This window comes from Mytilus edulis, chromosome 11 (assembly GCF_963676685.1).
Source record: "Mytilus edulis chromosome 11, xbMytEdul2.2, whole genome shotgun sequence".
NCBI classification, from domain to species: Eukaryota; Metazoa; Mollusca; class Bivalvia; order Mytilida; family Mytilidae; genus Mytilus; species Mytilus edulis.
Window position 1 is genome coordinate 36,130,541 of NC_092354.1, and position 72,089 is coordinate 36,202,629.

The window sequence follows — 72,089 nt, forward strand, 5'->3', positions numbered from 1 at the left end:
CAGTTATCCAAAATATAAATAGCTTAATTTAAAATACATGTGTATATTATGAAAACTGTTACAAGAAAGCTTATTGTTGAGGATTAACTGAAGGGCTCGACATGACCAGCCGATTGATCGAACCGGGTCCATCCGACCTCCCGTTTAGATGATTTCGAAGCCAAAGCAGGTTATTGAACTATAGTCTCGTCCGTCCGGGTATTTTCTGACCGTAAGGAGTCTGGCTATAGCCCTCATCCACAAGGATCTCGTCAACCACCGACACGGGTAGCAACCCACGGCAAACGGGTTGGAAAGCCTATTTTATTTAAAACATCGGGCATCTCACGATGTTCGGATCACTTTAGTCTGGTCTCTACCCTTCGACCTGTCCAGCATGGGTAACCCTACCAGGAGACGAAGCTCCAGCTGGCATAGCTCTTGGGGTCACTGAGACACGCAAGCCCTCCGACCACGGCAAGGATAGCGATCCACCGGAGGGAAATTCAAATATAACATTTCCCGTAACCATGTTAAGTAGAAAATCATAGTATGCAGTATACTATAAGTTATAACTAGTCTTATCTTAATAACGTTAAGAGACTGCACATCTTTTTTTGAAAAGCTGATACTTATTTTGCTTATTTATTAACATAGATATAATAGCTATAGATAAAGTACCCGGAATATGTCACACTGAGCCCAATATATTTTCCTTTGAAATATCAAAATGCACAGCAAGGCATGTAGTGGCATGTAATGCAAATGATATGTGCCGACATCCTACCAATAGACTAATTACTTATCATAAATATTTTTTTAAATTATCGTGCACTCATCTTATGAGCCTATAATTAATATGCGTTACATGTGTCAAGTAAAAAATATGAATGATCGCTGTATGGCATTCGTTTCTGATGTAGAATTGTCGATGAATTATTATTGTAGATTAATGTGATAATTAGACTTGCAACACATATAAAACTTATTCGATTGCTTTAATATTTAGTTTGTGACTTGTATATGTTTATAAAAACTGATTGGTCATTTTATCGTTTACCAACAGGATTGACATGTATGAACTGTATTGCCATGTTTTCCTGCTTTGTGATTCGCTAGGCCTTTTGAAGTTTCAAATTCCTGATTACACAAATGACACTGTTGTTTTTTATTGTTTTCTTGTGCATGTTGTTTAAAAGTATATTTGTCAAAAAAAATTACTTCTCGCATTTCTCAAATTTGTAAGGCTTGTAGTTCAGGTGCTTGTTGACATGGCCATTAAAGTGCTGTTTTTCGAAGAGCGCAACTTTTTTGGTTCGAATATTGCTATGATGTCGTCATCGTCAAAGACACATTTGGTGTCCTGACAATACCTTCAATTTAAGTGAATGAATCTATATACATTTTTAAGAAGGTTCAATACCACTAAAAAGCCCTGACAAAATTGTAAAGGTAAAATAAACTTTAAAAAACTTGTTTTTCAGTTATCAGGGAAGAGAATAAAAAGAAAGCCGAACTACGAGGAAAAGTAAGAAGCATGTTCTCAGAGATCAGGAATGTGCATGATCAGCCTCAGGTAGATAATACAAACCCTTCTCATTCTGATAACCTGTCTGAAGAACATGCACCTAGTGAAATTAATAATCCATTAGTTGTTCTCTGAACTCTTTCCTTCATTTGTTTTGATTTTTGATTTTGATTAATCGAAGGCAATAAAAAATTTACAAGTGAGTGATACTATTTTTGAAAAAGAAATCTATAAAAATTATGCTAGTAATGAGATATGTCATAGATTTTGGTGATTGCTGTTTATTTATGTTTCCTATCATAGTTTGTATAAGACCCTTCTTTGCTTATTTATGTGTTCTCCAAAACACTGTTTAATCTTTTCACAACATCTCCAATACAAAAACAGTAACACATATGAAATTGTTAAACATGTAGCAAAACACACAACAATGAGTAGTTTGATGAAAAATATGATTCTGCTGAACATGATAAGTGTAACTGCTTTAAACAGGCAGACATTCATAGTTGAAGTAAATTATAATTGGTCCATTGTATATGCTGTTTTGTATAAACATTTGCGAAGTTAAGTATATATTCATGTATACAAGATATTTATGTACAAACTTTAAATTGATAAATAAATTAATGTTCTCAAAGAATCATACTTTAAAATTTATAATATTTAAATTCTTTGCCACATGCTTTAAATTAACTTAACAAAATTTACCTAAAAATACTATAAATGTTTAAATCTTTCCTTTCTTCAAAATGTCCTTTAAGTTAGTTTATGATGCTGGCTTGATCTCCTCCAGTCGTTTCCCTTCATCAACTCTTCCTAACAGAAAACCAATCTGCCCCAAGGGAAAATCTGAAAAAATATGGAAGAATGTGTCCATGCAACAGAGATGTTCCCACTTGTAAATAATGTTATAATAAAGGGCATAACTCATGAAAGGTAAGAAAGGTTGCAATGCATCTCCACAATATTCCTGTCAATTGAACGAATTGACTTCTCTGCTTTACACATTTTATATTTCTAGGTATTGACTGTAAGGAAAGGTACAAGTAATAGGATCCACAGTTCAGTGTTAAGTCAAACATTTTTCATAAATCTTCACATTATCATTTATTCTCAAAATGCCGGGAACAGAATCATTTCCTACAATTCTTCATTCTGTCTCGAATATAAATTTAATGGTTAAATGAAACATCGTAATCATCTAAGCTATTTTAAAAAGAAAGAAAATGTGGATTCAAAAAGTTTAACCGACATATAATCATTTTCTGTCTACACTATGCGATCACGTTCAAATTATGATGAAACTATTAAAATGATGAAGAATCTTTACTTCAGTAATGGAAGAAACTTTATGGGAAGATGTTATCAATGGTTACAAATCTCGGTAATAGCCATGGGGAAGAAATACCAAACTGTGTTTGTTTCTTTTAGTACGGAGTATTATGTTCTACACAGAAGTCCATGATCTATCTATTGACCAGGTAGAAGGCAGGTCTGTAAGGCACAAGAACGATTTGTTGTCTGGACCTGCATCACCTTCACATGTTTTTCAGTGAAAAGTTAATCTATCAATTAATCAATAGATATCCACTTAATTGAAGAGCGAGTTTGGAAGAAGGAACTTGACAATTTTTGGAATGGTATTATCTCTTTTCTTAAGCAGCTTTTTCCATCACTTTGCGTCCGTCGTCGTTAACTTTTACAACAATCATCTCCTCTGAAACAACTGGGCCAAATTTAACCAAACTTAGCCACAATCATCATTGGGGTATTTAGTTTAAAAATGCGTCCGATGACCTGGTCAACCTACCAAGATAGCCGCCATGACTTAACATAGAACATAGGGGTAAAATGCAGTTTTTAGCTTATAACTCAAAAACCAAATCATTTAGAGCAAATCTGACATGGGGTAAAATTGTTCATCGGGTAAACATCTATCTGTCCTGAAATTTTCAGATGAATCGGACAACCCGTTGTTGGGTCGCTCCTGTTCTGTCGCAGGGTCCGTTGCCATTCTGCGACTCACAGAAATCATACAAAGCAATACTTCCATTTGCGAAAGGAGGGCCATCATCTCGGAAGATTTGTAGCATCCTGCATTATCTGACCATAAATGAAATGATAAGTCAGAACCTTTCCTGGTCGTTTGCTAAATCCAAAATACTTATAGGTGACTTTACTGCCTTTTGATAAAACTAAAGACGACATACATCAAATATATTAAGAGGCTGCATCTTCACTTAACTACAGGACAATAAGTTTATCTGAGTTTAAGAAGTTGTGGTTAGAGCAGTGTCCACAAATAGTTCTCGTGAAGCCAGCAACAGATTTATGTTCAGCTTATGTCAGAAGAAGAGGAAAGCAAGTGGATAGTAATGTTAACAATGGAATGCTAACAAGTGTCAATGGTGTGAACTCTAAATTTAAGTTGTCCAATTAAAGGCTGCAATAATAGCAAACTGATAACTGTCTTGGAGAATACGATGTATCTATTGCAGTGTAAAAACTGCAAAGTCCAAACATCAGCATCATGTGCAAGTAATAACATGCGTGCCATAATCTTCTTGGAAAGCAGTGCTCTTCAGAAAAAAAAATTGCAATATTCCTGCCACAAATTCAAGATCTGTTCAAAAGTAGGGGTATTCAACTGAGTGTTTCGTATGACTGCCAAGAAATCTTGTCACAGTTTTTTGAATTTCTACCTGTTTCTGCTAAATGCAAGATTATTAACAATATAGTCTGTTCAATAGTGTCAATAGGGAAGCATTAGACTGAATTATCTTTCCGCAGTTCCAAAATTTAATGACCGTTTTTTACTATGCACAATACAATTTTTGACCTTTGTAGGATTTAGAATTTTTCTGTAATATCCATATTTTGGTTTTGAAATTGTTATAATATATGTATACTTAAAATATTAGGCTGATTGTGGAGTATTTTTTTTATCACCTTCAAGTTTTTACCTCTTTTTTACATTGTAGTTCACTGGTTAATTTTAAACAAACTTTTACAGAATTAATCTTTATATGTTTCCATTGTTTAATATGCACATAGACCAAGGCTCTTGAAAGCCTCTAGTTAATCTACACTATTATACTCAAGCAAGTAAACATATTATATATCGCGACCACTGTGGTAGGTAACGGTCTAGGCAGTGGTTTTCGTCACTTTGAGGTTACAGTTCATTTGATTACAATTCGATTAGATATAACATTCCCTCCCTTCTAATTATCGAAGTCCATAGTAAAGTTATAGTATGCAGATGATAAGGTCATTGATTAAAATCAGTTGTATAAAGCACGTTTGGTTAGAAAAAATGAAAGAAAATAATTACTGTCTATTTGTAAATAAAAACGTTAACTACAATAAACACTAATATCATGCATTCAAAATATTTATCCCTTCAGTGATTGCAATAGAAAAACTTTCGTTTTCTCGCGCGCACACAATCACGCCTGACATAGGTTGCAAAGGGAATTATTATTACCCTTACGGTACTACAATCAGTTTTACAAATTTAACTTGGTAACCGGCTTTCTGGTTCTCTATGAATATCATCTCTGAATTGGTTCTGGCAAAGGGAGTTCACTGTCTTGTTATTTCTGTTGTAGATCTTGTGCCGGTTGCTCAGATGGTAATCGGGAATTATCTCTAGGTCAACAGTTTTGTCATTTTTAGTGGAAGAAGACGTCAAGTCTTCTGAAGACTTAAGGGGCTGACCATTGGCATTGAGTCTCCGTATGCCGCATTCATTTCAGTAATTTTCACTACTCCTTGGATATTCATTCATTTTTACCAATATTGAGATATTTTTCAACATTTTAATGTAAATAAAACAAAGTTACCATTAAACATGTTGAAATAGTTATAATGTTTGTGTACAATTCAGGACACACAACAACAATGATAAATGATAGAAGAAGACGGAGACTGTAGAAGTAGCCGTAGCTCTGGGAACAAGGAAGACATGTTTGAAGCTTATGAAGGACAAAGTAGAGGCTATGGCCTATAAAAAACATGGACTTTCAGCAAATACCAAACTGAGGACAGGTTAATAAAAACACAGAGAATGAAGAAGACTAGACTGATCAAAGAGCCCATCAGCATTAATGGAAAGTAACAAACACATGATAAACAACTTGTTGAGTGTATTTTTATTTTAAGAACAAAGCAACAAAGAGGTTTAAATATGTGGGTTTTGGAGATGTGTGTGACAATTTTGAGAATGGCACCGGTCTCGCATGCTTTAACACTATTGCAGTCGAATAGTCTTTTAGAAATAATACTCTCTTTGAAATATATTTACAAATATACGTCCTATAAACAGCTGCAACCGTTGTGGTATCATACAGGACTGCACAAAATTTGTATGAGTAAGACACCCCTGATACACGGCATGTGTCTGAGAATATATGTAGGCGTACGAAGAATGGGAGGAACCTATTAAGATTAAGCCAGCAAGAACACAAGTGAAAAGACAAAGAGTAATATAGTATTACGAAAGATGTATACAAATATTATTAATGATAAATGACATCAATGACCATTCAGTGCAAAATGAACAGAAACAAAAATATACATCATCTAAGTTAGCGAATGTCCATTTGAGGAGATTCGACGTCGATCATCAATGATTTCTGTCATATCTACCGTGTATGCTTATTTCTTATTCTAAATTCGAACAATTCAGAGGCGGATTTAGGGGGCCCCCGTCTTTTTGGAAATAATTTGGTTGCTTATATAAGCAATCATTGAAGCGTGACCGGAGCGGGCTGTCTGGATCCGCCACTGCAATTGACGTTTTCCTATATAACTCAATGATTTAAGTTTGTTGCGTCCATTACAGCCAGCTAACAAAGAGCTCATTATCATAAAAAAAAAATATTGATGTGATCTCTACAAAAGCAATTCCTTTACTCTGCATTATTTTTTATAATTTATGTATATCGTAAACATTCCTGAAACAAAAGATTTCTTTATTAACTTAATAAAACTGTTCTCAAAAGATATATTTATACATCTTATAGCATTATTTTCACATTTAAATCAAACAGGAACTTCACTTAAGTGCTTTTTGTCAAAATTTAAAGACTCGTATAACCTTTAAGAAGAAAGAATTGTAGATATTCTACTCTGAATAGTCCATTTATACGGCTTCTATAGGTTCCACCAATTGACATAGAGGTGAAGAATTATAATAACCAATTCGCCGTCACAAATATGGAACAGCCATGCACTCGGTTGAAGAAGCATTCATACTTGATGATAAATATATTGAGCCATATCAATCAAATTTGAGAGTGTTTTAAATGCCGGCGAAAATAACGAATCATAAAATTGATTTAGAAATTATCAAATTGGAGAATGATGTCATATTGCATGGACACTTAACTATCGGCAATTTGTACAGTATCAGATATATTTGGTAATTTAGGTTATCTATTGCGATCTTATTGAAAAAAGATTTATACTAAAGATAACAGATGTTATCGGAAAAAGGGGGGGGGGGTCCTGATGTTGTTAACATTCAATCTTACTGTGTATACAATAATGCTATTTATTCTGGAAAGACCTGTTTTCAACCAGCAACCCAGTGCGCGTATACAGTTGATGAAAATGAAACTTGTAAACATAGCATTATAAATACATTACCAAAGTCTAAACTTTGTTCCAAGAGAAAGCATACAGTTAGTACAAATGTAGGCAAACATGCTGGTCCGTGCACAGCAAATATCAACATGCAAGACAGTATAGGAAATAAATAGCGGTGGGCTAGAAAATGTTTTGAGGTGCTAAAAGAGGATGGATAAGAGATAAATCAAGTTAAAACTGACCCAGACACTAGTGCGTACAGGACGGCAGAGTGTTTTATAAGGAGGGACAAACATCAACAACCCCCATCCATTTTCTTGACACTAGACATGTAGCATCTAACCATAGAAAATTTGTAAATAATTTATCCACAGTTTGTGACAATATGCCAGCTCGGTTAAGAATCCGACTACAAAGTGTGTTTGCTTCTGACATGGCAGCCCGCTGTTAGGCAGAATTCGTACTGGCCAATATTAGATATCATAAATCCCATGATGTAATGAAATCCAAATTTTCATATGGTTCAGATGCCATAGTGAGCTGTTACTGTGGAGATCACACAGATTGTTCCCTATATTCATTTGTTTGTTCTATTTCTAGAAAATCTCAATCATAGATTGACAAAAGTGCATATTTAAAGAGGCATAATTTTGAAATTGAGCGACTTCAATGCTCACAATCCATTATGGGGTAGCAAGACTCATAATGCCAAAGGTAAGATCATGCATTTTTAATGATGGATCTAATACGTATCTTCATCCTGGAAACGGGTCTTATTCTTCTATCGATATCACTATTTGCGATCCCTCTCTGCTTCTGGATTATTCATGGCGTGTTCATGATGATCTATGTGGAAGTGATCACTTTCCAATAATACTTGAACATCTTTTTACTTCTGCCCAACAGAGAGTACCACGTTGGAAACTTGACAAGGCGGACTGGTCCTTGTTTGAGAATCTCTGTCAAGCGGAACTTCAGTCAAAGATGTTTGAGACTGTACAAGATCCAATTTTAACTTTTAATACAGTTTTAACGTCAATTGCTGACAGAACTATTCCTAAGACCTCGGCAAATCCGAAACATCCCAGCAAACCATGGTTTGATGACGCTTGTGATCAAGCCATAGGTGACCGTAAAAAATCTGAAAGACGGTTCAATCAACAACCAACGACGGAAAACTTGAGTAATTTCCGTATTTTTCGCGCTAAGGCACGGCGGACTTGTAGGCAAGCCCGACGAACATCCTGGAAAAAATTTGTCTCGGGGATTACATCTCGCACTCCGATGACAAAAGTTTGGAATATGGTAAACAAAATAAAAGGTAAAAATTCTAAAGCCACTGTAAAACATTTGAAAGACGGCAATGATTTATTAACATCTGAAAAGGATATTGCCAACAAGCTTGGTGAAACTTTTGCGAAATCTTCTTCTTGTAACAACTACAGGGAAGACTTTAAAAAAGTTAAAAAACAAAAAGAAAAAATTAAATTAAACTTTAAATCAAAAAATGGTGAAAATTATAATAAACTGTTTTCTCTTGAAGAACTTAAAACATCTCTGTCAAAAGCCCATGATACAGCTTGTGGGCCTGATAATATTCACTACCAACTCTTAAAACACTTGCCAGATTCCTCGCTAGAAGCTCTCTTGCAGCTCATGAATAACATCTGGGAATCTGGTGATTTACCATCAATCTGGAAGCTTGCAACCGTCGTGCCTATTCCAAAACCAAGTAAAGATCATACGGATCCTATTAATTATCGACCAATTGCTCTTACCAGTTGTGTCTGTAAAACACTCGAACGGATGGTCAATGATCGCCTTGTTTGGTTCTTGAAATCCAATGGGCTATTAGCCAATATCCAGTGTGGATTCCGACAGGGTCGCAGTACTCTTGATCATCTTGTTCGATTCGAATCATTTGTCCGTAATGGTTTTGCGAAAAATGAACATGTGGTGTCGGTCTTTTTCGACCTTGAGAAGGCCTATGATACTGCATGGAAATATGGTATTTTAAAAGATCTATTTGATATGGGGTTGAAAGGCAATATGCCTAATTTTATTTCTAATTTTCTCTCTAACAGACAATTTAATGTTAGAGTTAATTCGACCATGTCTGATCTGTATGATCAAGAGATGGGTGTCCCTCAGGGCAGTATTTTATCTGTTACATTATTTAGTCTTAAAATCAACAGCCTTGTTGAAGTTTTAAAAAGTAATATTGAAGGTTCATTGTACGTTGATGATTTTTTAATATGTTACAGAGGCAAAAATATGAATAACATAGAAAGACAATTACAATTATGTCTTGGAAGAATTGAAAAATGGGCCTCGGAAAATGGTTTTAAATTTTCCACGTCAAAAACGGTCGGAATGCATTTTTGTAACAAAAGGAAATTGCATCTTGATTCAGAACTCACTTTGTACGGCAACCCAATTAAAATGGTTGATGAAACCAAATTTCTTGGGTTAATTTTCGATAAAAGTTAACCTTTCTACCCCATATCAAAATGGTAAAATCGAGATGTTTAAAAGCTTTAGATATTTTAAAAGTTGTCGGCAGCACTGACTGGGGTGCTGATCGCAACATTTTACTTAATTTATATAGATCTCTAGTTAGATCTAAACTAGATTATGGCTCTATAGTGTATGGCTCTGCAAGGAAGTCCTACATACAGATTCTTGATGCTGTGCATCACCAGGGTTTGCGTCTCTGTCTTGGCGCATTTAAAACCTCACCAGTTGAGAGTCTGTATGTAGAGGCTGATGAGCACTCACTCTCTAACAGACGTTTGAAGCTTGGACTTCAATATGCTGTCAAACTAAAAGCCTATTCAAATAATCCTGCCTACAGCTGTGTTTTTAATCCGATTTATGAAGATATTTTTGCAAAACATGAAAATAAAATTCCTCCGTTAGGTATACGTTTAAAACCACATTTAGCTTCTTTTGATTTAAAATCTGTTGCTCAAGTTAAAATTTGCAAATGTCCTCCATGGGAACTTCCCAAACCAAAAATGATATTTGATCTCCGTGAACACAATAAAAATAAAACAAATCCTCTTCTAATTCAGCAACACTATGCTGAAATTAAAGCCAATTATCCAGATTTTTCAACTGTCTATACTGATGGATCAAAAGATGGCGACAGAGTTGCATCTGCTGCTGTCTTCAGGGACAGAGCTGCAACTCTCCGTTTGCCATCTGATGCATCCATCTTTACTGCTGAAGCAGAAGCAATAATTTTGGCTTTGAAATTTATTGCTTCTTCAGATAAATCCAAATTTATTATATGTTCTGATTCACTTTCATGCTTACAAGCTATACAAAATACTAAAATTAAAAACCCAACAATTCTCCAAATTTTATATGTAATGAGGAATTTGAAAATTCTTCTGAAAGAAATAATATTTCTATGGGTTCCGAGTCATGTTGGAATCCTTGGAAACACAGCTGTAGACCTTGAGGCAAAGCGTGCCCTGGGTGACCCTTTATCTAACTGTGATATACCATATACTGATTTTAAATCTAATATTAGAGAATATGTGTTTAATATTTTAAAAAATGAATGGAGTAAAAAAGATGATAATAAATTACATGAAATTAAACCAAATATAGGTAAACCTTTTAATAATTTTATGTGCAGAAAAGATCAGTGTATTATTACTAGATGTCGTATTGGTCATACTAGAATAACACACGAGTATCTTTTAAAAAATGAAGATGAACCACAATGTGTACCTTGCAACTGCAAGTATACTATTAAACATGTTTTAATAAATTGTATTGATTTTGCTGATATTCGTAAGAAGCATTTCAATGTCAATAATATGTATGATTTATTTAATAATGTTCCATTTACAAATATTGTTGCATTTTTAAAAGAAATTGGAATTTATTATAGAATATAAAAATGTTATTATATTTAAGTCGTTTTTAATTTTTATCACGTTATTTTACTCATATTGATTTTTATTTGTAAATAATCAATTTGCTTTAGTCTAGAATTTTAGTATATTGAAGGACTTTTTGTCTTATTTTAAAAATATACTTTAAATTGTAAAAATATTCGAATTAGCTCTCGCCGCGATATAGCCTTTTTGTGCTAATGCGGCGTAAAGCAATCAACAATCAATCAATCAATCAAATGAAAACAGTGAAAATATTCTGCGCCAATGTGTCAATTACCGTCTGGGTCAAGGCATGCTTGCTAAAACAGCTAAAAGTGCAAATACAAAAAAGTTGAAGCCCTAAATCGATCCATACGTAGCACTGTACGAGTTTATGTTACCTATGCTAATAACTTAACCGGCCGGGTACATACGGCATGTCACAAAGTCAATCATGGTACAAGCAATTATATCGTCATCTTGTGCGAGGCTGCTGGTAGTCCAATACAACCAGGTACAAAAGTGGCAAAATCTCTTAAAAAAAAATAGAGGACCATAGTGATCAAATGAGAAATTGTAAATACTCAGAAAACAGTATCAATCACAGAAATGCAAGAAAGCATGCTCTGTATGATATACATGCACGGCATCAGGAGGATAAAAAATTAACGTTTACCGGTCACTAAGAACAGTACCCAAAAGACCACTCATATGGCAGACTCCGCAAGTCTACCAGGCTTTCAAATAAATAATATTCAGCTTAATCTATAATAAACAATGTGGATAGTGATCCTTTGTACATAAATTTCTCATTCTACACCCCATTCTATCCATATTGAGAGAGTGCGGCTCAAGAATTAAATGTTCCGGCTTAAGACAGATGGGGTTATGGCATATTTTCGAGACATCTAACCGCTCCCCTTGTGAATTTTTATTTGGCATGTCATCCCTCAAAATATGATGTGCATGTGAACCCTTTTGAGATTGGTCGGAAATTGCTTGTTGTTGTACTGGGCTTCTTGTTTGATTCGATACAGGATCCTGCTGCGGAGTTTTGAAATTGTATGACTGAATGGATACACAGCTGCTTGACGGACTGTGTAGGGAAACGCCTGTTTCTTCATGTTTTGAATTTACTGATTGATCCTTTTTTAGTTTTGTCATCAGATAAAATGTACATTTTGACAACTGCAGTCCATTGAATCTTACTGCCACCATCGGCTTTGAAAACTTGCTTGTATCGTCCGGCCTTGTAGCGTTGCCAATCAATATGTAATTTTGGATTCCTACTTCGAGTATACTGTTCATCATGCTTTCTTTTCAGTGCATTCATATCCTGCAAAAGGTAAAAACAAATATGAGAGAATGGTTCTGGCAAAACAAACACGGTTTTGGCTCAAACAAGTTCTACTTATTTACAGAAATAGTCAAGAAAAGCTGCAAGAGGACTGCCTGATATAACCTTGTAGTGCTTTTATCGCATAAGCAACATTATTTAGGTGACAAAATATTGGATAGATAAACAAAAAGGGGTGAACGGGAGGCTACCGCGAGCCTGAATCGTCAACATTGACATATATAGCCGTTTTGAAAATTAGAACAGACAATTGGTAGAATTGGCTTTGTAGTTTCTAAATATAAATTACTAAATGTGTCAACCAATCAGAGGACATAGTGGCCAAACTGAAAATCAATCGGGTCATTTGATCCAATGTAGACTATCTAAGGAACATGACTACAAACTCTGGTTCAATTAGCCCAGTCATTTCTGATGAGATATCGAAAATTTGTGAACCAATCAGAAGCCAGGCAGCCATATTGAAAATCTGGCAGGGTCATAGGATTCAATTGTTATTGAGGACAGTCCATGGAACATTGCTGCCAATCTTAATTAATCATCGTCAATCTACCTGTGTCACGTGGGCTTATATTCCATTGTTCAATAATAACAACGACAAAGCTATTTTCAATTTACCTGTGTAAAGATGGGCTTTATTTACTTCATTTATTAATAATTTTTAATAACTTACGTTTTTGACCGAGTTGAATCTGTCAATTGATATTTTATCGTGTTTTTTTCTATGTTTTGATGTTATGCTATTGTTTTAGAAAAAGGGAGAAGGTTTGGATCCATTAAAACGTTTAATCCCGCTGTAAATGTTTGCACCTGTTCTAAGCCAGGAATCTGATGTACAGTAGTTGTAGTGTGTTTATGTAATATATACGTGTTTCTCGTTTTTTTAACTGTTGGTTTTCTCGTTTGAATGGTTTTACACTAGTAATTTTGGGGCCCTTTCTAGCTTGTTGTTTGGTGTGAGCCAAGGCTTGGCTCCCTGTTGAAGGCTGTTCATTGACTTATAACGGTTTACTTATTTTAAGATTGTTAGGGACTGTGCAATATTTATCTGAGGGTGGGGCCGGTGCAAACATGGACGGGGCACATACTTTTTTTATGCAAATTATGAGCGGGGCGACAAGTTTTTTTTAAGAAACATTTCGCGGGGCGCACACTTTTAAAACCCCTTTGCGTGTGCATAAAAAATAATTAAATCAGAGTAAAAAAGATTAAAACTATTTATTAAAATCAAATTGAATAACAGCACATTTAACATATCGATGGCTTGAGATAATGTTAGTTCATATACTTATATATTATCTGAATGCAACATGTTTAAAGGTCTAAATGTTCTTTTCAATACATATATTTGTGATTTCTGTGAGAAAAAAAATAACTTAAAAAAAAACCACAATATAATCTAAAACAAATTAGCCTAATACGGTGCTTCAATATATTTTTGTGTGTTTATGCTTTTAATTATCATTTAAAAAAATGAAATACTGACCAACATATAAATGTATAAAATGTTCATGTACAATGTATATACAACCTATTTGTACACATGTACATGTATATTGTACTCACATTTTTGTTTATAAAAGTAAAGGAGAATCTAAACATTAAACTCAAATGTATTAAAATGAAAAAAAAGAATGTTGAAACTTAAACAATGTAAAATAAGAAAAATAAATGTTTGGCACTTTAAAAAAATATCAAATTGCTTTTAATATAGTACATTATTATTATCTGTATAAATAAAATATCTGGAAAACTATTAACAATGGTTTGTAAATTAAACATAACAAAACATATGGAAAATAAATGCTTAAACTTTAATAAAATAACAAAATTAAATTTTTAAACATTAAAAGAATTACAACTTAAATTTGGGTTGTGTAAATACCACTAGAGGATTGAACACATAGCTATTTGACTGATAGTTTGGAATTAGCTTCAGAAAATGTACAGTTGTTCTTTAATAGCAAAGCAAAGCAAGAAAAATTTGAAACTAAAATATGAAAAATAAATGTTTGGCACTTTTAATTTTAAAGAAAATATAAAATTACTTACAAATAAATGTACATAATTATTGAGCATTGTCTGTATAAATAAAATATCTGGAAAACTATAAATTAAACATAACAAAACAAATGGTAAAACATAAAAACAACTTTTATAATTGTATTGTACCGAAACATGATAAATCTTAAACATAACAAATTTACAGTGTGTTTAAAATTAAATTCTTAAACATTATTAAGACTTACAGTATGTTGTATTGTAAATAAATTCTTAAACTATAAAACAAGTTAAATTTGAGTGTGTGGTGTAAATACCACTAGAAGATTAAACACAGCTATTTGACTGATAGTTTGGAATAAGCTTTGAAACATGCAAGTTGTTCTTAGCAAAGCAAAGCAAAAAATGGTTAATTTAAAAAACAATTATGCCATAGTACTGTTAAAATTTTCCCTTTTTTGCTTTGCCAAGAACAACTGTACATCTTCTAAAGCTGATTCGGCAAAGCAACCATCCTTGACCAATAATTCTAAACAATCTGTCAAATATCTATGTGTTAAATCTTCTAGTGGTATTTCCAAGCTGGTAATTTGAGGAATGCCATATGTTGGACTATAATAATCCCCATCTGCATCCCCTCCAAGTGATATGAATACATTTAAAACTTTATTTAGCATATGTTGCTTTCTCCTTTTTTCTGATTTGAATTTGTTATTTGTTTTTCTTTTCGCATCAGAGATCCTTGATGGCTTATTTTTATGCACCCAAATTGCTAGATATTAATTTTCATATTTGTCTAAACTATTGTTTAAATCCATTAATTGTGTCTTTAAGTTGCTAGTTCCTTCTTTATGTAGTTGTTAAAGGTATGGTGGCAATCTCTACCTGATTTCAATTTTCTGCCACTATTTATGAAAAGACTTGAATCATGGTTTGTGACTTCTGATTCAATCATCTCGACAAGCACTTTAAGATTCTCAGTGGTATCCCTGTTGTTTTTAATGATAGATCTATCTCCAGGTTTTGGTGTGTAATGATCACCTGATATCATAAATTTGCCAACACAGGCAGGATTTTCACTAATAATATACTTGATTTTTTTACTGATAGATGCAATTTTGTCATTTATGTTCAACTGACGGCTTCTTTCCATTATAAATGCCTTCTTGAATTGCTTTGGGTCTGGATAAAATGGCCAAAAGCTCTGATAGAATTCAGGAAGAATCGAATTATAATAAATTCCTGATGGCCTTGTTGGGCAATTTATCCAGCCCAAAGCTGTGTTTTCCCAAGGCTTGCATCTGGGTTTTATAGAAGAAGCAGGAACCTCATTTAAATCTTAAAATAGAAAACAAAAACATATAAATAATTTTTACACTGCTTACATGTACATACAAAAATGACACAATGGTATAATACACAAGTAGGAAAAATCAAATGACATTGTTACACTTTGTTAAAATGTTCTTGTTTAAAGGTTCCTAAATCACTCTATTATTCTAATCATCTATGTTGTGCTTTGTAGAATGTATTATAATGTCATTTAATAGATTGTATCCCTCAAATTTTGGGAATTTTCATTGGTTTAATAAAAATATCTTGATCAGTTTAGCATATGCACTACATGTACATGACTGACTATATCAATTACCTCTGGTTTATAAACCTGTCATTCTTCAATACTTGTGCAAATTGAAAATGCCTGTACCTACATGTACATATATGCATTTTAATATCATTATAAATGTAAGTATATGACACTTCATTTCATTTGGATTGCTTGTTTGTTATTTTAGAGTAGATTTTGTCACTTGATATTAAAGTTTGAATCTGATTATATTATATACTATAAAATAGCACAAACAACATTGAACCCATTCTGTAATCACTGGCACTCCATATCCCTATTTCAACTAGTCATTCTGTGGCCATTTTATAGCTTTTATATTTTAATGTGAGAGTCAAAGCTTCACATTGAGGTCTTTTTTCAGTGCCAGTTCAAGAAAGTTTTATAAGGAGTGGAGGTGACCTATTAAAGGCATCTTGCTTCAGTCATTCACTCAAATTAAAATATAAAAGCTATAAAATGGCCACAGAATGACTACTTGAAATAGGGATATGGAGTGCGAAACTTTTCTCTCATCTGCCAAGAAAATTTTATATCTGACAGCATGTACAATTGAATTGCATTGCTATACTTATGAAAACTGGACAGCCTTGGTACCATGTACTGAAAATGCGTGCACCTTTGTAGACAGGATACTATCCCCTATTCATATATTTAGCAAAATATTTAAATGTTCAGTCTGTTTTCCTTTTGATTTTCGTACATACCTGTACATTTCTCTGCATTATTATTTGATTCTGTCTCAATTTCTGGTTCAATAAGTTGATGTCTTGCGGGTGGATCACCGCAATATGAACAATTGTGCCCTTCTACTGGCAGTTCATATTCGACAGTCACAAAGTTGACATGAACCTCGAAGTTGCCCTCTTCTGTCTATTGACATTTTTATTAATAATAAACTGATTCCATTACGAAAATTCGGGTGAAGGAACCCAGTCGTATTCTAAAAATATTGTCGATACCGGTAAAGGTTCTTAAATCCGGTCCATCATATCGGGAATACTTTTTTTTTACAAATGTGCGTGGCTAGATTTTTTATAGTACGTACGTTTTATCAAAGAATTTCATATTAATATTTGATATATCTTTAAATAAAAAAATTCAATTTGCTTTTTGACGTTCTTTCAGTCGTTTCCGGAAAGAAATTTGTCCATTCCAGATTTGCAAATGCAATAGAATCGAAGAGTTCAGCTCATGGTAGACGTCATGATAGTGTATTGTACTTGAATCATAGAGTAAAATCCAGAGATTTGTTATCAATTGCAAACTACAATCTTCACAAGCGAGGAAAACGTCTTATCAAATCTGCTAGAACTGTGTGGCTAAGAGCACGACCAAAAAAGGTAAACACAATTGAAGGACGAAAGCATAAAGGTATATATTTTTCAAAAAAATAGTTTTATTTTAATATTTAATTCAAACACTTATTTGACTATAACACATACAAATGTACATGTATAAGTGGTAAAAATTCAAAGCTGCAGAAAAAAAATTAACAGACATGTCATACATGTATACAGTATGAATGAACATTAGTTAAACTGTTAACTTATAATTATAAACAACAGAAAAACAAATGTAAACTACAGTATCAAGCTACAAACACTACAATATTAAAGGACAAGGTATGATAAGGGCTGTTTCTGGCCCCCCTTTTTTTCAGAAATTTTAAACTTTGAAGTTGAAACCCATCACGCCTGTGTAATGAACTGCAGTATCTGATCGTACATGTAGTACCTTATTTTTAAATGTTATGTACTCAAATATGTTCAAACTGAGACCTTGAAAAGCCCTAAACGACGAAAAGTGTAAAAAATCTACAATTTCGTCATGTTCGGAGACAAATTTGACATCAGCGCCAACGTAGACCATCTTGATATTTTCAACCATCAACTGTACTCTTATGTATCTTTCACCTAATAAAATATCATTGTGGTCTACGTTGGCGATCATGTCTAAAAATTTGAAAAATAATCCGATTGTTTACATATTTTGACAAGTCATTATAATACGTCAAAGTGAACGGCACGGGTAAGAAATTATTCCGGGATCCATAATTGATCAGAATATCACGTACGGATTGTTTTATGTCGTATCCAGTCATCAAGACATGTCACTCTCTTAAAGAAATATGTTGTACGTGAAATTAGACCCATAATGATCAAAATAGTCTAACACTGTGCAGCCAAATACAGAGTTGTGTCCCTTGAAATATGGTGAACTAATTTTTATTCATTATAATTTTCAAATATTCAACGAAATCTTACGAATGAATTTTATAATAAATTCTCAATATATTCAAACTCTTTTTGCAGTTCTGAAGAAAATCATTTCATCAAAACGTATATATTTTGCACTTTGAAGTTTTCTATTTAACCATCTACAGAAAAATAGATGTATGTATCTCCTTCAGTTTTTGACCTATAAAGCTTTTAATTAATAATAGAGGTGTGTATGTCTACAGAGTTTTGGTTTTTTAATAAAATTTTCTTTAATTGTCCGGTATTTTTGGTACAAGCTATATATATAAAGAGTCGGTTATCCTCCTACAGTTTTTGAGATACAGCTTTAATACCTAATAGGTTTATTGTACACATAATTGAAGCATGTATTGCCATCGGATTTGTATTATTATTCAAATATTCTAAAAATGTCAGATTTTTGGACTTAGTCAATATTTCTTACTACTTAAAAAACAATAAGGGTACGGTAGTTGTTGAATATTCACCAAAAACGGTAGTTGAACTTGTTTTCCCTCTCACTTGCTATTGAAGGCACAACGTGCACTACTAGTACTACAGTTTAATGTCCTTAATGCAATAAATAAGATTTTTTTAGTAACTTCAAATATTTATTCAATACCGGAAAGGTTGGACTTGGTGAATACTACAGCCGATTTCATTGAGTGTAAAGTCAAAGGTAATATTTTTAGTTAGCTTGCTTGTTAGATGAACAATAAAGTCATTGTTAGGTCAGGTTAACTACCCTCCTTTATATACTAGTCCAGCAGATTACCAATCTATCTGTCTGATGGACTATGCTACGAAAGGAGGGTAGTAAACCTTGCATAATAATGACTTCACGGTTCAGCTAACAAGCAAGCTTACCAAAGATTTTACCTTTGGCTACACTCTCAATGAAATCGGCTGTAAATCTTGAAAGTTGAAACCTTTTGGCTGGACATTCAGTCCTGCAAGTGAAGACATTAAGAATGAAAATAATAAATAGATCAACATTGAAAGGAGAAATAAAGTTTGAAAACGAGTGCACCCGCACGAGCGGAGATCGAAATCACAACATCAGTGTTGACTGGCTAGTGATTACAGAAGTAACTTCTTAGACCACTCGGCCACCGAGACCCTTTAATGAAGTATATCTACGTTTCTTATCAAATTCGAATGTTTTGGGGTTTCATAAAATACTACTTACCAACAACTGTTTCATTAAAAAAAAGCATAACAGTTTGGATAAGATAAGGAAATATGGTATGATTGCACATGATACTATTAGTCTAGTCAAAATAGCATTTGACCTCAAAAAAATTGCAACAGAATTTGTTTTGGTATTTTTCGATTCAAAATGGCTTTCTTTGTAACATACCAAAAGTCTACCAAGATATCTGAGTGGGAACATGACTTTTTTGGGGTGAAAAATAGCAAAATTTGTCACAAATAGCGAAAAACTGGGAAAAGCTTGTTAAACATTCATTTTTGATGATAATTATTTCAAATCAAAAGTTTTACAACAGTTTATACAGTGTTTATGAAATGAAATAACAAAAAAATAGTTTTTTTTTACAAACATGAAATTTTAGGTGAAAACATCCAATTTTTGTTGGAATTTGAGATTCACATAGTGTGAATTGATTACCAAAACAGACAGGCAAATATAAAAAATGGTAATAAAAGTTCATTTTATTCTTTAAAAAAGACAAAAACCTTTATTTTAATCATTCATACACTTTACAGCAATTCTTTATTGGGTAAATGATGATTTTGGGTAAAATATAGTAAAATCAATCAAAAATCGTTAAAAACTGGAAAAACACCAATTTGGAGTTTTAACTGTTTTTGAATCACTCCAAAATAGAAAAACGGAAATCTTAATATAATTATAATCAGATCAAACAAAATTCATTGTAAAACAATAGTAAAATAACTGATTTTAGGTGAAAAAAGCTAAATTTGTCAAAAAATCGTCAAAAACTGGAAAAAAATACAATTTATATTTTTCAGAAACCATTTTTTCAACAGACACATCATTTGGTGTCACAGTTTGTTTACAGTTGCATCTAATATTTAAATGTTAACAAGCTTATCAGGAGCAGGTGGAAGTTCCATTAAATTTGAAAAAGTTTTCCATGTTTGATTTCCCAACCATAGTCTGCATGGTCTGTAGAATCTATGTCAACTTCTTCTGATAATACACTCGAAGACTATGAAATTGCCCTGAATCTGATGTTGGTGGTAAAATTTTCACCTGAACCAATGTGTTTCCAGTAATTACTATAGATTTGAATTTTCTCCAGAATAGAATGTAAAGTCCTTCTAGAGGAAGTCCTCCATATAAACATGTGAGCACTTCTTCTCCTGCTTTGATGATATCTGCTTTAATGAAGCCGGCTTATTCATGAAAACTTGATCTTAATGGAAGTCCTTTGCTTATTCCAAAAAGCCTAGATGATGAGTCACAACCTGTTATAGAATGCAAAAGGAGCAACATCATCCCCAAGAAATCCTTTAGACTGTTTTATGTTCCATATTTTCATTTTTTTGGTTGATTGTCATTTATTCATATTTAAAAATAACCCGTTTGCACTGCTGATTAACATGATGAATAAGTAATACAAATAGATCCGTACCTTCACCATTTACTATGACTACTAAAGACAAAGCACAATCCAAAGCTGTTTGCACAATCTGCATCACCAGTCACATTCTTACATCTAATGTTATTATCTTTTAGCTTGTCACAAAGCACGTTAATAAGATATAGGAAGATATGGTGTGAGTGCCAATGAGACAACTCTCCATCCAAATAACAATTTATAAAAGTAAACCATTATAGGTTAATGTACGGCCTTCAACACGGAGCCTTGGCTCACACCGAACAACAAGCTATACAGGACCCCAAAATTACTAGTGTAAAACTATTCAAACGGGAAAACCAACGAGCTTGTTTGTTTTGACTATTTGACATGAAAAGTTCCTTTTTAGTAATGGATAATAGATTTTTTTCTTCATCAATACTACATACAACAGACCATTTTTGGAGTGGTCTTTCTACAGATTTGACTATAGAACAAATATTGATGAGAAGTGTCAAATCTTGTGGAGGTCTAACCAGGGGCAGAAGAATGGGTGAATCAGAGAATGGGACAGATTTATCAAGTACTGTGAATTCATTATTATTCGTTGGAAACTAATTTCGTGGGTTTCGTGGGTACATATGCACCACGAATTCAAATATTCAACGAATAGCATAATACCAATGGGCTTTGTATGCAGAGACTGGCAAAACCATGAAACCAAATATCGACGAAATTGCAAGTTTTCAGCAATCCTTGAAAATAAATGAATCCACAGTAACTAAACAACTAAGTGATTTAAAAGCTAAAATTGATATGCCAATTAAAGACAAAAACAACAATATGCAAACAACAGAACGAGATCAATATTTGAGATGGAAGGAACATTTTCAAGAGGATCTTAATAGAAAAGAACCAGATAATCTAGAAAAATTTCCTGAGGCACCCTCAGACCTTGAAATAGACACAGATCCACCTTCAAAACAAGAAATACAGGCAGCCATTAAAAGCTTGAAAAACAAAAAGTCACCTGGCATAGACCAACTAAATGCAGAACTTTTTAAGATAGATACAGTGCTAGCAGCTGATACTGTACACCCAGTATTCCAGAAAATATGAGAGCAAGCTGTTATTCCTAACAGTTGGTCTGAAGGCAACATCATAACAATACCAAAATCAGGAGGCTTAACTTACTGCAATACTTGGAGAGGAATCACCTTACTATCCATTCCAAGTAAGGTCTCCTGCATAATTTTAATATCAAGAATTATAAAGGCTGTTGATAAGAAACTACGACAAGAACAAGCTGGTTTCAGAAAATGTAGATGCTGCATGGACCACATATTGATCCTATGTAACAACTTAGAACAGTGTCATGAGTGGCAGAGAAATCTACTAGTAAATTTTGTGGACTTCGAGAAAGCGTTTGACAGCTTACACCGGGAAAATCTTTAGGGTAGTTCTGAGAAACTATGGAATACCAGGTAAGATAGTGCATCTCATCAAGCAGTTCTATACAAATTTCTCAAGTACCATCAACTCTGAAGCTGACACTAGTTTCCTTGTAAAATTAGGAGTAAGACAAGGATGTGTTATGTCATCTGTGCTGTTCATAATTGCTATTGATTGGGTAATGAGAACAACCCCAGCAGAAAGTATTAAACAATGGACTGAGATGGACACTTTGTAACACAGGACACAGACTATGCTGATGGTTTAGCACTTTTATCCCATACCAAAGACCACATGAAGGAGAAGACCGAAAAGCTAGAAGAAACAGCTAAAATGATTGGACTTAAGATCAATGCCAAAAAGACAAAGCTAATGTACATCAATACAGAAAGACATCCTATCATATTTATAGAAGGAAAACAGCTGGAAACAGTAGATTCATTTAATTATGTAGGCAGTTGTATAACAACAGAAGGTGGTGCAGAAAGAGATATATCCGCATTCATTAGACGAGGCAACATCTGGAAAACAACAGCCTTTTCAAATAAGACCAAGCTCAGGCTCTATAACAGCTGTGTACTTTCTGTACTCCTATATGGCTCAGAGTGCTGGAGAATGACTGAGAAAGATATCAACAGGCTCTCCAGCTACTATAACATATGTCTGAGGAAAATAATGAAAATATTCTGGCCAAACAAAATCTCCAACAAAGACCTACATGAGATGACCAGCACCAAGGACATGGAGACTTTGCTGGAGGTGGCTTGCTCATGTTATACGCAAAACATCTGATGACATGACCATGGTAGCCCTTAGATGGACACCAGAGGAAAAAAGAAAAAGAGGCCGACCTCAAAGAACATAAAGACGCACCATAGAAAATGATCTAAAGGAAAGATAATATACGTGGGGCACAGTGGAAAGAAAAGCAAACAACTGAGAAAAGTGGAGGAAACTTGTCCTTGTCCTATGTGCCGTAAGGCATAGTAAGGACTAAGTAAGTAAGTAAAGACATGTTTTAAAAACACTTAACCAAGGATATCTGAAAACGCATGTCAAGTTTTATGAATAATGCTTTATAAAGCAGATATCATCAAAGCAGGAGAAGAAGCATTTGATTCAGGGCAATTTCATAGTCTGCGAATGTATTATCGGTGCCAAAAATGGATGAAAGAAGAAGTTGACATAGATCCTACAGACCATTCAGACAATGGTTAGTAAATTTCACGTGGAAAACTTCGTCCAATTTTGATTGAACTTCCTCCTGCAACTGATAAAAGTTTTAACATTGTAAGATACAAATGTAAGCAAAACTGCAACACCAAAGGATGTGTCTGTAGACACAATGGTCGGTATGATGCGGTGAATGTTGTGGTTTGAGTTTTTCTAATACTGTTCCATTGCTGAATTTGACTTTACTGATGAAAAGATATTTGTTGTATACAGAAAACTATGGAATAATCTTTAAAAAAAAAATGTGTCCATGTATCTTGTCATTTACTTTTAAATCATTCGTTTTGGTCAATGATACTTTTTACCCCTCATTATGCATGGTCAACAAATCTATGATTTTCGCTTAACATCTCTTGTTGGTTAAAATAGTATGAATCTAAGCATTGCACTTTTTCATATAAAGAATATAAATTAATGTTATCTGAGATCTTTATTGATTTCTGAAAAAAAAAAATATGAATTTTGTCATTTTTTTCTAGTTTTGTCAATTTTGGGCCAATTTTTGCTTCTTTTTTTTTTTTTTACACAAAATCAGTTATTTACAAATTTGTTTTACACTGAATTTTGTTTGATCTGATTATTATTCTATTAAGATTTGCATTTTTTTAATTTTTGGAGTAATTTAAAAACAGTTTAAATTCCAAATTGGTGTTTTTCCAGTTTTTAACGATTTTTTGATGATTTTGCTATATTTTACCCAAAATCACCATTTACCCTATTAAAAATTGCTGTAAAGTTTTGGAATGATTGAATAAAGGTTTTTGTCTTTTTTGAACTATCAAATGAACCTCTATTACATAAAATTTAGTTCGTCGTACGTAAGTAGTTCATGAATATTCATGACATGTGACCATTTGTCCGCACTTAAAACCCGTGCGGTCACTTTTCTGACCATCGACTCTCGCTATAGCCTAAAGTAGACACGTGTATTATGTCCGAAGAAGAAATTTCTGCCGTGGAGCCAATGGACGAAAGTCAACTCTTAAAAGACGACGAAAGTGATCTTACTACAGCTGATGCAGTTTCCTTATTTAACAGTTCTTTAAATAAGGCACTTCAGAGACAGAAAAGTGAGATTTTGTCGGAGTTTAAAAAGAACCAAGTAAGCTCTGTCAATACAAACACACACACGTTAGTCAGTGGTCAACCCTCTACAATTGCTTCCCAGTCTCCGTCATTTGAATTCAGACAGGAAGGGATTAAAATACAGTTTAATTTTAACACCGACCGTATTTCTTCATTAAGAAGAATTGAACATTTGCTAACTTCCGAGTCACTTGACCAAACTCTTGACCTACAGTCTATTGTTAAATCTGAGCTTGACACTTTGAACCAGCGAAACAAAATTCTGAAAATCGCTGATCGCCATGGGTGGGATACCGTCCACGAATATCTGGACGATCCTCTTGCTGACAATGTTGAAGATGCTTCAAAGTTACGCACTGCCGTTTTCAGAGCTAACCGTAAACGTACAGCTAACAAGCCTTATAGCAGAGGTGGTGGCAGAGGAGGTTTCAATGCTAGAGAATTTTTTCGTGGCTTCAGCAAAGAATCTGGACCCAGAAATGACAACTACAGTCAACAAAACAACTCCCAGCAGCAGTACAACGACGGACTGTGCTTTTACTGCAAAAGACCAGGACACACTGCCCGTTTCTGTCCCTTCAAAGCACGTGCCTTCAGTAGTTCCAAGTCAGCACCAGCCACTATTACAAGTGCTCCATCCCTGTCTTAATGAAAAAGTTGAGTATGATATAGAATTTGATAGTTATGAATATACTGATGGAAATAAGACTAAAAAATCGATTAAAAGATCATGTTCAGTTTTGGGAAGATAGTTTAAAACCCTCTGAATTAGTTTTAAGCACTGTAAAATTTGGTTACGTTATTCCTTTTATGCAAGAACCTCCATCAGTTTATTTGAATAATAACAGATCAGCATTTAATAATTCCTCATTTGTTTTGAAAGCTATTACAGAATTAAAACTGAATGGTTGTATTACTGAAGTTTCAAATAAACCTTATGTAATAAATCCTCTAACTGTAGCCATCAGTGATTCGAAGAAAGAGAGATTAGTTTTAGATCTGAGACATGTTAACAAATATGTACAAAAACAGAAAATAAAATTTGAAGGGGTAAAAGAGGCCAAGCAATACGCAAAAAAGGGTTTTTTCATGCTTAAGTTCGATTTACGTCATGGTTATCATCATATTAATATACATCCAGAACATCAGAAATTTCTAGGTTTTTCCTGGGTAATGGATGGACAAGAAAGATATTTTATTTTCTCAGTTTTACCTTTTGGGCTAACTTCAGCTGGACATATTTTTACTAAAGTTGTTCGTACATTAGTTAACTTTTGGAGATCACAAAGTTTCCCGATTATTGTGTATTTGGACGACGGATGGGCTTGTGACAGTAGGGAAAGATGCGTACGCATGTCCAAATCTGTTTTACATACTTTATTGAAATCTGGGTTTTTACCAAATTTTGAGAAATCAATTTTTTCACCAGTGCAAAAATTAGACTGGTTAGGTTTTTCATGGAATCTGGTATCTGGTGTCATTGAAGTTCCCAGAAAGAAAATTGAAAAAATACAGTTAAAAATTGAAAAAATTCTTTCAGATAATCGTTCAACTGCTAGAAACTTGGCATGTGTTCTTGGGAAAATCATATCTTTGATCCCAGCTTTTGGTCAGATTTGTCAATTGATGACACGTAATTTATGCATGTCTGTTTGCCAGAGAAATACTTGGGACTCATATTTTGAAATTTCCACCCAAGTCAAAACCGAACTTGAGTTTTGGAAAAGTAATTGTAAATCTATACCTAATTTATTGGTATGTCCTATACACAAAATTCCAGAACGTATTATTTTTTCCGACGCCAGTATGTATGCTGGAGCAGGTTTTGTCGATGGTAATGTTTTACAAATTGCTCATTATATGTTTAGCGAACAAGAAAGACTTAAGAGCTCCACTTGGAGAGAGTTGAAATCTGTCGAGTTTATATTAGAAAGTATGTTTGCACAGTTAGCAGGAAAACTTGTAAAAATTTATACTGACAATCAAAATGTCGTGCATATTTGTCGAGTTGGCAGCATGAAGCCTGATTTACATGAACTTGCTATGAATATTTATACAACTTGCATAGTTAATAGTATTACGATTGAGGTTGAGTGGATCCCTCGATCCGAAAATGTACAAGCAGATTACTTAAGTAGAATTTTTGATTTTGATGATTGGGCTGTGGACGACAGCGTTTTTCTTATGTTTAATAACAGATGGGGGAAATTTACGTTTGACAGATTCGCAGACGATAAAAATCACAAAATTGCACGGTTTAATTCAAAGTTTTGGGTTCCAGGAACTACAGGAGTCGACGCTTTCGCTTTCGACTGGTCAGGAGAAAACAACTGGATTGTGCCTCCAGTCTGCTTAGTTTGCCGAGTTTTAAATCATATGTTAACTTGTCGTGCAAAAGGTGTATTGGTAGTTCCTAAATGGAAGTCTGCTCTATTTTGGCCTATGGTTTGGAACAACACAGAAAATAAATTTAACGATTTTATCACAGATGTTGTTGAATTTGATCGTCCTAAACATTTCTTTTTATCTGGTTCAGACAGAGACAGTGTTTTTGCTAAATCCCCATTCATCAGTAGCGTCCTTGTTTTTAAACTTGATTGTTCATCGTAGGAGGTCACATTCCTTTGTACGGTTCAATGCACAATTTTACTATCGGGTGTAAATTTTTACTACACAGTAAAATACACGTACACAAAATAGGTAATTACTACGGAATGTACCCACACGCTTACATATGTATACATTATTAGTTCAGAGTATATTAGCTTTAAAGAATTAAGATGCACCTTGTGCGGTTATAATTTGAGAAGCACCTTGTGCAGTATATAATTTAGATGCACCTTGTGCAGTTTATTTTTGAGATGCACCTTGTGCAGTATATCATTGAGAAGCACTTTGTGCAGTTTATAATTGAGATGCACCTTGTGCAATTTATAATTGAGATGCACCTTGTGCAGTTTGTAATTGCAAAGCACCTTGTGCAATATATAATTGCGAAGCACCTTGTGCAGTTTATAATTGAGAGGCACCTTGTGCGGTATAAAATAACAAAGCACCTTGTGCAGTTTAAATGCAAAAATATACCTTGTGCAGACTTTAATTGAGAATTACATTGTGCGGTTACAGTACAAAAAGATTTAAGATAAGAAATGCACTGTATGCACTTTAAAATATGAAATATGCACCTTGTACAGGTGTTTAAGATGCACTTTGCATGATTGTTCTGTTAAAGTGATATATTTATATTTAGCATTAAGCTCAGTTGTACTTAGTTTTATTTATGTTTCATTATTACAGGACAGTGCAACATGGAGGGAAATTTCTCAGTTTGCGAATTCGAATCAACAGTTTACCGGATGTGAAAAAAGCATTTTCAATATTGTGAGAAGCAGTAAAGCAATTTCTACAAATAAAAAGTATGATGTGTATTTCAAAAAATTTAAAGAATGGTGTATGACACATAAAGTTATTCCGTTACCTGCAAGTGTATCATCCGTTGCAGTTTATATTAGTGGCCTTGTGCAGCAATCCGTATCTGAGTCAGTTTTATTAGCTCACTTTTATAGCATAAAGTGGTATCATGATTTCAATTTAGTGTGCAATCCGTGCGAAGACAAGCTTATTCAGATGATGATTGAAGGAGCTAAGAGAATTTTAAGTAAACCAGTATTGAAAAAAGAGCCAATTACAGCAGATCATTTACAGAAGATAGTGGACAAAATTGGTAGTGATCGTGCTCATTTGCCGAATGTTAGAATTTGTGCTATGATGTTAGTTGGTTATGCAGGATTTTTACGCTACAGTGAGATAGCTAATTTAAAAATGTGTAACATAAAATTTTTTGACACTTATGTTTCTTTGAATATTGAAACTGGGAAAACTGATGTATATAGAAGGGGTAATAATGTTATAATTTCTAAAACAAATTTGCCTACTTGTCCAGTAGTTTGGTTATTGACATACATTAATTTAGCTAAATTGGCTTTGGATTCTAATCAATATGTGTTTCGTTCAGTTAGATTTTTTAAGTCAGTAAATTCTTATAAGTTAGCAGAGGTTAATCGTCCTTTATCTTATACTAGAGCTAGGGAATTACTTTTGGGCACATTAACTGCGATCGGTCTTGATTGTAAACTTTTTTGTCTTCATAGTTTGCGCAGTGGTGGTGCAACTGCTGCTGCAAGAAATGACGTTCCTGATCGTTTAATCAAAGAGCATGGAAGGTGGCGTACCGATTTTGCTAAAGATGGTTATATCAAAGATTCTGTTAAAAAGCAACTAACGGTTTCGTCAAATCTTGGTATATAACAGGTTATAGATATTTAACCATTTTGGTGATATTATTCGGCTCAATTATGCTATGAATTTACTATTTTTTCCCTTTGTCTCGAGGTTATAGCGAGTAGCACACCTACTTTATGTCGTTTGTTCTTTGTTAAGGCCATAGAATATTAATTACTTTATATTCGGACGAACGTAGTGAGGGAGAATATAAATAAAATTTAGTTCGTCGTACGTAAGTAGTTCATGAATATTCATGACATGTGACCATTTGTCCGCACTTAAAACCCGTGCGGTCACTTTTCTGACCATCGACTCTCGCTATAGCCTAAAGTAGACACGTGTATTCACGGTTGATTTAATGTGAATTTGTAATTGGAATTATGATATTATTGTTGTTATGTTTGTATGTGGTACATACATTGTTGTATTATATAGAATTAGAGGTTATAGCGAGTAGCAAACCTACTTTATGTCGTTTGTTCTTTGTTAAGGCCATAGAATATTAATTACTTTATATTCGGACGAACGTAGTGAGGGAGAATATAACAATATTTATATTTTCCCAGTCCTGTTGGTAATCAATTCACGCTTTGAAGATCTGAAATTCCAACAAAAATCGGATGTTTTCACCTAAAATTTCATGTTTATAAAACAAAAACTATTTTTTTATTATAAAATTTCATAAACACTGTATAACCTGTTGTAAAACTTTTGATTTGAAATTATTATCATCTAAAATGAATGTTTAACAAGCTTTTCCCAGTTTTTCACTATTTTTGTCAAATTTTGCTATTTTTCACCCAAAAAATCCATTTTCCCACTCAGATATCTTGGTAGACTTTTAGTATGTTACAAAGAAAGCCTTTTAGATTTGAAAAATACAAAAAATAATTCTGTTGCAATTTTTTTGAGGTTGGCCACATTTTTCATCTATTTTGACTAGACTATATACACCGGTGATCAATGTGCTAATTTCAGGATATATATCGTAGAAATAATGAATTTTTAGAGAAGCTTGAAGATGTTCATCCCTCTTTTGTCTACATATCTTAATGAGTTTTTAACGTCTTAAACCCTGACCTCATCGAAAACTTTGAACTTTGTTTTCAGCATTTCAGTCTTTAAGATATTGTGTTAAGTATTAAAAAGTTCACAGTGTACGATTCTTCTAGTGACAAACAATGACATTGTACAGGCTATGCATATTTGCTATACATACTGTATAAATCTGATACTGAATCTTCAATAGTAGTTTTAATCCATTTGCGTTTTTTAATGTACCGGTAATCATCATGTAAATGTGAAATGCTATATTCATAACTTCAACTATTATTTATGGATTATAAGTGTGCCACTTCTTATATAACTTAAAGTTTTTTTATGCCCCAGTTATGGGCATTGTGTTTTCTAGTCTGTGCGTCCGTCTGTTCGTTCGTCCGTTAATCCGTCCACCCGTCTGTCCGTTCGTCCATCTGTCCCGCTTCATGTTAAAGTTTTTGGTCGAGGTAGTTTTTGTTGAAGTTGAAGTCCATCTAACTTGAAATTTAGTACACATGTTCCCTATGATATGATATTTCTAATTTTAATGCTAAATTAAGATGTTGCCCCATTTTCACGGTATACTATACTGGGGACACATTCTTGTTTATTTTACTTATTGGCTTGTTAATGTTTATACTTACTAATTATTATGTGACAATATGATTTGTATTTATCCTTTTTTGTTTGTTAAATCGAACAATCCCTTGATAGCTATCTTTTATTTAATACTAAAATTGAGAATGAAATGGGGAATGTGTCAAAGAGACAACAACCCGACCATAGAGCAGACAACAACCAAAGGCCACCAATGGATCTTCAATGCTGCGAAAAACTTCCGCACCCTGAGGTATCTTTCAGCTGGCCCCCAAACAATATGTATACTAGTTCAGTAATAATTGACGTCATACTAAACTCCGAATTATACACAAGAAACTAAAATTAAAAATCATACAACACTAACAAAGGTCAGGGGCTCCTGACCTGGGACATGCGCAAAAATGCGGCGGGGTTAAACATTTTTTTTTTTAGATCTCAACCCTGTTTTTGGTAACAGCATATGATTTAATATTTACATCATCAAGATATAGTAATAATGCCAAAAACCTACTTCGGTTTACAAAAAAAACAACATTATTTAACCGTTGCTAAGCACTATTTAGGTTGCTATTAATCTTTTTAGCAGCGTGATATACAATTGACTTACTTTCCTTTCTTACTGCTAGTTATTCTTGAATGTATTAACCAATCTAACCTGATTTTACTCTTATTTGTACAATTAAAAATCAAAAGGTTTTTTTTTGTAGTTCAATTTAATTTCTATCTTTTTCGGCTGTTGCTTAGCAACTTGTAGGTTGCTATGGTCAATTTCATTTTCTTGAAAAAAATAATGATGACTCAGACATCATACATATGAAAGAAAAATCATTTACAGTAGCTAAATCTTTAAATATTGCTATATGTATGCCTCATATGGCCGAAATTACAAATTTTTGAACCGTTGCTAGGCAAAATTTGTGTTGCTAGGTTGTTGCTAAGCATTTTTTAAACTGAAATTGAAGTGACTTTTCATTTGCAAACTCAAGTTAGTGTAAAACAAACAATACTATTTTGAATTATGCTAGTGTGTAATGAGAAAGCAATGCATATGTGATAATTTGGCTATTTATCTAAACCGTTGCTAGGCAACCTTCCTTTCACCGGAACATAAAAAAATCAATTTTGAATAGTTTCTATACTAAGGCTATCAATGATGTATATATAAACTTATTTGGGAAGGGGGCAAAAAACGCCTCTTATCATACCTTGTCCTTTCCTCCTTACTTCGGACATGTAAATATATGCATGGTACCTTTGATTATTATTTAGAATGTCTATATTTTTTTAGGCATTAATACAGCTGAGCTACAGTATTTAATATTTGAAAATATGATAATGAAGAAAATTTCTAAATATGTACAAAATGTATCAAAGGTACTACCAGGCTTATACTTTTTGTTTGCAGACATGCATTACATCTTTGACTATCATATAAACCTGCAAGATAGCCAGCTAAAAATGTAAAATCTAACAGTTCTTGCAATTTTTTTTATGATAATGTATCATAAAATGAGTAGGAAAAAAACAAATGATTGTTGATAAGGATGCCTAGCATATTTTAAAATAAAATTTTATATACCATAGTCAATTTTTGTTTACAGGAGATTGGTTATTTTGTGCAAAGAAGCCACCCAAGACAGAAGATCATGAAACAGAACTGACACACCACCAAAGGGCTCATATCAAGTTAAACAGAACAGACATGTTTGGAAGCAGGAGTATATTTTTTCCAGCTGGGATAGAAATATCATTTGACGATAAAGCTTATGTTAGACCAGGAACTGATGGTAATTATATAAAAATGAAAAGAATTTTTTTATAAATATTTAACATGTTTAAAACATTTTTTTCACATAAAAATAAAAACAGTGATCTGGATGGATATGTAATTTAAGATGAATCCACAAAGAGAAAAGCAAATAAATTATTGCCTCATTTCTCCGATTGTAACATATAATAGTTTGTTTGAAAAAAATATAAGCAAGTCTTTGGTTACATTCTTTAATCAGTGATGTGTGAACTGGTTGATTGAGATGAATAATGATTGATTGATTGTTGTTTGTTAAATGTCCATTGGCAAAATTTCATGCAAGTTCAGGACAATATGTTGACATATGACATTGAAAGGATCATGTAATACTATTTAAAGAGGCAGAGGCAAAGAAAATCATATTTTTGGTGAAGGTTTATAAATGAATATTCTAAAAATATGAATGAAAAAATGTGTTTCATGTTAATTTTAGAACTCTTATGAACATAACTAGGCATTAAAACACTAATGTTTGTTTAACCAAGGTTCATTAATTATAAACAGAATGTGCCCTTTGTGGTCATGTCATATAAAAAGTGTAGTAAGAATTAAGTCACAGCCGATACATATTTTAAAAATTTTCTGGTTTTATAAATCCACATGTTAATATATATATATACCTTTTATATGGTTGATCTATTGAAGCACATATATGAGCATGCACAGTCTTAGGTTATCCTTTGATTATGTGCATATGGGTGGGCGTGGATTTTTGGATTATAAAAATGGATTCTGCTTATAAAAAATGATTTTTTTCACAACAATAAAGCTATATATTGCACATAAAAATATCCTTTGCTCGTATTTATATACAAGATACATCATATTCTTGAAAAATAATAGACTATTTTTCTTTGGAAAACCGTTGCTACTGCCTCTTTATTTTTTTATTTGTATTTACATGTGAAATATATATTTGTGTCATAAACATGTATACCTTATATTCTTATAAGTAGCTATAGCTCTATTAAATTTTATTTAACATTGATTTTTTAGTTGGATTACGAGATACAAAATGTGGAAAAATTTTGCAAGTATCTGATGAAAGTAAACAAAGAAAACTTCCACAACACGACTTTGGAACCCCTGAGGTTTACCAAACACCAAGCTCATTTCGAGTAATGCCATGGAAAACAGAAAATATTGAGGGTAATTATCTTTCTTTCAATATTAAATGACACTGGTATGTGCATGTTCTGTGGTGATCTATACAGAAATAAGAAGATTTGGTACAAATGATTGCCAATGAATCAACTTTCAATCCAAGACCGAATATCATTGAAGTAGTACTGTTCTGTTTATGATATAAGGCAATAATTTTTTGTGATGGATTTAATTTCTTATTTAAAAATATTGTGGATATAAAATGAAAAAAAAATCTTATTTAAGCATTTATATATAGCCATGCAGACTTCAACAGGGAGCACACACTTGACTCTGATTGCATAGTATTAAAGCTACACCATGAGGGGTGGAACCAGCCATTTTCAAAAGTGGGGTTCCAAACCATGTTCCAAATATATGTCCCCATTCAAATGCATTGATCGTCGTCAAATGGGAGGGGGTCCACCCCCCAGAACCAGAGGCCTAAACTATAAACAAAATAAGATATAGAAGGTTTCATAAATCTTTCTTAATGAATTCTACACTTTATTTCCTGATTTCATTCAATTATTAAATGTGCTATAAATCAAAGGAGACAATTTGCAACATGTATTTAATTGTCTGGTATGTCACTGTATGTTTCATACAGATGAATGTATCGTATATTATACTAAAACTCTGCATATATTTTTTAAATTCCAAAAAAGTCAATGTAATAAAGATGTTATTGTTTATTTCAGGGAATTTTAAGCTAGTGAAGAATACAAACCACAGCCATGTCATTATTCGTCCAAAATTTTATGTTGGAATCTCTGGTTGTGTCTGGGCAAGTGATCTAATCAGATTAAGGTATGAAGATCCAGACATCTTTGAGTTAAAATCTGACATACTTTATACGAAACAAGACAGAACAAAGTATGCTATTGTCAGAGACATCATCTTTAATGTCAAAGACTGTTATAATGAAGAAGATCTGACCTCACTTAAGAGTGGTGGCAATGAATTTAAGTCTTATGAGGATGACACATTTAAAACAGAGAATAACATCAACACTAGCTGAATGGAATAAACCAGCTGAGGTAGACAACATTATTCAAATTGTTCTTCAGTCTATTAATTCAGTGACAGAATGTTTGAAAACAGATGATGTTGACCATTTTAATGAGATAGAAAATCATATAAAGACTAACCAGTAATTGTGACACTCTCTTAGACAAAATAGACAGTCTTAATCTTCCCTCTGTAAATCCTGTGATCGCAGAATACACAGATGCAGGACCAGGCGTTGGTGTAAATAATTTAGCTGTAAGATTTAGATTTGCAGAGTTGTGTCGCATCCAAAATATGGTCAGAAGAGTAAGAATTCATAGGGCATCTGGAGATTCTGCACAGAATGAAGCAGAGCGGACCAATAGTGCTACAGGTTAGAATGTTTTGTCATTTTTACTTTATTTGGCCTTTCAATTATTTTGATTTGAGCGTCACTGATGAGTCTTTTATATACGAAACGTTTAACTGTAACTAAAGTTTAAAAGTGAATGAAATCACTTGATTTCTTCTATGTTTTTTTGTTCATAACTCATTTAAAAGTGAAAATTATCAAACTTTATGATTAATTTGGTTTTTTTTTTTGTATCTGATAAAAAAATGCTTAATTTGAAATTCTTAATACTAAAGTGAAATTTATATGTATGTTTGATACAAAAAAAAATTGTCAAAAGCAAATATGTGTATCAATGTGTTAGATCTATCTATTAAACCATGATAGCCATTTGATTTTTAAGGGGTTGATTATATTAAACCATTAAATAATGTTGAATAAGTTAATACATACTAGTCTTTATATTAAAGTATAAAAGATATGAATATATTTTTTGATACACGATAAAAAATTTACACCAAACAAAATAAAATAAAGTTCATTTCAATAGGGTCTTTAATAATATAATCAATTTTCAAGCAATTTAGATAAATTTTGTTGAAGATAGTGTCTTATTTTACAGGAGATGCATTATTAGTAGATGGGTCTTCACTCAGATGGGATTATTTTGAACCCTTTGAGGAAATGTCCAGAGAAGAGGTTCAAGAATTGTCCTCAAAAGAAGAAGAGCACAAAAATCAGAAACCATGCAAAAAAATGCTTGGGCAGTTTCAAATGAAATAAGACTACGAATAGATGATGCCAGAGATCCAGCAGGAGGATACTTACATGCATATGTAACTGAACATCCAGGTAATGTTAGCATAACTTAAAAATAAGATGTTCTGTGGTGATCTATACAAAAATAAGAAAATGTGGTATGATTGCCAATTGCAATGAGACAGTTTTCAATGAAAGCCAAAATGAAGTTGATGTGAGTAATTATAGGTTAAAGTACTATTAGTACAGCCTTCAAGATAGCACCTTGGCTTATATGTATTTCAATAGACAGATTGATGTTTAACATTATTCTCTTTGAATGTTCAAAAGAATTTTTTCCAAAAAAATTTAAATTAGAATGAGAAGGTGTGGTATAACGGCCAACCATTGTCACAAACCTAATGTTGTTGATGTTATGTTTTCTTAGAGTCACAGCCATATTTCATTGAAATTGACCAGATATAGTATATATAAATTTTTCAATTGCTGGGGCCTTCTTGCATATTTTTTATTATTAGAAATCATCATAAAATAAATTCCATCAATAAATAATCAGCTTTGAAGAGATGGTGAACAACTTTTTTGTATTCAACACAATGAAAACTAGAAAAATGCCCTTTCCAAGTTTCTCAGCCTCAAACTAAAAAGTTTGACTTCTTCTGTCAGACATTCACCTTGTATTGTTTATAATTATATTAGTATAATTCTGGACAGTGTATTCCAGCAAAAAGAAAAGACTTTTTATTTTATTTTATAGATAACCATTTCTTCTGGAACGGAAAGTACTTGAAAAGATTTTGTGAGTCATCGAAATCGGAAAAAAATAATGTTCCTGGACATGGATATTTTAACAAAATTTTCAACTTTATTGCCAGTCACATTGAACAAGGTGAACTTTATCTACAGTACCGCAAGTATCAGTGTAGATTACTTGGACAGGAATGTGATTTCTGCAAGAACTCTCAAAATTCTAATCTATTTGGCAATGAATTGATGCCACCCGTGCCAAGACCATACCCAGATTATGAACAGCTACCTCAATTTCATTATCTTCAGCACAAAGACACACCAACTTCTATCGATGGAGTCCAGAGAAGACATGACGATTTCCAACCTAGATCAAACTTAAAAAAAATGTTTAGCGAAGGAGAGATTTCAAGTGTTGATGATAATGAAATTGAGGTGTTCAGTAAGACGTTTATAGTTCCCAAACAAATTGTTAAGAACTATATACTGCATATGGAAACACTCAAATCAGACAGAGAGAAAAGAACAAGTGAACATCAACAAAAGAGACAAGATGAAGGGGCTAAAGGATTTGAAGATTATGACTGGGTAGACATGTTTGAAAATAATAATATTGATAAACAAACAGTGTCTATTCTTGACAAATACATAATTCATAAACAGCTGGGCTATTTTAAATATAAGCATGAGAAGGTTCAGGCAGTTAAGAGAGCAATTGCATCAAATCTGGTAGTTGAGGAGGAGGAATTAGTTGATGATGAAAATGACGATCTTGTTATGGAACAGTATGAATCTGAATCTGAAATAGACACTGACGCTGGATCTGTCTCTGAAGCTGAATCGGACTCTGAACAAGATGCTATTAACCATTCTGCATGTTCTGATAGTGACATTGAAAGAGGGATAACCCCAGTGATAACAACTAGATCTAATAGACAAATTCGTGTTCCATCACGATTTCATGACTTTTTTTAATAAGTAAACTGTTTTATAAAATACATCAAAAATGAGTTATCACAAGCCTGGTAGTTAGCACATATGTGTTGACACAATATATGAATGACATAGTTAAATTTATAAATTTACAGTTTGCAAATTTTGAATTCATTGAAAAATTAAGGATTTTCTTCCTCAGGCATAGATAATTCCTCAGCCTCATTTGGGATACATTTTTGGTATTTTTGGTCCTCAAGCTCTTCAATTTTATACTTGATTTGGCTATTTCACAATTTTTTAAAATTTATATAGTTTTGTCAATATCTCAAAATAAATACTTCTTCAAAAGTTTATAAAAATTAGTAAAAATGTTGGGTAAACCCTTATTAAAGTTGAATTTCATAATTCCAAGGAAAGTATATCATGTATATCAATGAATATAAAAAAAATGTATAGAAACATTCTAGTGGCAGTATAAAATATTATTTTCAAAACACAATTAAAATGTGTTATAAAATCTTTATAATATTGAAATATATGCATTTGAGTTGATATATTAACTCTGATATACATGTGTTATTGTATGTTGTGCATTTGAGTTAAAAAATATCATGTTTCCATATGTGTGTTTTATTTTTTTCAAGCGGGGCAAGGACTTTTTTTGTAATTAATTGAAGCGGGGCAGGAACTTTTTTTTAAATAAATTTTGGCGGGGCATAAAGTTTTTTTTTAATAAATATTTGCTGTACACCGGCCCCACCCTCAGATAAATATTGCACAGTCCCTTATTTGGTTGGAGAGTTGTTTTATTAACACTCACACCACATCTTCCTATATCTATTTAACTCCTATGTTCAATAATAACAACAACAAAACTATTTAATTTTCAATCTCCCTGTGTCACGTGGGCTTTAATATAAGGTGTAACGAATCGAAAAATGCAAATGTACAATTAAGGTATGCCCAGGATAAGTATAACGACGAGATGCCAGTGATATAGCATACAAGACGACGAATACAAGTGATGCACCTTCGAAACAGGATTTCCCAATGGATAAAAACTGGTAGCGCCTCCTTAAAGGAAATCCTGGTTACAAGAACAAGGAATACAATAAGTATATCCTTGAAAAATACGGGATCCTTGTGTAGTCTCAATAAACTAGATTGCAGATAAAGACACAAAGTCGCTGATAAATTTCAATACTGTATTAAAAACACATGTAAAGTATATACAACAACATAGTAGATATAACGAACAACCACTAATCGGACTCTCTATTTCTCTCTCTACCCTCGCACTAACTCTCTCTTTCCTTTTATACCATACTATGCCCAGTTACATAACTAACATAAAGATATGCCCTACTAGGGCATATTATTGCTGAGTAATCATTTTAGTAGGGCTCTGGGGCACCATTATATAAACTTTACTAGGGCAAATAATTGCTGACTAAGCAGTTACAGGGCAACCGGGCACCATAATAAGGGCTCAGTTGCACCAGCAATTTAGGTTAATAGGTCAACATGTGGTTTAACTTATCATGTTTCCTTGAGAACAAAGAGATCAATCTAAATATAGCAATTACTACTAAATATATCAAATCTAGAATAATTCTGATGAAATTTCACTAGCACTGAATGAGCTTAACACAATTACTATAAAACTATATAAAAATGAGTATTTCAAATCTATGATAGGGCAAAAACATTACACAGCCCCCCTCTTAACACTGAACCTCCACTGTTCAGTATTTAACACCAAAAATATCATATAAAGCACCTTATAAATCTCATAAAAAAAAAAACAATATAAAACTTGGTTCACATGCATGTAAATAAAATAAACAACATTTTAATAAATCCTAACTCATGTAGGTAATAGTATGCATAGATATACGTAACAAAAAAACAAACAAACAACCTCCATACAGTCATACTTTTAAATGCACATTTAAGATAAATGACCAAAAAGGGGTTTAGTTTTTAGACACCAATAATATTAAGGGTCTTAAGCACCAACATTATTAAATTATCAATTAAAATAATACATATAACAATAAGAAAACTGATTGTCCCCAAGGTCAATACAAAATCAATAAAAATAAAACAAAATATAATACTGACTTGTGTATTTTATGACTAGAATCCCATTAAAAAAACTACATATAACATAATGCTACTATTCATTAACAAGGTACCAAAATGGCACATTTGGGACTCTGAACAAAATTATGGTCCAGGACGGAGCAATATAATATATACATCTGTACGAAAATAAAAGGGCTTGAGATCTTCAAAATTATCAGGGATCAAAGCGTTAAATACCTCCATATTTACCGTTACTAAACAAACTATAAAATAAGAGAAGGGTCTAGCAACACCAAAAATGAAAGGGTTACAGGACACCAAATTCAATAAAAATACATGCCCGAACATATCAAACACTTCTTATAAAATAAAGTATGGAAACAAAAAGAATAATAAAAAAATTACAAACAAACAAACAAAAATTGTCTACATAAAAGTACATTGCAATTCGAAAAGTGTCTTTCTCCTCCCTTGGTAATCCTGTTCTGTGTTACTCGGCCTCAGCATTGTCATCTGATAGTTCCTCCACCTCTGCTTCTCTACGATGATCCTCTTGAGCGTGTTTAATTATTTCCTCTTGCACATCTCCAAAGAAGCGGTCCCAGTCCAAATCTCTTGGGTCGTGATGTAATGACGACCCAAACCTATGCTCTCTTCTTTCTGAAGTAAATTGCCGGTACTTTCTTGAAAGTGTTTTGTTGTGATTAAGGTTATAGATATTGTCTCTACAGTTTCAAAATAGTCACTAATTTCCTCGACCTCTTCATTATTATCAGCTTCATCTTCACTTTCTGACTGGTACACTTCTCCATTTGATAACCCAGACGAGCCAGCAACTTGTTCATCTTCTGGGTGAATACGTACAGATGTGGACGGCCCTGAAGTTATAGGGGTCTCATCAACAGGGTCAGATGTCACGTGACTACTTGAACTGTAGTTATCTGACAATTCCTTTAAACTGTCCAAAAGTTCTAAAAATGTCTCACCCTCTTGTTCAACAGAGTTTACTGACTTTGATTGTTCAATCGTCGAATTCAGAACTGTCAGCATGTACTTCAAGAAAATCAACACACTGGACTGATTCAACTGTCACCTTTGACTGTGCTGGCGGTTCACCTCCCACGGCTCCTGTATTGTCGATAGAACTGGGCCCATCAACAGACACCCCTAGTGTTGGGCTAGTGCAAGTAGCGCTCATCTTCCGAACTTTGCGGCGTGGTTCAAGTTCACTCCTGTTGCCTTTCTCCATCTTGGTTTGCTTCACTTTTTCCTTAGCTCCATTGTGGCCGAAACCATGGGCACACTCTAAATGAAGGGCTAAGTATTCTTTTCGGTAATAGAACTTGTTACATCTGAGTTCTGGGCACTTCACATAACTGACCTGTTCGTCATGCACCTGATTCCCGTGCCTCCTTATATTCCTCTTGTTTGCATACTGTTGCCCACAGTCCTCACAAATATGCTTTTCATTATTATTGTTATCCATCTTTGCTTCGTTTTCCTCTACCAAGTGTATAAAATCTTTGAATCTCGCTGGTATTTTAACTGCTCTTCCTTTGCGTGTTTGTTGTTTATGTTCTGGTTCAGTAATTTTCCCGCGGAAAGGTTTACATAAGTATCGGACACGTGTCTGGAGCACGCCCGGACTCCGGATTGTACTAGGGCTGGTGCCCGAATCGTTTGGACTTATTGCATAATCAACATCTGGAGAATTATTTAACTCAGACTTTTCTTTGTTTTCAATTAATGGACTGGTCGGAATTTCACCTCCTACTTGTTTTTCCGTGTGTTGTTTTCCCGTTTGGTCTACTTTATCCTCGATGAAACGAGATAGGGTTGGAAAAACTGCCGGGACTTGCTTTCTCGGAATTTTTGCAACCCAATCGAGTTTCTTATTCCTCTATATGGTTTTAAATTGTCTCCATGTATAATAACCGGCGGTGATTTCTGTGAATGTTGAATTTTAAAAATAACTTCGCTAAATTTATCAACAACTGCCCATGGGCCAGTCCATTGTCTAGAAATTTTTAATTTAAGTCCTGGTGTATTCTTTTTCTGGTTCCTCCAAACTAAATCACCTACCTCATAATTTTTAGGTTTCACACGGGCATTGTATAATAATTTCTGTCTTTCTGCCGAAATTTTCAAATGTTGCCTCGCATAGTCATGCGCCTTTCTCAATCTTTCTTCAAGTTCTTGGACGTAATCAGACGCAAATTGAGGTTCTTCCGTATTTTCGTCTATAGATTCCGTGATTATTTCTAAAGGAAGGCGTTTCTCTTGACCGTAAACTAATTTATGCGGGCTAATCCCGGTGCTCTCATGTGGAGTAGAGTTGTAAGCCATAGTGAGAAAGTCCAAATATAAATCCCAGTCTCTTTGGCATGATTTTATGTATTTGGAGAGCATATCATTGATACTTCTGTTCATCCGTTCTATCATCCCATCTGAACGAGGATGTAAAGGAGTCGTTCGGGTCTTATTTATTCCTAATAGTTGGCACACTTCTTTGAACATTGCACTCTCGTATTGCCTGCCTTGATCGGAATGTATCTCCAATGGACAACCATATCTCTTAACCCAAGTTCGCACTAGGATGTCCGCGATAGTTGTGGTTAGCGTATCGGGTATTGCATATGCCTCTGTTAGCTTGGAGAAATAGTCCCCTATGACTAAAATGTATTTGTTCTTATGGTCAGTTATAGGAAAAGGTCCTGCAATATCTGTAGCGATTCTCTCAAAGGGGGAACCGACTACATATGATTTCATGAAATGCCGCTTCTTAATAGGCGGATTTTTGCGTTCTCCACATATCTTACATTTGTTTACATAGTTCCTCACGGACTCTTGCATATTTTGCCAATAAAACGGTGAAAGTTTCGCTTTTTCACAAGTTTTCTTTATCCCTACATGTCCAGCAGTTTTGTTATCATGTAAGTACCAAAGAACTGTTTCAGCAAAAATTTTAGGCAAACAGATCTTCCATCTAGCACTTTCCGTATTATCTTCCCAGTACATACACAAAACATCATTTTTTATCTCAAGTATTTCCCATCTAGCTAGCCAGAATTTTAAAGCCGTACCTTCTCGACTTATCTCTTCCCATTTAGGCTTTTCATCTTTCATTTTAAAATCTAAAATTTGTTTCAAGGTACCATCTGCTTCTTGTTTTTCACGAATTGAATTTAGACTTAAATCGATACTAGGTTCATCTTTATTCTTTGCTGGTTTTGGTCTATTAGGCTTCCTCCCCCTTCTTAGAGTTGGTGTTTCTCCGGAAACATCGTTACCCAATCCGGGCGTAGCGCCGTCTGAAATGTCGGGCAAACGTCGTGGACTAGGGCAACTTACTTCGGGGTCCTCTAAATCTCTGTGTTCCAAATCATCATCGTCTGAAACCATTCCTACAGTCTTACTTTCTTTACCTTCTTTCATATGCTCAATTTCAAACTCATTTGGTCCATCATATACATAATTCCAGGGCATTTCACATTGTTTACAAATTTCTCCTGATTGTGTTACAAGTCGAGACATAGCGTCGGCATTACCATGACGGGCACCAGGTCTATGTTCAATTACCATGTGGAACTGACTCAGTTGTTGTATCCATCTGTGTATTTGACCATCCGGGTCTTTAAAATTCTGCAACCAGGTTAATGAACCATGGTCTGTCCTTAATTTAAAACGACGCCCAAGGAGATAATGTTTGTAATACTTTGTAAAGTAGACTACTGCCAGCATCTCTCTTCTGGTTACACAGTAGTTCCTCTCTGGTTTATCTAGGCTGCGGCTACCATAGGCGATAACGCGCTCTTTGTCGTCTTGTTCTTGTGATAATACAGCCCCGATGGCATAGGCGCTGGCATCAGTATCCAGAATAAACTCGGACCCTTCTGCCCGGGGATATGCCAGTATGGGTGCTGTAATCAACTTCAGTTTGAGGTCTTTAAAAGCTGTTTCACAAGCTTCTTCCCAATTAAAAGTCTTTTCCTTTTTAGTCGAATCAAATAGAGGCTTGGCAATTTTGGAGTAGTCTTTTATGAACTTCCTGTAATATGAAGTCAGGCCAAGAAAACTTCGCATCTGAGTCACGGTATTGGGTCTTGGCATACTTTTTACTGCCTTTATTTTTTCTGGATCAGTCTTTATACCAGATTTTGAGACAATGTGGCCTAAAAAGGAAATCTCTTTTTGCAAGAAATGGCATTTTTTAGGTTTTAACTTCAAACCTGCTTCCGACAGTCTACTCAAAACTTTCTCTAAATTAACAAAAAGGTCATCAAACGATTTACCAAAAACGACGATGTCATCTAAATATAAAACAGCTATTTGCCACTGTAGTCCAGCAAGTGCCTTCTCTATTATTCTTTCGAACGTACTCGCCGCATTACATAACCCAAACGGCATGGTGGTAAATTGATAAAGGCCACCTCTAGGTGTTGCAAATGCTGTTTTCTCCTTGTCTGGTTCTTCCATTGGTACCTGATGGTAGGCCATATCGAGGTCGAGTGACGTATACCATTCGGCCCCATCTAAAGCATCTAGATTCTCATCAATACGTGTAAGCGGGTAGGCGTCTTTGATGGTCTTTTCGTTTAATTTCCGGTAGTCAATACACATGCGCCAAGTCCCGTCCTTCTTCTGGACCATAACTGTCTGTGATGACCATGGGCTTGATGACTTTTCTATTAGTCCCCGTTGTTCCAATTTCTCAATCTCTTCCTCCAAAGCCTGTCTCTTATATAAAGGTATTCGTCTAGGGGGTTCTTTAATAGGTGTTTCATCTTTCAGTTTGATCTTATGTGTCCCCAAATGAGTACGCCCTACTTCACCAGGTTTAGCGAAACACTCTTGATTCTTTAAAAGAAAATTCTTAAATTTAATTTTCTGTTCTTCAATTAGGTGTGAACAGCCTTTTTCTAATACTGCATTCAAATGCTCAGGTATCGTGGCTGCCATGTTACTAATAGGAGCCACGTTAACCTGTAGAACTGGATCTTTACTCTTATTCAAATTAAAAGTATGTCCTATTCGACTAACTGGAGTAAACAAAGCCATATGGGTGCGTTTGTAAACCACAACATCATTAGGTCCAGGGTTAAATACTCGGGTATAAACGACATCATTAGCTGCATCGACTAAAGTCCTAGCGATGGCTAACCCATATTTCTCCAGAAATGGTCTTTCTGGTGTTAAAATACCAATTAAACTGCTCTCTTCTGTAATACCTGCCCGGTTTGTCACACCTGACTTAATTATAGCTTCATGCCCAGCCGACACTAACATGTTTTCCAGGGCTATAACTCTCCCGGGCCTATTACTAACATCGCCCCCTTCTAGGGGTATTCGGCTGCCCTTAATAATAAAACTAGCCTCATCATGATCCCATACACATCTGTATGTGGATATAAAATCTTCACCTATTAAATTACAACTTGCACCGCCAACAACAACCTCGTGTTCAAACACTTGGTTATGAAAAGTTAAAATCATCTTGGCCTTGCCAAGACAATCCAACTTTTGTCCATTAGCTGCAACATAATTCCCACCCACTGGGTGAAGTGCTGGCTTATCAACCATCATATCGTAAGTATTCTTAGATATAAAGGTGCTTTTAGCTCCTGTATCAATTTTCCATATAACAAGGGCTCCTTCTATCTGCCCCCGTATCAGCATACATCTAACACCTTTTACACGGACATCTGATTATCCGATTGACCGCCGGATTATCCGAGGCTCCAATTTTAGGGCCAAGTGTTCCAGACGTATTATTATCACTACTACTACTACTACTACTTTTTAAAAGAGGCTTACCCTCTTTAAGCCTCCTCTTCTGTTTTCTCCTTTTACGTTTACATTAAATCCACCATTCCCATTAGGCCGCTCACGAGTGACCGACACCTGGCCTCCGGTGTCGGCCCCTTCTAGTTTGACGGTCTGGCATCAAAATCTCTACGAGGTTCCTCTCGTCCCCGGAAATTCTGTGAACGGTTATCGTATCTAGGGTATCTCCCTCTTCCGCGTGCATTACCTCGGCTGTAGGGTCGCCCTCGGTACCCCCTGCCGGAATCATACGGGTAACTATGGGGGGACTTTTCTATACTTCTATTATTCGCCTCGTGATCTGTTGAACCTATAGTTCGGGAATTCCCATTAGTAGCTACATCTTGTATGTCTCCCCCATCATCTACTTCATAAATTTGTCGATTTACTATCTTGCCGTCCTTAGCAAGATCTTTTTCTCCGGCCCGCAAACACTCTTCCTGCATTGCACTCAAAACGGCATCTTGCAGGGTTTTAGGTCTAGTCCGCTTAACGGCTAGACGAAAATCTTCTGCCTGACCACATTTGTCTAGAAAAGATTTTATAGCGCTTTCTTCTACTATTTCAGGACTACTAGGGTACGCCCTCCTATACAAATCCTCAATTGCCTGGCCAAAGTCTCTTAACGACTCATTAGGTTGCCTTTTTCTCAGCTTGGCCTCAGTTACATAGCGTTCTTTCATAGCTGTGTGTCCGAATCTCTCTCCCATCTTTTCTTTTAGTCTATTGTAATCTCTTTGTATCACTAATGGAATTCCATAGGCATAAGTCTCAGCTTGTCCTCTTAGTGTACTTAAAAGGACCCTTCTGGACTTTTCGGAATTCCACCTGTTTAAACCAGCCAGGTTTTCAAAATATTGAAGGAAGTCATTCCACACGTCTGTACTCGTCCCAGAAAAGGTTCTTCGAACAGAGTACTCTTGTGTATGAGGAATATTTTCCAAAACAGGTTCCTTACCCTGGTTACAATACCTATTATCAACCTCTGCAGTTTCAGGTTGGTTAAATAATTGCATCGTTCCACGTCCTTCGTCCTCATGCATGGCTGTGTTCTCCATTTTAGGTTTTATCATGGGCGAGATATTGGTCCGGTTAGAAAAACCTGACTCATCTGTTGCCCTGTGCGAGTTATTACATTGTCCATAGTTTTGTCCGGGAAGCCCAACAGGAGGTTGCCTGTGCCCGTTCGTGGTGCATCTTGCATTCCATTCCGTCGGACCCTCGGACGTTATCTTAGGACTATATAGTTGCCCACGTATCGAGAAGTTTGCCAGTTCATCTTCCCCAACATTATCCGGGTAACCGCTAAACCCATAATTAGGATCTCGCATGTTCTCTGACCGTGCTGGAGGGGTATCATATATATCATGAGTGCCAAAAACATAATGCCAAATTAGTTTAAAAACAATAGTAAAGACAATAAGTCCAATGATTACTAATAAGCCGGACATCACATATTCTTGTGATCTCTGGACTACTTTATTATTAGGAAAATAGACCCAGGCTACTGCTACCAGTCTATATATTCATATTATATATTCATCAAGCATTTGCATTTTTTCATTAAGTTGGACAAGTTGGCCGAAGGAACATTGACATGATTGACAGGATTTAAGTTAACACTTTTCACAAGTGGGACGATTTGTTCTGCTCAATGAATATCATTACAATTAAAACCTGGTAAGGGGAACTGATGTCCCTTTGATACTATTAAATTAATATTATGTGTGTATACATAAATTTCCTTTAATACTGTTATAAACATAAAATTAAACATTTTTCAATGCATGTTAACCTGTAGCTATTTTAGTGTTGACATCAAATACACCTATGCCTCTCTTGTTTTCACCAGAGTAATGTGTCTTCCCTAATTTAATTTTGTTTAAACGTCCACATATTGGTCTATGGCAGACAATATACAAAATTCCTGAAACGCCATAGCTTCTAACACCCCTGGCATCGTGCAAATGAAGGGGTTTGTTACACCCTATACATCTTTTCAGCTGACTAGCCAAATACTCTAATTCACACAGGAATCTACAATGGTCTAGGGGAACAAGATCAGATGGATTATATTCATGAAATAAATCCTCTCTGTCATGTTCGTGATAGCTTTTGTTGGTTTCAGGAGGATATTTGGTTAATGTAGATGATGTTTGCAGTGATGATAAAATAAATTAAGGGTGGTCTTCTAAAACTATGTCTGAGACATAGAACTTCTTTGATTGTGTTTTAACTTTTCGTCTACTTTCAATAAAATTATGTATTCTTTCTACAGGTTTCTTAGATGAAAAGCGCCCTTTAACACTACTAATAGTAGGCATTTCTAGGAGGCAGACGACATATAAAGATATTACGATTGTCGCCTCAAACATGAAATTATACCTTTTTCTTCTTCTGTCGACGCGTAAACACGACTGTTTGAGGATTCGTTCTATGTATGTGATTTATGTGAAACTGCTTCATAGTACACCAAAATGCTGGTCATGTTCTATATTTTCTGAGCAGCAAGTTAGTTATTGTGAAAAGCAGTTCACTGTTGAGCAATGTAAACATCTCCACGTCTTTTGTTGTGTCCATTTTTGCATTTCCGTGCATGCCGGAAGTGATCACTGCCAAATATTATTAAAAGATGTGTATTTGAATTTGTTTAAAAAAAAAAAAAGTGAACCCGATTAATTGAAGGACATAATGAAGAGAATTATGTATTATTTTCATTATTTTTCATTTACAACAAATCGAATGTCGATAAGAGTCAAAAGCTTCATCATACAAATAACATTTCCTGTATACCAGCCAGCATTCAAATTAGATGTTCCTATTTCTTCTCTTGTCCAATATACTTTAATTCTGGATCCTATTTCTTTGCATTGTTCATAATGGTTGGCGTAAATCATTTTCATTTGTTTAAATTTTTGACTCTTGCTCAGTCATCCATTTTAAGTGCAAAACAGTATCCAACCATTCAAACAATGCTCAGAAACTTTAACTTGTGAGTTGGTGCGATTTTTTTTTTATATAAGAAAACTTTCTTTGACGGTAGATATGGTTTAATCTGTTATGATGTTTTCTCTGCCATATTATGATACTAACAGCCTTTTCGGCTCCTTTTGCTAATTTGTTAATGGTTGATTCCAAAATCAAATACGATTTTTTAGGCCGAAGAAGGAAAACTCTCATAATCAATTCATCTTTTGTTCCACCATAATTCAAATTGTGATATTTTAGAATGCTACGAAGCTTAAATATTGAACAGTTTGAAAGATTGCTTACATCTGCTGCAAAACTACTCAAATTGCCATTATATGTTTCTTTCAGCGATGGAATACACAGTTTCTTCTTTTCATCTATTTGTTGCATAACATCTGTTTTGGTGTATTTGTTGGCATATGTAATATTTATGTTTTTTGCAATGTCTAGAAGGTCTGCAAGAGACCTTTTGAAAAGTTCACGATCTTTTCATCGTTCCTTGATTTCATCAGCTGCAATCTGATGTTCTATTTTCTCCTCAATTTTTTAAAGTTCTTTTTCAATATGAATAGGAGTCAACCATGACAGTAAAGCAGCAGATGACATGACAGTTTCAGTTATACTCACACACAACTCACTCAGTCAAATTAATGTGTTGGATGGGAGAAACAATTCTTCCAAATCCCATTCACTGAAGGGTACTTGCTGTCAAGACTCAAAACACATGTAGTGTAATTCATCCCTTTCAATCCAACGCAACACATCAGGCATTGGCTCTTTAACATAGCGATTTACTTGGGTTGTTGAGCATTTGGAAAATATTGTTGCAGAGTATTCTGTTAACCATGCGGTTCTTACATTATCCGAAACAGAGTTGCTTAAATGATTATAGTCTTCAAATTTGATAGGACAAAAAGTCACAAATAATTTGTTGACAATTGATTGAATATACGAGAGAAAGATCTTGAAATATTTTCTTTTTGTAACATATATTTATTTCTAAGTTTAGGCAATTGTTCATAAACCTTGATAAATGAAAATTTATTAAAATTAATCACCAATTAAGCAATGAAACAAAAAGTGCAAAGATTAAAAGATCAGTGTCAATTTATTGCAGAAAAATTGTGTTCTTCAATCAATCTTGACATTGACCAGTTAAACATATATGATGCAAACAAAGTCAAGGCCATAGTTGAGACGAGCGTAAGAGAACAAACAAACTATATAAATGTGGATTTCCTCAATACAATAGGAGTTAAACATGTCAAAGCACTTTTTAAATTGATTGAAAAACAACTTTTTACTTGTGAAGCAAAGTGTATTATTATGGATAACTTATGTTCTATAGTTGAAACACAGTTTTGGAGTTATTTTAATTCTGTGTATGAATCAGGTGTAAATGATGAGAATCAGGATGTGGAGATGAACGAAAGCGAAAGTGAGGAAGAGAAGAGTGGGTCAGATGCGACCGAGTCAGAATAACAAGATAACAAGTAAGAGGCATGCTCATGCATGATGTGAAAAAATTATGTAGTTGACATTTCACTTTTAAAAATATTTATAACTGAAAAAAACTCATTTATATAAAACTTATGCACATGTTTTAGTCAATTCATCTTTGTAATGCCTACAATAAAATATGAATTCTAAGAATTATGATCAATTCATAATGTACATTTGTATCTCGAAATGGTGAAACAATAATCTAATAAGAAATTTTAGTGTTTTTCAACTTCTTTTCAATCTATTAGGGGTTTTTTCTACCTAGAGGGAAAATTTAATTCTGAAAATATATAACATCATAAGGTTGGCACAGTTCAGGCATATTTATGTATATATAACCGTTGTAAATATTTTTTTTTGGGGGGTCATTATTTTTAACTAGACATTTGAGGGGGGTCAAAATGTTGAATTTATAAAGGATAGGGGGGTCATTCGTATATGACCTAAAGGCTGGAGAAAAATGCAGCCCCCCCAGCTTGTAAATATTGACCGTTCCCTTATTGGTATTTTACGCAGGCTCTGGGGGGAGTGCTATGGTTTAAAAAAAAAGTTTGTTTCCAGGTTTTTTTGAAAATAATTTGTTTTTGATTCTGAGAAAAAAAAATTGTTTGTTTCACCCTCAGCTGCCACTATATGTAATGCTAAAATTGAAAGAAAAAATGTTGTCTACTTGTCGCGAAAAAAAAAATAGATTGTTTTTCGCCAGGCGAAAAAAGAAGTTTATCCAGAAAAAAACCATAGCCCCCCCCCCCCCCCCCCCCCCCCATGTAAAGCAATTGGTTGCTGCCTAATGAATGAATATTGTGAAACAGAACACCAATCAAATCAATGTCGTTTCATTTGCGCCAAATAAACATCAACTATGCAGGGAAACCGCAAAGAACAACCCTCACGATAACCTTCAAAATTACAAATACGTCGACAGCAGAACACTTAGTGAGCAAGCCATACAATTTAGCAATATTATAATTGAGTCCCGCGAGATTTGATTAGGTTAGCCATTGCTATCAAGCGTGATAGTACGGACTGTTAAAGCTTTTGGGTGGAACGTGGTTTTAGTGAAGTTTCCTAATGTGAAAGTAGGTTTTTTTCTAATTCTTTGCCAATTGGATCTGATGCTTTTAACATATTTGTTGAGAGCTTGATGTGATGAAGACGCAAAACTTCGCGTTACTAACTGGAAGGTGGGACACGTATCCACAATAAACAACAACGTTAACGATGGCGGCGGAATTGAATAGCATGCTAAAATCAGCTTTACGATAATTTTTAAAGGAAAGAGGAATGACTGTATTCGACTAGAGTGTCCAACAGTTGAGAGAACTTGCTTTTAAAGCACTTGTATTGGATTAACCGGTAATTGCAACACAAGATGACACTGACTCATTTCTTCAATTTAGAAGTACAGTTATAGTTAATGGAGAAAAAGTAACTTTTATATTTACAGCAGGTTCAAAGTCACATTTTCTTATATTGCAGATAAATGTTGGTGCCAGAAGACATGAAAAAGACATGACAAGTAGTGCACTTAGAGTGCTATGAAGAACAATAATTTTTTTTTTGTCAAAATAGAATCATGTTTCCAAATCATGATCATAATTTAGATATTTGTACAGTTTCTTATTGTAGGATCATAAAAGCACCAGGGGAAAAACCAGAATATTTAAATTCAGTTTCCTATATTTTTTAGGATCACTGTATTTGTCAAAGTTGAAACATGATACATTTTAAAAATATACATTAGTGTGTCTTTCTTTTCTCTTCGTTGTAATCATTGATTTAATTGTACTCAAATAATTGTAATCATTTTGTAATCATTGTACCAAATTTAACTTGTGATTATTCTGCCTGTAATGGGCGTCTTTAATTGACAATAAAATATATTTGATTTGATTTGATTTGATCAGCATAGCAACCATTTCATGGGAGAAGACTGTAGTTCAGTCAGTCACTATTATATGTTCAGAGTTTTCGAATGAGCATGTATTTCATAGGCAGTCATTTATTCTAATATTATTATTTTTTTCAATACAAATTTCAAAATATATAACTTATCAGCAGTAGAAGTTGAAGGAGACAACCCTGATGTTTAAGAAATATGATCTACAAACCAAAGTTTGCTTATACAATTGAAAATGAACCACCACATGAAATGACACATTTGAATTTGACCTCACTTTTTCACCTTCTGAAAGTACCAGTATAAGAAATATTTTTGGTATATTTGTTAAACCAAAAACAAGGCCAATTTTAATACCTATGCAAAAATGAATGTGGTTACCTTGTTGCCTCAGCTACAAACTAAAGAAAGCGTTAGGTTGTAATAAGGAGAAATGTCACCGATTTAAAGATTAACTGACGATAATTTATTTGTTTAAGTATACTACAGTTTAAAGATAATTTTAAGCTCTTAATTATTAGAAATTTATATTTCCAGGCAGCAAATTTATTTCAGCCAATTGATAAAGACTTGTCAGGGTACATTGAAGAGATGACGATGCATCACATTATAACTAGTCCTACTGTGATGCAACTACTCGTAGGAATTTATCTGACACAAACTTTATTTAAAGACAAGATCATTCCATCAAAAGTGAATAAAAGTTTCTGGCCCTCCCGTAGAGATATTAAAAAATCCCATTTGCAGGTGCATGATGAAGATAAGATATTGATCAGGTATGTGTAATGGCAAAGAAGTTTAATACTTATAGATTGTATTAGTATAATTCACCAGTAGAAGCTGTGTCAAGAATCATTTTTTGTTGGTTACCCTTGTCAGTCATTGCATTAAATACAAGATAATGACGACACAACATTAAAATGTAACACACACAGAAACGAACTAAGCATTAGACAAAATCCGACGAGAATAAAAAATATTACATCAAAACTAAATACATGAATTTGGGATAGAAAAGTACCGTGACACGTCTTATAATAATGCGAATTATAACCTGGGTTATGTTGATATGACACGATTTCGACTATTTTGGTCATACTGACTTATTTTTAGTTCTTACTTTGCTGTACATTATTGCTGTTTACAGTTTATTTCTATCTATAATAATATTCAAGATAATAACAAACTAGAGGCTCTCAAGAGCCTGTGTCGCTCACCTGTTAATGTGTTTACTGATGTCGGCCATCTTTGTTGGTAGGCAGGGTCATTAGACACTCTTTTTAAAAATAGATACCCTAGTATTATGATTGTGGCCAAGTTTGGTTAAAAAAGGGCAATAACTCCTTAGGGGATCCTCTAACAATTTTGATCATGCTGACTTATTTGTAGATCTTACTTTGCTGAACATTATTGCTGTTTACAGTTTATCTCTATCTATAATAGTATTCAAGATAATAACCAAAAACTGCAAAATTTTCTTAAAATAACCAATTTAAGGGCAGCAACCCAACAACAGGTTGTCCGATTCACCTGAAAATTTGTGAGGGGATATCTTATTCTGATGGACATTAAAATCTTGAAAGATTTGCCCTAAATGTCTTGGTTTCAAAGATATAAAGCAAAAACTGCATTTTACCACTATGTTCTAATTTTAGCCATGTCGGCCATTTTGTTTGGTAGGCTGGGTCATCGGACACATTTTTTAAACTATAAACCACAATGATAATTGTCGCCAAGTTTGATTAAATTGGCAAAGTAGTTTTAGAGAAGAAGATTTTTAGAAAAGTTACAAAAAATGATGAAAAGTTGTTAAAAATTGACTATAAAGGGCAATAACTCCTTAAGGGGTCGACTGGCAATTTTGGTCATGTTGACTTATTTGTAGGTCTTACTCTGCTGAACATTATTGCTGTTTACAGTTTATCTCTATCTATAATAGTATTCAAGATAATAACCAAAACCTGCAAAATTTCCTTAAATTAACCATTTCAGGGGCAGCAACCCAACAACAGGTTATCCGATTCGTCTGAAAATTTCAGGGCAGATAGATCTTAACCTGATAAACAATTTTACCCCATGTCAGATTTGCTCTAAATGCTTTGGTTTTTGAGTTATAAGCCAAAAACTGCATTTTACCCCTATGTTCTATTTTTAACCATGGCGGCCATCTTGGTTGGTTTGACGGGTCACGCCACACATTTTTTAAACTAGATATCCCAAGGATGATTGTGGCCAAGTTTGGTAGAATTTGGCCCAGTAGTTTCAGAGGAGAAGATTTTTGTAAAAGTTTACGGACGACGGACGCCAAGTGATGAGAAAAGCTCACTTGACCTTTCAGGTCAGGTGAGCTAAAAAACAGCAAAATTTCCTCAAAATTACCAATTCAGGGGCAGCAACCCAACAACCGATTATCCGATTCATCTGAAAATTCTAGGGCAGATAGATCGTGACCTGATCAACAATTTTACTTCCTGTCAGATTTGCTCTTAATAATGCTTTGGTTTTTGAAGTATAAGCCAAAAACTGCATTTTACCCCTGTGTTCTATTTTTAGCCATGGCGGCCATCTTGGTTTGTTGGCCGAGTTACCGGACACAAATTTTTTTAACTAGATACCCCATTGATGATTATGGCTAAGTTTGATTAAATTTGGCTCAGTAGTTTCAGAGGAGAAGATTTTTCTAAAAGATTACTAAGATTTACGAAAAATGGTTAAAAATTGACTATAAAAGGCAATAGCTCCTAAAGTGGTCAACTGACCATTTTGGTCATGTTGACTTATTTGTAGATCTTACTTTGCTGAACATTATTGCTGTTTACAGTTTATCTCTATCTATAATAATATTCAAGATAATAACCAAAAACAGCAAAATTTCCTTAAAATTACCATTTCAGGGGCAGCAACCCAACAACGGAATGTCCGCTTCATCTGAAAATTTCAGGGCAGATAGATCTTGACCTGATGAACAATATTATCCCATGTCAGATTTGCTCTGAATGCTTTGTTTTTTGAGTTATAAGCCAAAAACTGCATTTTACCCCTATGTTCTATTTTTAGCCATGGTGGCCATCTTGGTTGGTTGGGCGGGGCACAGGACACATTTTGTAAACTAGATACCCCAAGGATGATTGTGGCCATGTTTGGTCAAATTTGGCCCAGTAGTTTCAGAGAAGAAGATTTTTGTAAAAGTTAACGCAGGACGACGACGACGACGGACGACGGACGCCAGACGCCAAGTGATGAGAAAAGCTCACAATACAAGATAAATGCATCTTTCAGTAAAAACATACTTTTTCTGTAATTTTCTCAGAAACAACAATAAGTGCAAAAGATTTAAGTCTGGATCTTACATGCAGTTTTAAATTGACAACTACTGATACAAGTTTTTTTAATAGAATCTTCCCACGATAGACTGCACTGTTTTAAGTCATACCATAAGGAAGTTTTGCAAGCAAGTGTCCTGTACCGATTTCTTGTTTTCTACTCTTTATTTCTTGTAAAATTTAATGTCTGACATTGATGCAGTGGTAGTTACTTGAATATTCAGTTTTTTTCTGTCCCTATCCAATATACCCTCATTTTCCAGTGGCAGTCCAAATTTCCCCGACCATCATCCTAGATGGCCTCTATTACAACAACCCACCTATTGTAATTATTGTTAACTTGTTCTCGTCCTGAATATGCAGTTTTGATAACTTGTGATTCTAAAACATTGCGTGAAATTTAAATCAATATTGTGTATCATTTGAACTTATCTGTGTAAAATTCAATTTTTTCTGGAAGTTCCAGCCTGGATTGATTTGTTTCAGCAATTTGAGGTAAAGGCGAACCATATTTTTGTGTATTTTTAATTTGAGTTGTTAAATTAACTTAACTTTTTCCTTCATTATGGACAAACGTGCAGTTGTTTTTGGCCATTCTTTCATTCGTAGATTAAATGATTTTGTTTTATGCAATAAACATAATGGCTGGTCAAATTTGCCTCTTTACGGAAGAGATATTTTAGTAAACTTATTTGGTTTTGGTGGCGGCACTGTACGCCAAGGTCCAAAATGTATGTTCCAACCATGCTTATTAAAGGTTATAGCTGATGATAAACCCGATGTTGTATTTTTGCAAGTTGGGGTAATGGTATTAAACATGATAGTGTTGGCCCAAAGCTATTAGCTCGAGATATAACGTCATTTGCAGAGTTCATCAATAAAGGTTATGATGTAAAACATATTATTGTCGGTCATCTTTTTCACCGTTTTAATGCTAATCGGCCATATTATTTCAACGAAATTTTTAATGAAGTAAATACACATGTAAAATTGATCATACAGAATATAGACAAATTATCATTTAGGCATTTATCATGTGGTCTGATTCTGAATACCTGATAGCAAATGACGGTGTGCATTTAAATGAAAAAGGCACTTTAAAGTTTGCAAATAGTATCAGATCCGCCTTAGGCATCTGTATGAGACGTGGTTTATTTTAATGTATGCGTATGTTACTCATTACTTTCAATTTACGGTATGAAAATATGTTGTTTTTTTTAAATATGTCGCAACCCAACACTTATTTTTTTCATTTATTGATAATCATTTTCTAATATTTTATTTTTCAAACCTAATTTTCTTGCTTACTTGGGTAAGGTTACCGTTTTTATAATTGGTGCAGAGGTCGTGGTTGCTTGTACTTATGTCATTTGTGTATTTGTTTTGCAAAAAAACCAATTTTCCTTACTACCTTGGTGTAAGGTGGATGATATTTTAACTGGTGCGGAGGGCGTGGTTGCTTGTACTTATGTCCTCTGTGTATTTGCTTCGTCAAATATGTGTTAATGTGCTTCGTCAAATATGTGTTAATGTAGTGTTATTTTTATGTTTTATGCTTCGTCATGAAACTCATGCTACTTCAGTTAGTATTGTCACGGTGATATTGGTTTGGAACATAGTAATGTTTGCATTGTAACCTATAATAGGTTATAATTGCACATGTATTATTTTAATACATGTACATTTTTTTAGATATTTGATGATATTTAATTCATGTTGTCAATTTATTATGTTTGCTAATGCGTTGAAACATGTAGTTTGGGGTTGCGATGGAATTTAAATCTATTGTCAATTTTCATACCAATATTAATGCATTATTAAAACCAATTTAGAACTATTTTTTTTTAGATACATTCAGAGGTTTGTTACAATTTCTTTTTTCTTTTCTCTAGTTCTTAATTATGCCTAGAGCAAAACAATCAAAGAGGAGAGCAGATTCGGTTAAATCCTCCAGTTCGGTAACTGTGCCAGATCCAGTAGTCATACCTGCGAAGAGGAAACGGACACAAAAAAGGTCACCAACAGCATCAACTTTACCCGAAAATAACATTTCCATTGAAAATCTTCCACAAGTTCTCCTGAAAAAAATGCCTACTGCAGACGAAATTGCTTTGGCTTTACTTAACCGTATGCGGTCGAATGAACCAACATCTCAACATCAGCTAGCTGGGTTAGTTAACCCACCAGCACAGCAAACTCAAGCAAGTAACTCTACAATGAGAAACCCACGATTAGTTATTCCACCAATGCCTAGTTCTTCATCAACCGTCATGAACACTGCTTTACATCCAGTTAACACCAGCTTGCTTCATGACAATACGTCGATGCCTGTACCATTGAACTATAATTTAGACTCACAGAGGGAAGGTACTACTATAACATTTAGCTCTGGAAATTTAGTCAAGAACTCATTGCCTTTAGCATATCATGTAAATGAAAAAAATAGAAATATTATTTTCAATAATGAGTATGTAGATTTTGCTGCCTTACTGCCACAAACTCAATCTACTGTAGAAATTCATGTAATTGCCACTGGTGTCAAACTTATGACTGAATTCACTATAATAAATAAATATACCGACCAGTATCTGCAAATTCCACCGTATACTCGAGTGTCACCATTAAGAGCTTACTTACTACGTCGCATAGTAAAGAAACCTTTCTGCGCGTACATTGTACATCATGGTTGTACATCATAACATAAAATATCCAGTCGCCATAAAGGAAACAAAAACCAATAATCCTTAACCAATCGCTGAGGAGTCGAGTTACAAAGAAAGAAATAAAACAATCGCGAAACCACCGAATTATTCAATTTATTCAAATATCTTTTAATTAGTAGTAAAAAGATAAGAAATGCTACTGTCAGAACACTACAGATTCGAAAAAAATTAAAACCAATCTTCACAAAATAATTTTTCTGTTTGAATTTTTTTGTAAGACATACCAAATTTTTATGAACGTCAATTATTTTCAGAAATGAAGATTACATGTAATTTCGGAGAGAGAACAGTGTGTGCAACGGCGGCTTGCGCACAGATTTGTCCAACTTTGCAGGGATTAATGCGTTATGGGGGGACACATATTAATTTAACAGATGTTTCTTATTTTAAATCTTCACAAAATAATTTTTCTGTTTGAATTTTTTTGTAAGACATACCAAATTTTTATGAACGTCAAATATTTTCAGAAATGAAGATTACATGTAATTTCGGAGAGAGAACAGTGTGTGCAACGGCGGCTTGCGCACAGATTTGTCCAACTTTGCAGGGATTAATGCGTTATGGGGGGACACATATTAATTTAACAGATGTTTCTTTAGAGGCCTTCTGTTTCATCAACAGACGGGTTAACGCCTTGGACACTAGATGGCCACATATTAAGGAAATCATAGATATAATAAAATTAGCCGCCTTTTTGAATATCAATTCTTCTAATTTGATGTACATTTTTTTATTGATTGATTGATTGTTGGTTGCTTAACGTCCAGTGGCAAATATTTCATGCATATTCAGGACGAGAACAAGTTCACAATAAATACAATAGGTAGATTGTTGTAATAGAGGCCATCTAGGATGATGGTCGGGGAAATTTGGACTACCACTGGAAAATGAGGGTATATTGGATAGGGACAGAAATTTTGCCTTGCAACAGGCCACCTACGGACCCCTCAAAGAGTTGTTGCAAGGGTTCTTAACGTGCAAAGAGCGTGGCACTCTCTTTACACGAGGCATCGGATTTAACGTCCCCTTCTGACGGACGTGACTGCGAACTTAAATACATCCCGCACAGCCAAACGGACGCCCCACTTCAGCAAGCGTTTTACTGCCGGTCGGGAGAAGACCAAGTGACCATATTTCTATACCCCAGTCACCCTTGGGGTTACATTTTTGGAAAGTTTAACATTACCTATGAAAATGCATTTTATTTTATACGTCCGATTGTGCATATGAAATCAAGTGGTTATTCAGAGATGAGCGATTTTGTTTTATTTGATATTACAAATGTCAGGATAAGTGTTAATCTTTTACTTTTTGATTCAAAAATTATATTTACATTGAGTAGAAAAGTACATACTTTATCTACTTATCAATTTAACCATAGAATTAGAAAACTGACGTGTAGATGTATTAGATGCAAATGTTTGAGACAAATTCGTTTTTAATATTTAAGTAAAATAACAAATTAATTCTTTAAAAATTTTTAATAAAATTTTTCATTAATTCTTTATTTACATAATATAGAGTATATAAAATAAATTGCGATTTCACCACAAAAATTAATAATGTATCATATATTTTCAGAGATGTAAATAACGTGCTCATTTAAAAATTCTCAAGATAAAGCAACCCCAGCTCTAATCAACAAAGCGCCGATATTCCAAGGTCTACTGCGGTTTCGGGAAAACGAAATAAAGTTATCAGTGTTTTCTTTTCACGCTTTTATATATATGAATAACATATTTCATTCAGGTCAGACCAAATTGCTTTCTGTCAAGAAGATAATTGATCTAATTCATTTATCTTCATTTTTAAATATTAATGCACATGATGTGATGTGGCTAATGAAGAAGCAATGTCAGAGAGCACCAGGCAGGACTGTTCAACTAAAAAAAAAAATTGGTCAAACATATATTTTACCCTTTCTGTATAACATACTGACTGGGAAAATATATATATTTTTTTTTAATTTGTGAATTTGACATTTTTTTTTAATGAAATTCAATATAAGGGCTCAAACTGCTAATTTTCATTGAAATGCATAGGGGAAAAGCCAGTTTCTAACCGTTTTCAATCATCCATCATCGGAGAAAAACAACACTTATGACTAAACTACCTGTATGGAAGTCTAGTATTATGTTGGTGTAAAAAATAATGAAAATAAAATTTTGGGTATCTTTTGGATTTTTTTTCTAAAAATAAGGTAAAAAAATGCTAAAATAAGGAAAATTGAGAATATTGAGAAAAACCAGTTTCTAACTGTTTTCAATTATCCGTAATCGGAGAAAAACAGCAGATATGACTAAACTACCTATATGGAAGTCTAGTGTTGGTGTTAACAATAATAAAAATAAAATTTTTGGTATCTCTTTGATTTTTTTCAAAAAATAAGGTAAAAAACATGCTAAAATAAGGAAAATTGAAAAAAAAACAGTTTCCAACCGTTTTCAATTATGCATTACCAGAGGAAAACACCACTTATGACTAAATTACCTATATGGAAGTCTAGTTCTATGTTGGTGTAAATTTCACCTCATATTTCGAAGTAATGATTATAATGTCAGTAAATGTTGCATAAAAGGTATTAGTGAGATGTACAAGTTCAGACGTTCCCTTACTTGAGCTATTTTACATTATTTAGTATATAAATTGTATAACTATGATGTAAAACTGTACCTTCTCAGTCAAATAGACAGATAAGAAAGAAAATATATATTGATTTTGCCATGTGATTATGGACTTTCCCAATTGATCTTCCTCTAAGTTCAGTATTTTTGTGATTTTACTTTTTACCATTTTATGTACATATAATTGATTGTAATGATTACTGTTTGTTTGTTCTTTGTGTATGTGTTGATGACAATCCAGATTTTGGATTTTTATATCAATAAAATCTTATATCTTGAAAAGACTGCGTAAAAGATTAATTGATATCAAAAAGTTACCTGGTGCAGAAAATGCATCCGTCGTAAGTCTTCAAGGAGACGACTCATACAATAACCCACTATACTCTGGTGTTGGTCGTACACCATTCTAGCCTTCAACCCAAGTGGTATATACTGTTGTTGCAAAAAATAAACTGTTAATACAAAAAGTGGAAAACAGTAGAAAATGTGATGTGTACAGAAAACTGCAGCTAAACTTTGACCTTTCTAATCGGCGATGAATTTTCCTGAGCCAAGGAGGCCCTGGTGGATTTAAATGCAGATGAAATTGAGGCAAAATATTTTTCTACTGACCCCGACAGCTCTGCATTTAAAGCTGCGGATGATTTATATGAAGAAAAAATAACACAAACTAAGCCGGAACATTACTTAGACACCCGACATTTGGCAGATAATCACAGGAAAAAACATAAAGAAAAATCCCCAAAATCTCAGTATGATGCCTGAAAGAACTAAAAAAAAAAACAATCTCCATTTACATTTTTTCTTTAGATTTTTCTTAATTTAAATTAAGGGGATCTAATGTACTTAAATCTTGTCAATGAATTGTGTCATTGAATGATTGATTGTTGGTTGCTTAACATCCAGTGAATCTGAAATTCGCGTTCATTGTTTTGATTTTGAAAATAAAATTTCTATGGGTTCCGAGTCATGTTGGAATCCTTGGAAACACAGCTGTAGACATTGAGGCAAAGAATGCCCTGAGTGACCCTCTGTCTAACTGTGATATACCATATACTGTTTAAATCTAATATTAGAGAATATGTTTTAAATATATTGAAAAATAAATGGAGTAAAAAAGATGATAATAAATTGCTTGAAATTAAACCTTTTAATAATATTATGTACAGAAAAGATCAGTGTGTTATTACTAGATTTAACAACACACGAGTATCTTTTAAAAAATGAAGATGAGCCACAATGTGTCCCTAGCAACTGCAAGAATACTATTAAACATGTTTTAATTAATTGTATTGACTTTGCTGATATTCGTAAGAAGCATTTCAATGTCAATAATATGTATGATTTATTCAATAATGTTCCATTAACACATATTGTTGCATTTTTAAAAGAAATTGGATTTTATTATAAAATATTAAAATGCTATTATATCATTTCAGACTTTAGATCAGTTAGGAATACTAATTTTAAGGTCAGTTACCAAAACGTTAAGGTCATTTTTTAAAAGTGGATTGCCTATAAATCCCTTCTATTGTGCTTAAAATTTTATCCTTTTTTTTTTTTAGCAATCAGTCTAGTTCCATTTTTTAGGTACCATTCCAATACCATGATTGACACTGTGACTGAAGATAGTGATGAGAAAATTTTGGAGATTCCTGCCCCTAAAAAGAAACCAGTAGAGAATGACAGTAAACCTGATATATCAACAATGACACATATTTACTTTGACATTGAAGCTACAGGACTAGGTAAAAAATGAGTTTATAGAAACAAAACCCTCCCTATAGAAAAGACAATATTTAATCTTGCATTTATGTCCATTTTGCATCGAGTACTTCACAACATTTTAAAGCAAGAATACTCCACCTTTAGCAGTACAGCATGATAGGAAACTTTGACCTTTTTATGCATGAATGATTATTGTTATGATTAGTAAATTATGAAAAGACGTTGATGGCAATCACAGTCACATGACAAAACTATGTCTATGCCAAATGGAAGTTTTTAAGTCGGTAAATTATGTCTATGGGCTGATTAACAGAACGACGTCAGCCAATCAGAAGACATGTTACATCCAAAATTAAATTATATAGAAATACAGTTGAAAATTTACTGCCACTTCTTTTTAGAGAAATCTTTTTTCAGAAAATACAATGTTATCCCGAGGGAAGAATAATTGGTGTTTTTTTTAAATGCAAACAGAGTATTCTTCTTATTTATAATTTTTTCTGTGGGCGCTGGGATGTTAAATTAGTGCGGTCCCTGGTTGGGACATAGTATTTTCTGAAGCACCGGGCCTTAATAGGAATTAAACATCAAATCGTGTTTGTATTCTGTGATTCTGGAACACACACACACTCCCCCTGTTTTCCAAACAAAAAATGTCCGTGTCCTTATTCCTGAATATTGTATGAACTATTCCACACTTTATACTGTAGAGTGGATTGTTTGCTGAAGTTTTTTTTGGAACTGAACAATGCAGAACATTACATTTCCTGTGTTTTAGTTCCTGATATTTTTATGAACTATTCCACACTTTATACTGTAGAGTGGATTGATTTTTTTTCATTTGAAAAATGCAGAACATTACCTTTCTGTTGGTGATGCAGGTAAACTTGATGTTCAGGAATATATGAAGGTATGGTTGGAATAAGGTAGGTTTTCTCCACAAATGATGGAAAATATTTTTGTGAAATTAAGTCGATCGATTAAACTTTAAACAAAATATGCTGGTGGAAAATTTCAAGGTGTCCTCTTCATAAATGAATCTGGAAATGATATTCTACTCTACAAGGGGACCGAATGTAGCAAAATTAAGGGCCATATGTAGGAAAGTTTTAAAAGTCGGAAGTGAGAAATGAGGGACAATAGAATTTGTACATCTGAATATTCATTCTTAAATTTATCAACTTGATGCCTTTTACATTACAAAATCGGGTTTAGTTTACAAAGTATTAAAAGATCGCACCCATAAAAGCGTACTTGGATCGCAAAAATATTTATTTTTTCAATTCTTTCAGTAGTAAAAGTTTAAAACATCAAATGAATAAATAAAATAATATATAAACAATAAAAATAAATACAAATAACACATTGTATTAAGGCGCAAAAGTGTCCATCAATTCAAGTGTTCGCGGTATTTACACTTCTCCGGAAAATTGGATCTGTCCGCAAATGTTCAAGGTGTTCTCATACAACGTATTTCAGGCGTTTGATAATAAATCCTCTTTTGAAAGAAGCTTACACGCTTAGTATAAACTTAGACTCAGAAGGAGTATACTCCTGGTTTACATATGTAAAAAATATTTTAAGTGAACTTAATTTAGATATAGCACAAATTCAACAAACTACTAGTTCAGACAAAAAAATAAATAATTCATTTAAAGTTTATATAAAAACAAGCTCTAAAAACTACTTTGAAAATTTGATACATGATAAGATGCAAAACATTGATGAAAAAAGTAAACTTTATTTATATAAGAATCTTAAACAAAATTTACGTTTTGAAGACTATTTAAAAACATCAAACTTTACATATAGAAAATTAATAACAAAACTAAGAATTAGTGACCATAATTTAAATATAGAAAAAGGCAGACATACTAATATTCCTAGAGAGCAGAGATTATGCCTTAAATGTAAAACATTGGAAAATGAAAAACATTTTATATAAGATTGTAAATTATATATGGAACTAAGAAATAACTTTTTTAACAATTTGGATTTTAATTTTTCTGTTAAAGATTTATCTGATGAAGGAAAGTTGATTTTTATACTCAATCCATCAACACCATCACAAGTAAATAAATTGGGGTCCTACATCAAAAGGTCATTAGAACTGAGGACAGGGGACACTGGAATATTTACTGTAAATGAATGATTGTGTGTATATATATATGTGAACTATAGTTATATTGTTTATTATTTTGTATGTCACAAACTTAATGTTTAAAGTTTACATGGCAATAAATATTTGAATTGAATTGAATTGAATTGATAATGGCCCTGAAACGATACACAATAAAACTCGATTAATAATATTAAAAAGTCCAGCGTGTTCCCGGAGACAGAATTACTGGATTGTGACCATTCTGAAACGAGAAATGTATCTTTTAACAGTTTATTGCTATCCAAACACGTAAATATCTTGATATTAATGAAAACGAGTGGTGTTAAAGGGGCAAATCGTAAAAACATCCCTATTTTCATCAGATTTACACCAGTTTTTTACCTTTTGTCAGTATAGCTAAAACTTTGGATAGCATTTTTCAGAAAATATACATTCAGACGATTTCATTGATGCTTTATTTTTTGTTGAAAGGTTCCAGCAACACGCTTGAGTTGAAAATGAAATAAACACCTTCAGTAGCTGCTCGGGTCACGTGACTACTTTCACTTTTGATATAAACAAACCGTGAAAAATTAAATTTAGATTCTAATGAGTAACACTATTACCGCTGCTAAGAAATTCTTTTCTGGCAATATTAAGTTAAAATTGTTTAAAATTAATATGTTTTTTAACGTATTTTTCTCGTTAAGTGCCTTAATATCACTGCGATATTCATGCGAAATGCAATGACAATTTCCCGATATTAACGGGCAAGATGCTGTTTTCGTTCCCGGATAATGACAGGTAGTGCCAACACACAAAAACACACAAGAAAGCCCCGTTATACAACTTAAGGACAGTTACTAAATACTTGTATTTTAGTTATGTTGTTATAACACAAATTTAGCGACAATAACATATTAAACATGATCTCATTTTAAAATCATAATTTATTTGATTGACATTTAAAAAAAGGGGATTTCTATAATATTTCGTTGTCTGCCTGAAATATTTAGCTGGAAATATTATCACATATAGACCGCATGTACCTTTGTCAATTAAAAGTCGGTTCCTATATTAAATTGAATGTTATTAATGTTTTCAGGCTTCAGACAACATAAAGAGTGATGACAGAATATATTGATATAAGGCCATCTGAGATTTCAAAACTACTAGACATGCCAGAAGATCAGACAAGGAAGATATTAAATCATCCGGGCTGTACCAGAGGACAAGTTCGTCTGCAAACGGGAAACAAGAAATGCTACAAGGTCTTCAAGGATCTTTCCACAAACTACGTTGGGAAGAAGTTGGTATGACAATAAAACAATATATTTATTATTATTTTAATTGTGTATTTTGGTCATGACATCTCAGTTTAAATTTTAAGCAAACTAATTGAGTATATTAAAGAGTTCTCGTTGTAATGGATCAATCTGAATCAAGTGTTAGGGAATAAATACTGAATTGATTAGTAATCGTATTTAAACTATGTAATGATAGTTATTGTTTCAAATTCTAAATATTTTGCGTGCATCTGAAGGAATATAAACCTATACGATATTAGACCATTCACCGCACAGACATATAGTGTAAAATATGATAACAAATTTCAAAACAAACTCAATGCATACATTAAACCAGATAAATGTAGTTGACCAATACACCTCTGTTTTGTAAGTCATTAAAATGTTTCAAATATTATGTTTCAAATTATAACAGATGTAAATTTGTATTAAAGGATTATGTAAAGAGTGGAGAAAAAGATATTTATAATTTAAAATTATTGAAACATTATATGTTGTTAAGAAAAGATCTTTCACCAATATATACGTTGAAATATAGTCATTGTTGTAGAAGAATTCAAATGTTTTAATATTTGTGAAAGCAATGTTATCATTGACTAAAATGAATTGCGTGGCTTGCCTATTCCATATGATGTTTATTGATTGATTGATTGTTGGTTGCTTTACGCCGCATTAGCACAAAAAGGCTATATCGCGGCGAGAGCTAATTCGAATATTTTTACAATTCAAAGCATATTTTTAAAATAAGACAAAAGGTCCTTCAATACACTAAAATTCTTGACTAAAGCAAATTGATTATATACAAATAAAAATCAACAGTAAAATAACGTGATAAAAATTAAAATCGATTTAAATATAATAACATTTTTATATTTTATAATAAATTCCAATTTCTTTTAAAAAAGCAACAATATTTGTAAATGGAACATTATTAAATAAATCATACATATTATTGACATTGAAATGCTTCTTACGAATATCAGCAAAGTCAATACAATTAATTAAAACATGTTTAATAGTATACTTGCAGTTGCAAGGAACACATTGTGGTTCATCTTCATTTTTTAAAAGATACTCGTGTGTTATTCTAGTATGACCAATACGACATCTAGTAATAACACACTGATCTTTTCTGCACATAATATTATCAAAAGGTTTGCCTAAATTAGGTTTAATTTCATGCAATTTATTATCGTCTTTTTTACTCCATTTATTTTTCAATATATTAAAAACATATTCTCTAATATTAGATTTAAAATCAGTATATGGTATATCAGTTAGATAGAGGGTCACCCAGGGCATTCTTTGCCTCAAGGTCTACAGCTGTGTTTCCAAGGATTCCAACATGACTCGGAACCCATAGAAATATTATTTCTTTCAGAAGAATTTTTAAATTCCTCATTACATATAAAATTTTCAGGATTGTTGGGTTTTTAATTTTAGTATTTCGTATAGCTTGTAAGCATGAAAGTGAATCCGAACATATAATAAATTTGGATTTATCTGAAGAAGCAATAAATTTCAAAGCCAAAATTATTGCTTCTGCTTCAGCAGTAAAGATGGATGCATCAGATGGCAAACGGAGGGTTGCAGCTCTGTCCCTGAAGACAGCAGCAGATGCAACTCTATCACCATCTTTTGATCCATCAGTATAGACAGTTGAAAAATCGAGATAATCGGCTTTAATTTCAGCATAGTGTTGCTGAATTAAAAGAGGATTTGTTTTATTTTTATTGTGTTCACGGAGATCAAATATCATTTTTGGTTTGGGAAGTTCCCATGGAGGACATTTGCAAGTTTGAACTAGAGCAACAGATTTTAAATCAAAAGAAGCTAAATGTGGTTTTAAACGTAAACCTAACGGAGGAATTTTATTTTCATGTTTTGCAAAAATATCTTCATAAATCGGATTAAAAACACAGCTGTAGGCAGGATTATCTGAATGGGCTTTTAGTTTGACAGCATATTGAAGTCCAAGCTTCAAACGTCTGTCAGTGAGTGAGTGCTCATCAGCCTCTACATACAGACTCTCAACTGGTGAGGTTTTAAATGCGCCAAGACAGAGACGCAAACCTTGGTGATGCACAGCATCGAGAATCTGTATGTAGGACTTCCTTGCAGAGCCATACACTATAGAGCCATAATCTAGTTTAGATCTAACAAGAGATCTATATAAATTGAGTAAAATGTTGCGATCAGCACCCCAGTCAGTGCTGCCGACAACTTTTAAAATATCTAAAGCTTTTAAACATCTCGCTTTTAACATTTTGATATGGGGTAGAAAGGTTAACTTTTTATCGAAAATTAACCCAAGAAATTTGGTTTCATCAACCATTTTAATTTGGTTGCCGTACAAAGTTAGTTCTGGATCAAGATGCAATTTTCTTTTGTTACAAAAATGCATCCCGACCGTTTTTGAAGTGGAAAATTTAAAACCATTTTCCGAGGCCCATTTTTCAATTCTTCCAAGACATAATTGTAATTGTCTTTCAATGTTATTCATATTTTTGCCTCTGTAACATATTAAAAAATCATCAACGTACAATGAACCTTCAATATTACTTTTTAAAACTTCAACAAGGCTGTTGATTTTAAGACTAAATAATGTAACAGATAAAATACTGCCCTGAGGGACACCCATCTCTTGATCATAAAGATCAGACATGGTCGAATTAACTCTAACATTAAATTGTCTGTTAGAGAGAAAATTAGAAATAAAATTAGGCATATTGCCTTTCAACCCCATATCAAATAGATCTTTTAAAATACCATATTTCCATGCAGTATCATAGGCCTTCTCAAGGTCGAAAAAGACCGACACCACATGCTCATTTTTCGCAAAACCATTACGGACAAATGATTCGAATCGAACAAGATGATCAAGAGTACTGCGACCCTGTCGGAATCCACACTGAATATTGGCTAATAGCCCATTGGATTCCAGGAACCAAACAAGGCGATCATTGACCATCCGTTCGAGTGTTTTACAGACACAACTGGTAAGAGCAATTGGTCGATAATTAATAGGATCCGTATGATCTTTACTTGGTTTTGGAATAGGCACGACGGTTGCAAGCTTCCAGATTGATGGTAAATCACCAGATTCCCAGATGTTATTCATGAGCTGCAAGAGAGCTTCTAGCGAGGAATCTGGCAAGTGTTTTAAAAGTTGTTAGTGAATATTATCAGGCCCACAAGCTGTATCATGGGCTTTTGACAGAGATGTTTTAAGTTCTTCAAGAGAAAATAGTTTATTATAATTTTCACCATTTTTTGATTTAAAGTTTAATTTAATTTTTTCTTTTTGTTTTTTAACTTTTTTAAAGTCTTCCCTGTAGTTGTTACAAGAAGAAGACTTTGCAAAAGTTTCACCAAGTTTGTTGGCAATATCCTTTTCAGATGTTAATAAATTATTGCCGTCTTTCAAATGTTTTACAGTGGCTTTAGAATTTTTACCTTTTATTTTATTTACCATATTCCAAACTTTTGTCATCGGAGTGCGAGATGTAATCCCCGAGACAAATTTTTTCCAGGATGTTCGTCGGGCTTGCCTACAAGTCCGCCGTGCCTTAGCGCGAAAAATACGGAAATTACTCAAGTTTTCCGTCGTTGGTTGTTGATTGAACCGTCTTTCAGATTTTTTACGGTCACCTATGGCTTGATCACATGCGTCATCAAACCATGGTTTACTGGGATGTTTTGGATTTGCCGAGGTCTTAGGAATAGTTCTGTCAGCAATTGACGTTAGAACTGTATTAAAAGTTAAAATTGGATCTTGCACAGTCTCAAACATCTTTGACTGAAGTTCCGTTCGACAGAGATTCTCAAACAAGGACCAGTCCGCCTTGTCAAGTTTCCAACGTGGTACTCTCTGTTGGGCAGAATTAAAAAAATGTTCAAGTACTATTGGAAAGTGATCACTTCCACATAGATCATCATGAACACGCCATGAATAATCCAGGAGCAGAGAGGGATCGCATATAGTGATATCAATAGAAGAATAAGACCCGTTTCCAGGATGAAGATACGTATTAGATCCATCATTAAAAATGCATAATCCTTCTTGAGAGACAAAGTCCTCAATGATCTTACCTTTGGCATTATGAGTCTTGCTACCCCATAATGGATTGTGGGCATTGAAGTCGCCCATAAGTATAAATGGTGAGGGTAATTGATCAGTGAGGTTTTTGAGTTTTGCTTTATCGATAATTGAATTAGGTGGAATATATATCGAACATAATGTAATTGTTTTGTCTAATGATAAACGAATTGCAACTGCTTGCAGATCCGTTGTGAGTTGGACTGTGCTATGAATGACGTTGTCCTTCACAAAAATGGATGATCCGCCTGCAGCACGTTCATCTACCTTAGAAAATGTGCTATACATGTTGTATCCGTTTAAAGATACGTTGTCACTTTCTTTTAGATGAGTTTCTTGAAGACAAAATGCAATAGGTAAAAAAGACTGAACTAGAAGTGTTAACTCGAGAAGATTTATTTTAAGACCTCGGCAATTCCATTGGCTTATATTTGTCATTATTTAATAAAAGAAGGGCGAATGCTGTCGAGTTTGCCAGCATTCTTATTTCGCTCACCCTGAGATCGTGATCTTTCGGGTGGCGGAACACTTTCGGTTTCCATTTCAGTTTCGATGATAAGTGTTGAAAATCTGTTGTGCGAGGAGAGTCGTCGATCTCCAGGACTACGCGCAGCTGGTGTTACTCCGCCTCGACCCCTACCCCGCGACCTCGAATCAGAAGACTTCTGAGAGGATGTATTTCCTGGCTTCTTTTGGACATCCTTCTTTTCTTGAGAACGAAGAGGAGATGGGGCTCTGGTAGACTGTTTACTGGACGAAGAAGATACCTTCTTGGATGCAGATGAAGGAAGACTTTTGGAGATGGAAGAATCATCTATATCACTGGGAAGATCCCAGACAGATTCACTGCTCCAATTGTGTATTTCTACTGTTTCTTTTTTATTTGATTTTTTTTTTCTCATTTTTTTTTGGTGATGATAGTGAGCTCTGTAGGGAAGATTGAGTTGACTGAGTACTGGTTTTGGAAGATATTGGTTTTCTTGGAATTAATATTCTATCGGTAGGTTCTGTTTCAACAGGCAGCATTTTAAATATGCATGAAATATTTGCCACTGGACGTTAAGCAACAAACAATCAACCAATTGCACTATATTTGAATATTATATATATAATTTAAAATTTCTTTTGCACTATATATATAAATTATTTAGGAATTATTTAAACATTTTCCCATTACAAAAGGGTAAACAATACGAAAAACAAAACAAAATTGATTGACCAATCATTTAGGAGACGAAAATGTATTCTGCCCTAAATTTTGTATTAACCAATTGATAGCTGGTGGCTTCGATTCAGACCAATACATGAAACTTTTGTTTCATCCAATAGAAATGCTATGGATACATATTGAACTAGTGTTGTGGATGCTGCATCTTTTCTCAAAATGAATTATAAGAAGGACTAAAATATCTATAAATATTTCATCATGTAGTAGTAGAGGGACGGACTATGCATATGTCACACAGATGTGTAATATATTATCAATCCCAAGAACTATTAGGGACGACATCAAAAGATCGATGTAGGATAAAAAAAAACTTCATTCAAATAGTTTGGGGGTGGGGGTCAACATTGCTGCAAGTGTTGTTAATTAAAAATCGATTTTACATATATCTCTATTGGTTAATCAATTTTTCCCAAATTAAGTTAAGAAGGGGGTGTGGGGGTCAATGAAAAAACTATGTGAATTAAGTTTTTTATCCTTCATTGAACTTTTGATGTCGTCCCTTAATCAAACTGAAATGGCCTTTAAACTACATTTTTTCATTGTGTTAATGTCAATAGATACAAATGCAACGTTGGAACATTGTCCACAATTAAAATCTAATAATTACTTGGTTAAAATGATTTTTTTTTAAATAAAGTGCCAGACTAAAACTACAAATCAAAACATGGCAATGATACCACCGACCTAACTGTCATATTTTACTGAGTTTCCTGAGTAACAGTAAGTAGGTTTTCGTTTCTGCATGTGTGCTTAGGATGATAACAAGTTAAATAGTTGGCCTCCCCTTATATGTACGGGGTCCGTAGGTGGCCTGTTGCAAGGCAAAATTTCAGTCCCTATCCAATATACCCTCATTTTCCTGTGGCAGTTCAAATTTCCCCGACCATCATCCTGAATGGCCTCTATTATGACCAGACCTACCTATTGTTTTTATTGTGAACTTGTTCTCGTCCTGAATATGCATGAAATATTGGCCACTAGACGTTAAGCAACCAACAATCAATCAATCTTATATGTACATTTTTTGTACGTTCTAGAGCATTCAAATCAAAATTTGACTTTACATGTAACAGGCAAAAACAAAATAGGACGATAAATAATAAATTTAGTTTTCAAACAATTCTGTTTGTTTATGTTCCAGACATAAAAGAGTTAACAAGAACTGAAATAAACTATGCATACAGTTTTTTTTATATAAATCTTTACTTACGGACTTCGAAATCAATTTCAGGTGACGAAATACAGCTTCATCTTTGGTCATGTTCATATATGGGTAAAGTTTGATTTTTTGGCCTGTTCTGTTGCTGCTTTCCTTCGTCATCTGAGGTAGCTTCCCATGATGTGGCAACTTTTTTCAGATACTCTGGACCCGATAACGTACCTGGTAGTGTAACAGCAGCAATAACATTTTAATACGCAGTTGGGTCCGAGTCACATATAGTTGTAGTCCTATAATATATC

At 33.8% G+C, this 72,089-nt stretch overlaps 2 protein-coding genes across 2 annotated transcripts; both read left to right on the forward strand.

Moving 5' to 3' along the window:
• The first annotated feature begins 24,572 nt into the window (after window positions 1-24,572).
• LOC139495523 (integrase/recombinase xerD homolog) lies at window positions 24,573-29,349 on the forward strand. Its single transcript, XM_071283779.1, has 2 exons — window positions 24,573-25,208; window positions 27,850-29,349. The coding sequence occupies exons 1-2, from the start codon at window positions 24,834-24,836 to the stop codon at window positions 28,858-28,860; spliced, it is 1,386 nt and encodes a 461-aa protein (XP_071139880.1). The 5' UTR covers window positions 24,573-24,833; the 3' UTR covers window positions 28,861-29,349.
• Window positions 29,350-35,511: 6,162 nt separating this feature from the next.
• LOC139495524 (uncharacterized) lies at window positions 35,512-37,991 on the forward strand. The gene is made up of 2 exons (XM_071283781.1): window positions 35,512-35,621; window positions 36,286-37,991. Exons 1-2 carry the CDS (start codon window positions 35,516-35,518, stop codon window positions 37,248-37,250), a joined length of 1,071 nt encoding a protein of 356 aa, XP_071139882.1. The 5' UTR covers window positions 35,512-35,515; the 3' UTR covers window positions 37,251-37,991.
• The last annotated feature ends 34,098 nt before the right edge of the window (window positions 37,992-72,089 follow it).

What these genes read in the sequence shown, in the direction of transcription:
- LOC139495524 (XM_071283781.1), top strand. Translation starts at nt 35,516, where the DNA reads ATGCAAAAAAATGCTTGGGCAGTTTCAAATGAAATAAGACTACGAATA. An exon ending in ATATGTAACTGAACATCCAG is followed by an intron (nt 35,622 to 36,285) that starts GTAATGTTAGCA and finishes TTTATTTTATAG; the next exon opens with ATAACCATTTCTTCTGGAAC.
- LOC139495523 (XM_071283779.1), top strand. Translation starts at nt 24,834, where the DNA reads ATGGGTGGGATACCGTCCACGAATATCTGGACGATCCTCTTGCTGACA. An exon ending in ATCCCTGTCTTAATGAAAAA is followed by an intron (nt 25,209 to 27,849) that starts GTTGAGTATGAT and finishes TCATTATTACAG; the next exon opens with GACAGTGCAACATGGAGGGA.